General features: G+C 38.3%; 5 protein-coding genes, 2 long non-coding RNA genes and 1 other non-coding gene across 8 annotated transcripts; 6 read left to right on the top strand and 2 right to left on the bottom strand.

Moving 5' to 3' along the window:
• Nucleotides 1-1,194: 1,194 nt before the first annotated feature.
• On the top strand, nucleotides 1,195-3,517 carry LOC110914404. Its single transcript, XM_022159197.1, has 2 exons — nucleotides 1,195-2,871; nucleotides 3,092-3,517. Exons 1-2 carry the CDS (start codon nucleotides 1,195-1,197, stop codon nucleotides 3,515-3,517), a joined length of 2,103 nt encoding a protein of 700 aa, XP_022014889.1.
• Nucleotides 3,518-31,369: 27,852 nt separating this feature from the next.
• On the top strand, nucleotides 31,370-32,889 carry LOC110912760 (GDSL esterase/lipase At4g10955). The gene is made up of 2 exons (XM_022157561.2): nucleotides 31,370-31,547; nucleotides 31,757-32,889. The coding sequence occupies exons 1-2, from the start codon at nucleotides 31,483-31,485 to the stop codon at nucleotides 32,736-32,738; spliced, it is 1,047 nt and encodes a 348-aa protein (XP_022013253.1). The 5' UTR covers nucleotides 31,370-31,482; the 3' UTR covers nucleotides 32,739-32,889.
• Nucleotides 32,890-33,876: 987 nt separating this feature from the next.
• LOC110910707 lies at nucleotides 33,877-38,197 on the top strand. The gene is made up of 3 exons (XR_004880331.1): nucleotides 33,877-33,948; nucleotides 36,631-36,782; nucleotides 36,860-38,197. It is a non-coding gene; the product is annotated as an uncharacterized LOC110910707 (transcript).
• Nucleotides 38,198-39,038: 841 nt separating this feature from the next.
• LOC110912761 (pentatricopeptide repeat-containing protein At3g49240, mitochondrial) lies at nucleotides 39,039-41,119 on the bottom strand. Its single transcript, XM_022157562.2, has one exon. It carries the CDS (start codon nucleotides 41,030-41,032, stop codon nucleotides 39,155-39,157), a length of 1,878 nt encoding a protein of 625 aa, XP_022013254.1. The 5' UTR covers nucleotides 41,033-41,119; the 3' UTR covers nucleotides 39,039-39,154.
• Nucleotides 41,120-41,227: 108 nt separating this feature from the next.
• Nucleotides 41,228-44,947, top strand: LOC110912762 (protein mago nashi homolog). The gene is made up of 3 exons (XM_022157563.2): nucleotides 41,228-41,527; nucleotides 42,755-42,931; nucleotides 44,716-44,947. Exons 1-3 carry the CDS (start codon nucleotides 41,279-41,281, stop codon nucleotides 44,773-44,775), a joined length of 486 nt encoding a protein of 161 aa, XP_022013255.1. The 5' UTR covers nucleotides 41,228-41,278; the 3' UTR covers nucleotides 44,776-44,947.
• A 2,178-nt stretch (nucleotides 44,948-47,125) lies between these two features.
• LOC110912763 (glycine-rich cell wall structural protein 2-like) lies at nucleotides 47,126-47,790 on the bottom strand. Its single transcript, XM_022157566.2, has one exon. It carries the CDS (start codon nucleotides 47,734-47,736, stop codon nucleotides 47,359-47,361), a length of 378 nt encoding a protein of 125 aa, XP_022013258.1. The 5' UTR covers nucleotides 47,737-47,790; the 3' UTR covers nucleotides 47,126-47,358.
• Nucleotides 47,791-50,883: 3,093 nt separating this feature from the next.
• Nucleotides 50,884-51,427, top strand: LOC118487120. Its single transcript, XR_004880333.1, has 3 exons — nucleotides 50,884-50,945; nucleotides 51,025-51,133; nucleotides 51,208-51,427. It is a non-coding gene; the product is annotated as an uncharacterized LOC118487120 (long non-coding RNA).
• Nucleotides 51,428-56,091: 4,664 nt separating this feature from the next.
• LOC110910708 lies at nucleotides 56,092-56,483 on the top strand. Its single transcript, XR_002576399.2, has 2 exons — nucleotides 56,092-56,176; nucleotides 56,367-56,483. It is a non-coding gene; the product is annotated as an uncharacterized LOC110910708 (long non-coding RNA).
• Nucleotides 56,484-72,089: the final 15,606 nt, after the last annotated feature.

The following is a 72,089-nucleotide window of genomic DNA, read 5'->3' on the forward strand; positions in this document are numbered from 1 at the left end:
TACCTAGGCTAATGACTATGGCATAATAAAGTTTGGATTTTTATTTGATTATTGATGTGGTTGTGGATCTTTCTTGTATTGTAAACGCTATGGTAGTTTGTCTTGGTGCGTATGTGTGCTTATGATTATTTTATTATTGTTTATTGTTTCATTCGATTCTTGGTGACGGTCTTTATCACGGAATAGAGTCAGATTAGGGTTCTTGATTTAGGTGAGTGTCTATATCACAAAATAAGTCATTAATCCTTTAGGGTGAAAACGCGTTAGTAACCTTAGGAACAATATTCGGTAATTAATTAAAATCAAGTGTGCTGCTAGACTCGTCGCGGAAAGGCTCGAGGATATTAATAGGTCTCGGAGTAGTTATAAGGAATTAACCACCCATTGTCTATTAAGCCAAGATTAAACCCATAGTTGCTTTAGATGTTCGCGCGGCAAAGTAGAGCGTCTTACATAAGCACTTTCAAGAAACTAGAGGACGGAAAAGAAATCTAGAAAACCGGTGAGCGTAACATCCTAGGTAGTGCCACAAGAATCGCCTCGAGAGTGTTTGAGGGGCTTAGTGGTATCTTAATAGGTTTAGCATTAGAAGATCCCGGTTCCACACCACAGCATTATCATATAGGAATCCATTCTGAGTTTAGCCTGCGTCTAGCCTAGGTAGTCTTCATCCTCACTGGTCAGACCCTTCGTTCGAGTTCGTGTCTAGCTTTCTAGTATTCTTTTATTATTTTATCTAGGATTTTTAGAACCCCCCCCCCCCAAATTAATAAACAATTTAGTATGTCGTGTCAGTTTGAGTCTAGATAGAGTCGTAGCGTAGTCAGTAGAGTCTCGTGGGTTCGATACTCGGACTTACTTTAGCTTTACTACATCGATCGGTTCACTTGCCGGTTGCGTGTTTAGGGTTTAGGTCGAGTCTTAGTTTTATAAATTTAAAGCTTAGAGAGTCTAGAATTAGGGTAATTTAGTTAGTTTTATTTGACCCATTTTCAGCACATCAAGTTTTTGGCGCCGTTGCCGGGGACTCTTGGCGATTGCGCTGATTACTTTGTTTGGACTTACTTGACATATTACGTGCTTTTTGTTTCTTTGTTTGAGTCGTAGGTGTCTAAGTAATTTAGTGTCTTTTTATAGTTAGTCGAGTCATTTAGTAGAGTCTTCTTACTTGTTTGTTTTCGGTTTTTGCAGTGGATGCCCCATACGCGCTCGCAGGGACCGCCGCCGTTGCCGTTTGCACTCAAGTCTTCCTTCTCGTCATCTACGTCCGAGGTACGTGCTTCTAGCTCTACTTCATTTTCACAGTCCACCCCAGCTTTCGATTTTACACCAAAGTCTTCACCCCACAATTCCCCGCCACCCACCCGCCCACCTAGTCCACCACCCGTAGCTCACATGGCCCGTAGGACAGTTTACGACCAGGCTACCACCGGCTTCGCCGGTGGTAATTCCCCCATCACCCTTCCCGAGATCCCGAACGATCGGTCTTGGCAGATACCATCCTACATTATGACCGCCATCACCAATTCCTGCCAGTTCCATGGTCGTGACGACGAGTATGCCCCCGCCCATATCAATCGCATCACTCGTCTCTGCAGCACCTTCTCCATTGAGGGTGTCAATCTTGATGCTAGGTATCTTCAGGTTTTTCCGTTCTCACTTGCTGGATGCGCAGCCGTCTGGTTTGATTCCCAGTCTGCTGGCACTTTCACTACTTGGGCAGGCCTTCGCGATGCATTCTTAGCCAAGTATTTTCCGCCAGCCAAGGCATCTCGCCTTCGTGACCAGATCCACTCATTTCGTATGGAGCCAGATGAGCCTTATCACTTAGCTTGGGAGCGTTTTCAGACCCTGATTACCCGTTGTTCTCAGCATGGTCTATCTGACTGGGCGTTAGTAGAGAAGTTCTACAATGGACTTACTCCTGAGATTAGGGCTCGTTTCGATACTTCAGCAGGAGGTCAGCTTATGGGAAAGAAGACAGTGGCGGAGTGCAATGATTTATTTGAGAGTTTTGCCCACTCCGATATGGACTACAGCACTACCAGCAGGACTTCCATTCCTGTGCGTACCACCTCGGCCGGTCGAGGGGTAAACCAAGTTGGCTTGGATTCATCGGTAGCTGCTGCAGTCGAGAGAGCGAAGGAGGAATTGAGGCAAGAGATGAGGCAGGAGTTGAATGAGATAAAGAAGAAAGTCGATAGGTGTGAGGTTTGTCGAGGGGGACATGATACTATAGATTGTCCTACGATCACTCTTGAGGTGGTAGAGTACATAGCCGGTCAGTCTAGGGGTCCCACGAATCCGTTCAATAATTCTAATTCCAACTGGCGCGGTAGTGGTAATTCGAGTGGTTATCGTTCGTCTGGAAATCCTCCTGGATTTCCATCTGGTCAGTATCAGAGTAGAGGGCCCGGTATTTACACGCATTCTGGTTCAGGGCAGTTTAGTGGGCCAGGGTCGAGTGGTCAGTTTTCGAGTGGAGGACCGACTCAGGAGAGTCAGGGTAGTGGGAAGGCTCCTGAGGTTAGCACGAACAGGTTGGAGGAGATGTTCGCCCAGATGATGACGCGGACCGATGCGTTCATGAAAAATCAGGAGCAAACTAACAAAAACAACGAGCTCCAGTTCAAGAATCAGCAGGCCGCCCTCCTTGATCTTCAGAGGACAGTAGGCGGGCTTGCTAAGCAGTTGCAGGAGCACCCGCCGGGTCAGTTTTCGGGAAACACTTTCACGAATCCCGCGAACCAGTCAGCAAAGGCGATTACGACCCGTAGTGGGAAGAGTTTGGGAGAGGTCGTGAGAGAGAGAGTTGAAGAGGAGAAAGAGGATGAAGTCGATGAGGAGATCGAGATGGAGGCTCCAGGCAAGGTGCACACGAGGCTAGCCCCAGCAAGTACAGCACACGCCGAGGAGTCGCCAGTAGAGCAGAGAGTGGAGAAGCAGCCGACGAAGGTTCGGCCGGCACCGGTGATTGATTATTCTCGCCTTCCGTTCCCCGCCCGTGCCAGGCAGCAGAAATATGCTCAGGAGTACGGGAAATTCCTCGAGATGTTTACTCAATTGAAGATCAATCTTCCGTTTGCCTAAGTACGCGAAATTCCTTAAAGATCTTTTGAAGCGTAAGGAGAGAATCGGTGAGCTTTCGAATATTCCATTGACAGGAGGTTGTTCCACGGTAGTCTTGAATAAGCTACCAGAGAAGTTGACCGACCCTGGCACATTCACGATTCCATGTCTCTTTGGGGGAGCCGTTACCCCTTCTCACGCCTTAGCCGATTTAGGGGCCAGCATCAACTTGATGCCATTCTCGTTGTATGAGCGTCTTGGTCTAGGAGAGCTTACACCCACGCGCATGTCATTGTCCTTGGCTGACCGATCAGTCAAGTATCCTCGTGGGATAGTAGAGAATTTGTTGGTGAAGGTCGATAGGTTTGTGTTCCCAGTAGACTTCGTTGTGCTCGATATGGAGGCCGATGAGAGAGTTCCGATTATTTTAGGCCGTCCATTCCTTTGAACCGCAAAGGCGATCATTGACGTCTTTGACGGTAAGATTTCTCTTCGCGCGGGTGACGAGGTTGTCACATTCGAGATCGATAGGGCGATGCAGCATCCTAGTTGTGGAGATGATGTTAGTGGGTCGTGTCATTCCGTCTATTTTCTCAATTCATTCATATCTTGTGTCGACACGTGCTTCGAGTACATTAGTGGAGCCGATCTGGTAGGTGAGGGAGTGGTTGACGAGCATTCTGAGGATGAGGTAGATGAGGTAGAGGAGGAGCAGTTTGATGAGAGTGACGAGGTTAGTGCTGAGCCATTAGAGCTCGATGCGATTAGTGATGAGAGTACTCCTGTAGAGATTCCACCGCCTTTAGAACTTAAGGTTCTTCCATCCCATCTCGAGTACGCGTTTCTAGGAGAGAAGCCGAATATGCCTGTCATCATTTCTTCAAAGTTGACAGAGGAGGAGAAGTCGAGGTTGATTGAGGTGCTTAGAGAGCACAGTGATGCGATTGCATGGAGGCTATCCGATATCAAGGGCATCAGCCCTACCTTTTGCACGCATCGCATTCTGATGGAGGACGTTTTCAAGCCTGTAGTGCAGCCGCAGCGTCGGTTGAATCCGAATATGCAGGAGGTAGTGAAGAAGGAGGTGATGAAGTTGCTAGAGTCTGGGTTGATCTATCCTATTTCTGATTCAGCTTGGGTGAGTCCTACGCAGGTCGTCCCGAAGAAAGGGGGGATGACGGTTGTTCTGAATTCGAAGAATGAGCTTATTCCGTCTCGTACTGTTACGGGTTGGCGTGTGTGCATTGACTATCGAAAGTTAAATGACGCCACTCGTAAAGATCATTTTCCGCTCCCATTCATTGATCAGATGCTTGAGCGTCTCGCGGGTCAGCAGTTCTATTGCTTTCTCGACGGGTATTCGGGTTATTTCCAGATTCCTATTGCACCAGAGGATCAGGAGAAAACCACTTTTACATGTCCATATGGCACATACGCGTACCGACGCATGCCATTTGGATTATGTAACGCTCCTGCTACATTCCAGCGTTGTATGATCGCGATCTTTCAGGATATGGTCGAGAGTTCGATGGAGGTTTTTATGGATGACTTCTCAGTGTATGGTAGTTCTTTCGATCAGTGTTTGACGAATCTTGAGAGGATGTTGAAGAGATGTGTGGAGACGAAGTTGATGCTGAACTGGGAGAAGTGTCACTTCATGGTGACTGAGGGGATTGTGCTAGGGCACAAGATTTCGCGAGCAGGTATTGAGGTTGATAGAGCGAAGATAGATACGATTAGCCAGCTTCCTCCGCCGACTAGTGTGAAGTCGGTTCGTAGTTTTCTCGGTCATGCGGGATTTTATAGGCGCTTTATTAGGGATTTTTCCAAAATCACTTGCCCCATGACGTGATTGTTGGAGAAGGACGTTCCTTTCGTCTTTGACGAGGAGTGCCTTCGTGCGTTTGAGTTTCTGAAGGAGAAGTTAGTGAGTGCACCGATCCTCGTGTCGCCTGATTGGAGCTTACCATTCGAGCTGATGTGCGACGCGAGTGACTACGCAGTTGGTGCGGTGTTAGGGCAGAGACGGGAGAAGCATTTTCACCCGATTTACTACGCGAGTAAAACGCTGAATGATGCCCAGGAGAATTACACCACCACGGAGAAGGAGTTGTTGGCGGTGGTGTTCGCGTTCGATAAATTCCGATCATATCTCGTTCTTTCAAAAACCGTCGTGTTCACTGATCATTCTGCTCTGCGTCACTTGTTTCAGAAGAAGGACGCGAAGCCGCGTCTTATACGATGGATTCTGCTTCTTTCCGAGTTCGACATTGAAATTAAGGATAAGAAGGGGGCAGAAAATGTGGCGGCGGACCACTTGTCCCGCTTAGAGGATCCGAAGCGTGAGGAGATTCGTGAGGAAGCGATAGGAGATAGATTCCCTCACGAGTCTATTGATGCTGTCACGGCAGGAGCCGTGGACCACCCGTGGTTTAGCGATATAGCCAATTATTTGGCCGACGGGTTTGTGGTGGAGAGGTTGAGTTTGCAGGAGAAGCGGAAGCTGACGAGGGACGCTAGAAAGTACATTTGGGACGATCCCTATCTCTTCAGGATAGGCGGTGATCGAGTCTTGAGGAGGTGTGTTAGTAGAGAAGAAGGTGCGGGGATCCTGAGGCACGTGCACGAGGGATTGACTGGAGGACACCATGGTGCGCATGTGACCGCGCAAAAGGTGTTTGATTGTGGTTTCTATTGGCCGACGGTGATAGATGATGCGGCCGAGTTTGTGAGGAAGTGTGACCGGTGCCAGCGGACCGGCAACATCTCATCCAAGGATGAGATGCCCCAGAATCCCATTCAAGTGTTGGAAGTCTTTGACGTTTGGGGCATCGATTTCATGGGACCATTTCCATCTTCGAGTGGAAATCGGTACATCCTCGTTGCGATTGACTACGTTTCGAAGTGGGTGGAAGCTCAAGCTTCGCCTACGAATGATGCACGAGTGGTGGTGAGGTTCTTGAAGAAGTTGTTTACGCGATTTGGTACGCCTAGAGCCATTATTAGTGATCGCGGCACGCATTTTTGCAATGCGGTTATGGAGAAGGCGTTGGAGAGATATGGAGTTACGCACCGCTTGTCCACCGCGTATCATCCAAAAACAAGCGGTCAAGTGGAGAACGCGAATCGAGGAGTGAAGCGGATTTTAGAGAAGACGGTAGGGAAGAGTAGGCAAGATTGGTCCGACAAGTTGGACGATGCGTTGTGGGCTTTCCGAACCGCCTACAAGACGCCATTAGGTACGACACCGTTTATGATCGTCTATGGGAAAGCGTGCCATTTACCGGTCGAGTTAGAGCATCGGGCTCTTTGGGCGCTCAAAACGGTGAATTTAGATTTGACCGAGGCCGCTAGGAGACGATTTTTCCAAATCCATGAGTTAGAAGGCGCTTCGTGACGCCGCGTATGATCGTTCTTGGAGTATCAAGGAAAAGTCGAAAGCGTTGCATGATAGGAAGTTGCGAAAGTTGAAGGAGTTTAAAGTGGGCGATCAAGTGTTATTGTTCAACTCGAGGTTGAAATTGATTGCCGGAAAGTTGAAGTCGAGATGGTCCGGGCCGTATGTCGTGAAGGAGGTTTTCCCGTACGGCACCGTTGAGTTGTTTGATGAAGCGAGTTCGCATGTGTGGAAGGTAAACGGGCATAGGTTGAAACACTACATAGGAGGTCCCATCGATACCGCCGAAGAGGAAACCGTTCCTCTTTCGGACCCGCCTAGCACCGCCACGTAGGTTCTTGAGTGAAAACTCAAGTGTAGAGTTTGTACAGTGAGTCGTTGTCCGTGTCGTGTCTTTAGTTTAGCGTTTGTGTGTTTTTGCGTCTTTTATGTCGTTTTGCGTGTTTTTGCGTCTTGCGTGTGTCGTGAGTATTTTTGCAGGTTTCATTACCTTTACGGGGCCGAAGTCGATCACCGAACAGCTGCACAGGTACGTTTGACGTTGAAAACGAGGAAATAAGTGCAGGGGGTAAAATGGGTATTAATAAAAATAAATTTCTGCTGTAAATTGCTGCTGCTGTCAACCAAACAGCAGATTTCTGCTGTCCAGGCGGCCCGCGTGGTGTTTCTCTTCACTTTCTCGCGGCCCGCTTGGACTTAAAAAGAATTAAAAAGTAATCACCCACTTGCGGCCCGCCTTCACTTATCATCACACTTTACGCGGGCCGCGTGGTTGTTAAAGGGTTTTAAAAAAAATAAAGTTTAAGCGGCCCGCTTCATACTGGTATCATACTTCACGTGGGTCGCGTGAACAGTCTTAGTCGGCGTCACCAACAAAAGCCCCAAATCATGTCATTTTTAAAAAACCTAACCCTAAAACTCACCTCTCCATCTCCGGCGATTAACTCCATACAACACCACCGCTCACACTGCCATACAACACCACCTTCCACCACCATTTTCGGCCACCCCCTCGCTGCCACCAGTCATGTAACCCCCGTCAAAATCGACCCGTTTCAAAATCCAACCCGTTTTAAAAATACGGATCCTAAACTTTAAACCTCGAAAATTTTCACGAAATAAATAATCGTTGATAGGATATCGTTAATTTAATCCGTTTATAAAAAAAATGGTTATTTACTTCTTCATATTTTATTTAACTTTATAATATACAAGTTTTATTCTTTTTAGTAATTCAGTTAGTCTCGTCAGATTTTAAATTAGAAATAAGGTTATGAAAGTAACCTAGTTAGTTAAATTAATTAAAAAATGTAAAGTAAACAAAAAGGGGGTTTTGTAAGTTGGTTGTAAGTTGAAGGGGTTTAGTGAAGATTTCAAAATAAATCAATTCCATATATTTCTACGTAGCCATCTTGTTGTTTCCCTTTTCAATTTTTGCCGCCCAAGAACAACTAACATCGAGCAAGTCGTATTTCCTTTTTCTTCTTGATTGATCCTGATTCTTCGGGATTAAACATGATTGAAGCTACCATATTTTTACGTAGAACGAATCTGAACAGTTATGTTGACCACGTACAGCGACAAACATGCATCTTATCTTTTCGTTTCTTTTATTTTCGAATAATATAATAGACCGACACCTTAGTGAATTACTATGATTCCGCGTTTCCTTTCTTTGGTTCAATCACGATCCATCATCAACTTGTTACCAAAACTTCGAGACGAACACTATATAAACCGAACCTTTATCACCGTTTTACCTTCACAACCATACAAGATCATTTCGACACCCACACATCCTCTAACACTCCCTCTGTTTCGTTAACAAGTCGACGGAGAGATCCCAAAGCCACCGGAGAAAACCGCAACCTTGTCGGAGACAAAGACGATGTCGGAACACGGTCGAGGATCGAATCATCATTGTTGTCGCAGCCGCCGGAACTCGTATCTTGCCCGAGCCGTACGGTGAATGCCGGAGATATTCCTCGTCTTGTTCGGTATACCTTCGTACTATATCTTGTTCTTTCGTTTCAATGCTCGATGAAACATTATGTCATGCTAAACCAAACTGAAACAAGTAAGAAAAATATATACGAATATACATACACATTATTGGTTCTGTTGTTTTGTTTTTTTTAAGAAGATGACATCGTTGAACAAGGAGCAAATGAAATAAAAATCCAGGAAACCACATCTGTCTAGCGCAGACTAGTGGTTGGGCCGGTTGCCCTTGATTCGGAGGCCGCGGGTTTGATCCTGGCACCTGACAAACTAGCTGCATAATATTTTGATTCTTATAAATCCATTTTTTTTGATTTTAATTCTTTTATTTCTTTTGCTGTTTTAATATCAATTCATTTTCTGATATAATTTAACACTTTTAAATGTAACAAAATTTACTCTATTTGTTATTAAACCATTTTTGTTATAATCAATACCTTTAATAATAATAATAAAATCTAATGATAAGAGATTTATACTAATCTTTTTAGAATACAAAAATATTAAAAAGTGAATTAGTTTAAATTAGAAATGTAGTTATATCGTGAACAATAAATATTAACCTAATATTAACAAGATCGTTATCGTTTAGGATAAACGCTCTCGTACGTTCTCTTGGGTTGTTCCAATCTTTACTCATGTGTCGTTACAAGAAATTCGCAACGCAATCAATGTGAGTATACTTGATCCCATTTTTAATTTTATCACTTTTGGGTGCAACATGTATTCTATACAAAAACACGCAACGTTTGAAACTTGTTATATGCACACTCTATCCATTTTTAAACATGAAACAATTTGATGCTTGTTAATCTTGTATGCTATGCAAACATTTCGTGTCTATATGCTCATTAACCTTGTTAAACTTATTAAACTTGTTAGACCTGTTAAATTTGTTAAACTTGTTAAACTTGTTAGACTTCTTATACTTATTTACGCACCACCCTTGAGTGAGTCTTGGGGTGTTTGCGTTGGAAACTTGTTAGACTTCTTATACTTATTTACGCACCGCCCTTGAGTGAGTCTTGGGGTGTTGGTGTTGGAAACTTGTGAGACTTGTTAGACTTCTTATACTTATTTACGCACCGCCCTTGAGTGAGTCTTGGGGTGTTTGCGTTGGAATCTTGGGTTTGACATATAGTGACACTGTTTCATCATATTAGTAACTTGTGTTATGTTGTTCATGTTGGATATGAGTATTTAAACTTTTTACTCTACTTTATGCTATGTATCAAACCTGTATACTCGCCAACTTTTGTTGATGTTATTTTAATACATGTTGCAGGTTGTTTAGTACAAGACTCAAGAAACAAGCTAGGATGGCTTTAGATACCCATTTTAGCAATTAAACAATGTTTGAATCTATGTTTACTATTTGAAAGAATGTATTATGCTTTAGTTTTAATAAAATGATTTAATTCATATTGTCACATTTAGTGTTATGTTGTTTTGAGCAATTTGTTCGTCTCATCCCGATGTTTCCGCCATCGGTTGGGGTGTGACAAGTCATCGCTGCTATCCACCACCCACAACCACCCTTTCGTCGACCGCCACCCACCTCTACTGACCACCATCTTTCGGTCGTTATCACTGAACCACCCACCACCACTGACCGTCGACCGCCGGCGACCATCACCACCGTTACCTCAGTTACTTTCCGATTCGGCCGCGTAACAGGTATGTGTTTCCTGCTGTAACTTACTGGTCTTGTCCGTTGTGTCGAGTCGAGTCCGTTGTGTCGAGTCGAGTCTGAAGTTTGTATATGGGTCGGTGTCGATTCCAGTTTAGTCTGCAGGTTGTTCAGTTCTTAGTGCAGTTTGTTTTTTTAGTCGTTTAGTTAGTAGATTGTGAATTGCGGTTTGGTCGTGTCAATTGAGTCGCATCAAGTCTTGTATTAAGTTTGTCATGTCCGTAATTTCTGCCTTTCCGAATATTGTGCTAGGGTGCGGGTGGCACGGGTTGGTTTTGACATTTTGATTGATTTGAGAGGCGTGAGGTTGGGGGTTTGATAGACTTATATAGGGATGGTCTTGTCCGCGGAATTATTGGGCGTTTTGTTTGGTCGCGGACATTTATTTGGGATATGATAACCTTCAAGTGTGGGGAGGCTTTTCGCGCATTTTCCGCATAAATCCCCATTTTCACGTATTTTGCGCGCATCGCCTCCATTGCTTCCATGCTTCGGGTTTATTGGTAGTTCTCGGCACTTGGGATTGCTCGAGGGCGAGCAAGGTGCCGGGAGGGGGTAAAAGTGTATATTTTTGTGTTTTGGCGTCTAAAGTGTCGTTTTCGAGTCGGTGTGTCGTCGTTGCGTCTATAGTCTAGTTTTTGAGTCGTCTAGGATCGTTTAGTGTGTTTTGTCCGTATCGAGTCATGTTGCGTCGTGTTAGTGTCATGTTTTGCGCGTACTATTGCATCGCTTGATTTTAGGCCGTTTCGCTCGTACTCAATCTCCATTCGGGCGAGGTTTGGCCTATTTTCGAGTTGTTTATGTAATATGCACTTGTATCGGACAACGGCCGCGAATGAAATGCTATACGGCCGTCGTCCGATTGTACATTATTATATTATTATTTTATAAAAAAAACAGAAAAGTTCTAAAAAAATAAAAAAATTCAAAAATACAAAAAATAGCTTGTGATTACTAACGGTTCACCTGTTTTGCATGTTTATTTGATCTGTTGTGAACAGGATGTCAGGTGCAGGATCCTCTTCGGGTGTGAAGCGCAAGAGGCGCAATAATCGTGCTCAGGCGGCTGCACAGGAGCAGCCGGATGTTCCGGTACTTCGAGAGATTACATACAGGGATGCTGGGACCCCACACGGGCAGAGTGAAAGGCTGGTTGAGAGCCCGTTGTTGCGCTTTACGTTGGGATCATATGAGTACATGAAATTCGAGGCAATAAAAAAATTGAAGTTGTTAGAGTTTAAGAGGATTGACTGGGACTTGGTTAATCGGTTGGGACAGGTCGAGAGAATTCAGGAGCTTCTAGGGGAGAAGTTTAGGTGGGCGTTGGAGTGTGAGATGCCTCAGTATCTTGAGCTGACTATGGAGTTTCATTCCACATTCATCTATAGGCACCCAGGAGGGTTCGACCAGCCGGATGTGGTTACGTTTGCGTTGGGCAAACAGGTTTTTAATATGAGTCTGATACAGTTTGCAAAGGCGACAGGGTTATATTCGGCTGAGGAGGTTGGGTCAGACGAGTTTAGAGGTTTATTGAGGCAGGTTGTGAGAGACCCGGCGGAGGCGTGTGTGCTGAAGGAGGATTTAGCACGGTTCTGGCGCACCATTGCTATTTCACCATATTCGAGCAATTTGGTGGCGTCAGACATCAGGGATCCGGTATATAGGTTCGTGCACAAGATCTTAGCGTCTACTTTAATAGGGAAGCACGAGGGAGACAAGGTAAATCAGCACAGTTTGTTTTGTTTGATGTGTATGGTTGAGAGGCGGCCAGCCAACCTAGCTAGTATTTTGGCATGGTCCCTAGCGAGGCCGAAGAAGGGGGGAGGTACGGCCAGATTGTATGGTGGGCCGTATATCACGATGTTGGCAGCTAATTTGGGTGTGTTTACTGATTTTCCGGCTGAGCGGATGACTGAGGGACCAGCTCCATCTCTCGTGGAGCTGAGGAGTTTACAGCTGGCTAGGATAGTCACGTTTACTGAGCCGTTAGCATGGACAGAGATTCTGCCAGCACCACCGTCTCCGGATCCGACTGCCGAGGAGGCAGCGCACACCACGATTCCGGAGCGGTATCAGGTGCCACTTCAGAGGCACCAGCTCCCAGCACGGGAGTATCCTTTCAGGCAGCCGCGGCTAGAGCCACTGACTTTGGAGGGTTTGTACGATAGGGTGGAGCAGGTTAGGCATGAGATGCAGTTGGGTTTTCAGGCTATATACGATCACTTCCATATACAGCCACCACCGGTATGGCAGCCACAGCAGGGGGGTCCAGCTGGTGGAGAGGAGGAGCCTGCCGGTGCACAGCAGGGTGGAGCAGGAGATGCATGAGGATGTGCAGCAGTGCTTGGAGCATTTATATCTTTTGTTTTATTTTTATGCTGTGTTTGATCCTCATAGTCGGTTTGTATTGATATGATATATTGGTTGGTCGGGTTGTGGGTTGGTTGATACTTGTTTGATGATACTTTGATGGTATGTATTATTTTGGTTTGGTATGTTTGGGTGATAGGTTGATTTTGACACCGCTTCCGTTCGCGTGTCCGAGTTAGTACAGTTTGCTGAGCGCGTTTTGGATTGGAGGGCATGTGTGGTATCGACTGGCATACTGACAGTCTCACATATGATTCAGCTAAGTCGTTCCACTTGTATACTTGTATAGTTATTTATTTATTTTTGTTTTTAGGTTTTAGGAGTCGTGTTTCCATCCTTACATTAGGGACAATGCAACATTCAAGTGTGGGGATGGGAACTTGTAGTTAGTGAGTCTTGAGTCGAAAAATTGAAAAATACAAAAAAATAAAAAAAATTCAAAAATAAAAAAAAATTCAAAAAAAAAAATTGAAAAAATCAGAAAATGTCTTTTGAAATAAGAAGTTTGCAACATAAAAACGGAAAATGATAGAAAAGTCGGGTTTTTGTTCGGGTTCAAATAATAATAATATGAGATGATATAATTGAGCTTGTGTCTAGTTTGGGATGCGCGGGTAGGCTTGATTCGGTTTCGGGTTCCTTTGATATTAATTATACCTAATTGTCGGTCTACTAGTGGGTTCTCATCTAGGGAAAGTGGGGAAATTGAAACCGCCAATAATAGTATAAGGGATGCCGTTATAAGCTAAGATTGTTAGAGTTTTTGGTCATTATCTCGTTAAAAAAAATAAATAAATAAGCGAGCTAGAAACTAAATGAAAGTAGCCATTCTATGTAATCTGTGGTTGGGGATAGCGACTCTACAGCCGGAATACCGCTAGAATGTGTGAAATCGACCTTGCAAAATAAATAAAAAGTACCGAGGCCTATGTAATTTGTGGTTGGGGATAGCGACTCTACAGCCGGAATACCTCTAGGATTAGGGAAAGCAACGTCTACGCTCGTAAATGTGAAAAAAAATGAAAAAAAATGGGAAGAATAGATTTGATTTTAAACTCTCTTGATCTTGGTATAAGGCGGTTAGGAAATAACCCAGTGGTGGTTCCTTTTGTCCTATAAGCTTGAGGGGGGAGTAGGTGGACTTGCAATTCTTAGCGTGAGACCCTAGGTGGATTGACCGAACTTGAACCTAAATTGCATGATAAGGGCTTGAAACCGGGTTGGGTTTAAGAGGATCATTATACTTGTAATCGCGGCTAACACGAGTATCGATTTAATAAAATAACCTAAGCTTTTGTCCTGATCGACTATTTTGACTATGATTCCGTTTGCATTATTCTTTTTCGAGGACGAAAAAAAGATAAGTGTGGGGATATTTGATGTATTGCAAAATACATCGGTATTCGCGTCGGTTTCAGTCGTTAGTTAGTTAGTTTTAGTGTCGGTTTAGTTTAGAATGTACATACGTTTGATTTATTTGTGTTTCCAGGTCTTTACAGCCAAAAGGATCGAATACGAGCAGAAATCTGGAAAGGCGGAAGGCTGGCACGGAAACCGAGGAAGTCGGGAGCTGAAACGAAGCGAAATTACAGTTCTGGAGTTCCCAGGCGGGCCGCGTGGACTTAACAGTCAGCTTTACGCGCCCCGCATGAACTAAAAAGAGAAATCAAGGAAACTTAACCTCTCGCGCCCCGCGTCAACTTGAGCAGAACTTCTACGCGGGCCGCGAGAGACATGAAGAATGTTTCTGATCTTTTAAACCCTAGGCGGCCCGCATCACCTCTTCACTATATTTTACGCGGGCCGCGTGAAGATGTTATGTCGGCAACAGTCGCGGATTGCATGGAAAGTTAGGGTTTTTGGTTATATAATAACATATACGCGTGCGCAGCCGGATATAGACGAACTTGGGCATCTTAGGGCAAGTATTGGCTGCTGATTGAAGGCTGTGGAAGTGTTTGGAGCATCTTGGAAGCTTGGAATCATTGGGATAGCACTTTGGAGCATTCGGGAGTGAAGATTCGGGTTCTACATACCTTATTCTTTCGTTCTTCGTTTGTTTAAACCTTGTTACTCATGAATTCAGATTATACAATGTTTTTGATTATGTTCTTGATGATGTTTTTCGGCTAAAACCATAAACTACCTAGGCTAATGACTATGGCATAATAAAGTTTGGATTTTTATTTGATTATTGATGTGGTTGTGGATCTTTCTTGTATTGTAAACGCTATGGTAGTTTGTCTTGGTGCGTATGTGTGCTTGTGATTATTTTATTATTGTTTATTTTTTCATTCGATTCTTGGTGACGGTCTTTATCACGGAATAGAGTCGGATTAGGGTTCTTGATTTAGGTGATTGTCTATATCACAAAATAAGTCATTAATCCTTTAGGGTGAAAACGCGTTAGTAACCTTAGGAACAATATTCGGTAATTAATTAAAATCAAGTGTGCTGCTAGACTCGTCGCGGAAAGGCTCGAGGATATTAATAGGTCTCGGAGTAGTTATAAGGAATTAACCACCCATTGTCTATTAAGCCAAGATTAAACCCATAGTTGCTTTAGACGTTTGCGCGGCAAAGTAGAGCGTCTTACATAAGCACTTTCAAGAAACTAGAGGACGGAAAAGAAATCTAGAAAACCGGTGAGCGTAACATCCTAGGTAGTGCCACAAGAATCGCCTCGAGAGTGTTTGAGGGGCTTAGTGGTATCTTAATAGGTTTAGCATTAGAAGATCCCGGTTCCACACCACAGCATTATCATATAGGAATCCATTCTGAGTTTAGCCTGCGTCTAGCCTAGGTAGTCTTCATCCTCACTGGTCAGACCCTTCGTTCGAGTTCGTGTCTAGCTTTCTAGTATTCTTTTATTATTTTATCTAGGATTTTTAGAAACCCCCCCCCCCCCAAATTAATAAACAATTTAGTATGTCGTGTCAGTTTGAGTCTAGATAGAGTCGTAGCGTAGTCAGTAGAGTCTCGTGGGTTCGATACTCGGACTTACTTTAGCTTTACTACATCGATCGGTTCACTTGCCGGTTGCGTGTTTAGGGTTTAGGTCGAGTCTTAGTTTTATAAATTTAAAGCTTAGAGAGTCTAGAATTAGGGTAATTTAGTTAGTTTTATTTGACCCATTTTCAGCACATCACAGAGGTTGTATCTGGCATTCGTTATCGTGATAACACGGTGCAGCTGGATTTGAATACCCCTGTGGAGGACCCTTACGCACAACAAGGTTATTCGAATTTCGGTTACGGTGGCGACTATAGCTTTGTACAGCAGGAGTGTTATCCAAACGACAGTTACGGTTGTCAACAAGGTGATTCGAATTTCGGTTACGGTGGCAAGCAAAGCTTTGTACAGCAGGTGTGTTATCCAAACCAGAGTTACGGTTGTGAACAGAGCTTTGAACATCAAGTCTATTCGAACCTCGGTGACGATGGTGAGCCGGAGGATGTGTCTGTTGACGAGGAAGGTTGTTACCCGGTTACATTTTCGTTTGATACAACGCAGACCTTTTCGTCACGTAAAGAGTTGGTGCGTTGGGTACAAGACACGGCAAAAGACAATGGTTACCTCATTGTGACTAAGAGGTCGAATAAAAGAGGAGAGAATTACAAGATTTGGTTTCAATGTACTTTTGGTGGGGAGCATAAGAGTGTAGCTACACAGAGGAAAACGGGTAGCAAGAAAATAGGCTGCCCGTTCGAGATGATCGGGTTTTCGGAATCATCCGGAAGTGTTTGGAGGATCGAGGTGACGAAGGCGAAGCATAACCACACTCCTATTGAAAACTTCGAGGGTCACGCGTATGCGAGAAGGCTTTCTTCGGAGGACAAAAAACTGGTTAAGGAGCTGGCAGAGCAAGATACTCGCAACCAAAGTATCTGGCGAACGCTGACAAAAAACAATCCGGCTAGAAAGCTTATTCCGAAAGATATACACAACGCTGTTCAGAAGATCAACGCCGAAAAAAATGTCGGTAAGTCTCCGATGCAAAAACTTGAAAACATTCTTATCGAAAAAAATTACACTTATTACATGCGCACGAATGAGATATCGAACGAAGTTGAAGACGTCTTCTTTGTTCACGAAAAATCATTCACTATGTGGTGTGCCTTCCCGCATGTGCTATTGATTGACGCCACATACAAAACGAACATGTACAACCTGCCATTTGTTCAGGTCGTAGGCATGACGTCGACAAACAAATCGTTTACGGCTGCTTGTGCGGTAATTTCCGCTGAGAAGTCAGAGAACTACCTATGGGTGTTGCAGAGGATCAAGTCTATGCTGGCAGGATGTATGGAACCGCGCGTGATTTTAACAGACATGGATTTTGCGCTAATGAACGCGTGTGAACAAGTTTTTCCAACAGCGCATAAGTATCTTTGTCGGTTCCATATTCAACAAAATATTAATAAGAACAGCAAGAAGAAATTCTCTGACAAGGAGTGGAAAGAATTCGTACGTACATTTTGGACAGTGTGCGAGTCTACGACCGAGGAAATATACAGGTATAACTTGGAAAACCTTGAAGCATAGCTGAAAGAAGCTGACCGTGAACGTGAGTATTTCTTACATAATTATGTTCAAATTTTATATAATAACAAAAACTGACTATTTACGTTTTTTAATTTTAGAGGTTTTTGATTATTTGAAGAAATCCTGGTTGGATCCGTACCGTGAAAAGTTTGTATCTTGCTGGATTAACCAAACTATCAACTTTCACCAGACTACGACCAACAGGGTTGAGAGCATCCATGCAACATTAAAAAGTCACTTTCCAAGTCATCGCAACACACTGGATAAACTTGTACTGTATGTTGATCATGTTGTTGATAAACAATACGCCGAGATTAGAAGTAGCTTTGAAACAAGCCTCCGAAGAGTGATGACGCACCACAAGAATCAGCCCATGCTTGCATATATTCTCAGAAAGGTTTCAATATATGCGATTGAGCTTTTGAGTATGGAACTAAATCGTAAGGAAGACGGGTTGAGAGCCTACGGTGCAAGCTGTGGTTGCCAACTTTTTACCAGCTGTGGTTTGCCATGTGCCTGTCGTTTGGAAAAGTTGGAAAATAAAGGTAATTAATATTTTTGACCTTTCTCGTTATGATTTTGCCAGCTAATTTGTTTTCATCCACAGGTCAGCAAATCCGGATCACACACATAGACGTGTTTTGGAAGAAGCTTGACTTCAAGCCTGCAAGGAATAACATAGAGGATATCGATGTAGACGCGGAATTTGAAAAATTGAAAAAACAGATCGATCCAACACCCCCTCAAGTGAAAAGGAGCTTCTTTGAAAAGTTTCAGCAAATCCTCAATCCAGGGAACAGTAACAAAAAACCTCCTGCTGTTCTGAAGAAAACTTGTGGTCGACCAACATTGAAAACGCAGGAAGAAAGAAAGATTGAAACCGCTAGACAAAACTCTTACATTCCGTCAGAAGAAACTTGGGTCGATGCCTCAGACGATCTTCCCCGTCACAGCTCGTACATATCAACCGAAGATTCTAGAAGAGAAAAGAATACCAAACCGCTCAACCTACACCCTGATTTCCCGAATATCAAGCTCGGTCCTAAGACGGATATAGCGATCCGCAACTACGCATCTCAGATTCCCAAAGTGATCCATCCATACATCGTTAGAATAAAGGACGTGAAACCAGATGGTCATTGTGGATTTAGATCGGTGGCTGTTGGGTTAGGAGTGAAACAAAATTCATATTTGAAGATCCGGGAACAACTTCTAAAGGAGTTACGTATGAACAAATCGCTTTGGAGGCAGGTTTTCGATCCGGAAAACATAGGACATTATGATGCGCTGGTTAAACGGATCGATTTCAAGGGGGTGGGACGAGCAGGTATCGAAAATTACATGTCGATGCCTGAGACGGGGTTTCTTATTGCCCAACGATACGGTGTGATTGTTCACACCTTCGACATTCGTGGGAGCGATACAATTTTCCCTCTGCTGGGCGGCCCAAACGAAGCTGAGGAACCTCACCTGGTAGTTGCGGTTGTGTTCGTCGACAATGGGCATTTCATACATGTAGAGCTTGGAGGTTGTTATCCAATGCCTCCCCCAAACCTACTCTGGACAGCGAACAGAACAGAGCGCGCAGCAGCCTGGCATACATTATACAGGGATCAGATCAACACGTACGAAATGCTTACGTATCGTGCCCCTGACCTTAATGCAACCCCATATGTTCACGATGTATCTTAAATGTGTTTAATAATAATCACGTTTGTGTTTGTTCAATATACGCGTTACATCACGTTAAAAACCGAATGTCACCGACACGACCCAATCAGATTCAATACGCACTTGTACGACCCGAAATGACAATATACATCATAATACTGCAATTAATGAAAAAATACGTCATGTTCATGTACGGTAGGCGGCTGATACACATAACACTTCTCACAGGAGTACTTGTGATTTCAAACCTAAATGATACGAGATAACGGAATAAGACATCACACGTAACCGATTTGATCCGGAACTTGCCGTTTAGTCCATATATATTAAAAAATGATGTATAATGGAAAAAACGGAAAATTTAGACTATTTATCGACGCGTTTGTGAATTAAATACAATTTTAAAAAATTTAAAAAATGCCCAAAACGCCCCGCTATGCTCATAACGCAGCGTTTTGGACCCAAAGCGCCGCGCTATGGCCATAGCGGGGCGCTTTGGACCCTCGTTATACACTGAAGCGGGGCATCATCCCCCCCACTTCACCCAAACAACAAAAACACACACTAAGGTGCGATCCTCACACACTCGAGCCATTTTCGAAGATTTTTCGAGCTTTCAACCGCAAACAGGTTCGATCTAAACCCCTTAATCTTTGCTTTCACAAATGTGGCTTGATTCATGTTGATTGTTGTTGATCTTGGCCTGAATCACCTGCTGCTTGGGTTCTGTTCTTCAGAACGAAGAACCAAAGCGCCGCGCCGAGGCCAAAGCGGGGCGCTTTGGTTCATGTTTATTTTTTTTTTGTTAATTGTTTATTAAATAATTTGTTTACTAATTATTATTTGTTTAATATTAATTGTTTATTAATATTTGTTTAATTATTATTATTTGTTTAATTATTATTAGTTTATTAATATTTGTTTAATTATTATTTGTTTAATTATTATTAGTTTATTAATATTTGTTTAATTATTGTTTGTTTAATTATTATTTGTTTAATTATTATTATTTGTTTAATTATTATTTTTTTATTAATATTTGTTAATTGTTTATTAAATAATTTGTCTAATAATTATTATTTGTTTAATATTAATTGTTTATTAATATTTGTTTAATTATTATTATTTGTTTAATTATTATTAGTTTATTAATATTTGTTTAATTATTATTTGTTTAATTATTATTAGTTTATTAATATTTGTTTAATTATTGTTTGTTTAATTATTTTTAGTTTATTAATATTTGTTTAATTATTGTTTGTTTAATTATTATTTGTTTAATTATTATTATTTGTTTATTAATATTTGTTTAATTATTATTAGTTTATTATTATTTGTTTAATATTATTTGTTTATTAATATTTGTTTAATAATTATTATTTGTTTAATTATTTGTTTAATTGATCAACGTGCAGGGATGGATTTATCCGATGAGGAGATTGAGCATATGGAGGATGAGGGATTGGTGGGGGACGAGGAGGGCCGGCATGTCCGTATCTTCAGTTTCCGATGGGGTCACGGGCGAGGGGGAGGTGCGCTAGGTTGCGCACCATACCGATTGGGGAGCACGTAGGCATAGACTGGGAGCTGCTATCTACCCTGGGAGAGGTCGAGTGGACGCGCCCGATAGTTGGGCTAGATACTCCTTGGTCGCGCCTATTTGAGTTAGCGATGGAGGACTCGTACCCTGAGCTTACGGTCGAGTTTTGTTCTACGTTTACATACGCGCCGCATCCGGCGGATTACGTGGAGGACCCTTATTTTCCAGTCCACGAGGTTACATTCCGTCTGGCCGGTCAGCAGTTTGAGATGAGTGTGCGGGAGTTTGCTGTCCACACAGGTTTGTACACTGAGCCTGAGCTTGATACTGATTTATATACGCAGGCTGTTACGATGATGGACAGGCAGACGCTTATCAGTTTCTGGAGGGCCATTTCCAGGGCTCCCTTTGGGAAATCCTGGCAAAAGGCCACCACCATTAGAGATCCCTTGTACCGATACCTGCACCATGTGATCGCGTCGACTATCGTGCCGCGGGGTTCCAGCAAGGAGAAGGTCAACCTTAGTGACCTTTTCTTTCTTTACTACCTACTACGCCGCCAGCCCTGCGATCTAGCAGCCAGCCTGGCATAGTACTTTTCTACTGCATACCACCGGCAGCTCCGCGGGTTTCTTCACACTGGCTCATTTATCACCGCCATTGCACGATCGCTAGGGATCGTGCCCGAGCATGATCCGCTGCTGTCTGATCCGGTCCCGTCATCCAGGTTGGGCCGCGCGTCAGTAGCCGATATGCAGATCACCCGTACCTTTGATGTCGGTCTGCGGTTCAGGGGTGCTGACGGGCTGATTTGGCAGCCAGAGGTGTTGCCGGAGGTCATCCCGGTTGTTATTGAGGTGAAGCCTGGGGTGTTAGCCCCTCCTGATGTTCAGCGGGCCGCTCGGCGGGCTCAGCTACAGGCTCTGGGCATCGATGAGCCTGAGGCTCAGCCTGAGGGTCAGCCTGAGGCTCAGGCTCAGGATGATCCGGCGCAGGAGGAGCGGGTCGAGGAGGTCCCGGTACCACCAGTTCAGCCAGCTCCTGAGCCGCCACAGTACCCGCAGCACGTTTACGCTGACCTGCCTCCGGTAGCGCGTGAGGTGGCTCGGGACTTCGACCGGCGCCTCAGACATCAGGGCGCACGCATTGACTGGATCGTCCAGACGCTCGTTGATCTACGAGAGCTCGCTGGGTTGCCTCCACTTCCCCTCCCACCGTCCCCACCGCACGAGGATTAGTACATTACTTTGTTTGTTTAGTGTTTTGTTATGTATTATGTACTTATTGTACCTTTTTGTTGTATATATATATGTACAAACTGATATATATATATATATATATATATATATATATATATATATATATATATATATATATATATATATATATGTTGCAGTTAATCTTCTATTTACATCACGTTGGTTCTGGATTGTTTACGTTTAATTCTTATGGCTTTCTGTATATTTTATTTAACGTGTTCGTTTTATTTAACGCTCGTTGAACTTATATTATACACCTTCTATAAAAATAATGACGTAATTATAAAACAACGTTAATTTAATAAAATAAACAACGTTTTAATTCAAAAAAGGCAATATTCAATCATTCAAAAACAAATTCTCATTCACAACGGCAACTCTCACTTAAAAATTTTTTCCTCCAAAAATCCCTACCATACTAATTCAACCAAAAATCCCTACGAAACTAACCCACATCAACCCAAATAAACCCCAACCAAGGCTGTTGTCTTTTTTGTACATCCAAAGCGCCTCGCTATGGCCAAAGCGCCCCGCTTTGGCCATAGCGAGGCGCTTTGAATATGCAAAAAGACAACAGCCGTGTGCGAATAGACCTGGCCTTCATGTAAACCCCAAAATCCCTTTGATCCGCCCCTATTTCCAATATCTATAAAAATAATACGTCACACCCTTTTCTTTTCCTTTTAGATCTTTAAATCTTTTATATACAAAGGGATTTTCAAAATAAAACGTGTATTGTGCGTTAATAGGGGTGTGCATGGGTCGGTTTGGTTCGGTTTTTACTGTTAACCATAACCATAACCGCTAGTTCGGTTATGGAGTTTTGGTAACCATAACTATAACCAAACTTCGGTTACGGTTAATCGGTTATGAAGTCGGTTATGGTTCGGTTTTGGTTAATTTCGGTTTACTAACCAAGCAAGGTTTGAAATTAATAGGGTTGTGCACGATTTGAACTTAGCTTGAGCCTATTTTATAAGATAACGGAGGCTAAACTTTTTGGTTAAACTACCGATTTAAGGTTCTTTTTAATAAGGTAATTCTCAAACAAAAACAATTATGGCCATAACACCTTAGTTCTTTATCAAAATAAATAACATCTACATCAAGATCATTTTGTTACTAACATATTTTTATCTTACTAAAAACCCTCTATATGGTTTTGTAAAACACAAATCCATTATGTAAAGTTAACAATACAAGTTCGGTTCGGTTTCGGTTATATCGGTTAACCAAAGCTTCATAACCATAACCATAACCGATTGAGCGGTTATACAAAGTTTCATAACCATAACCACTGGTTATATTGGTTATCGGTTATTAGTGGTTCGGTTATGTCGGTTATGGTTCGGTTATCGGTTATGGTGGTTAATTTGCTCACCCCTATGCGTTAATAGCAACTTTTATTTTATCTTATTTAAATAGCACTTTCTAATAGCTTCATAATGAATCCAATTTTCTACCTTTCGGTAATTTAAAATATTTATATCACTTCTTTTACAATCAAATAATATGAATCCAATTTTCTACTTTATGGTAACTAGGATTGCGACCCGCCGCAATGCGGCGGGGATTCTTTAGTTATAACTAAGTCAATATAGGACCCGCACGTTATGTTAAACCTGTCATACAGGGAAAAAATAGACGATGTAAAAACGTTCACCCACACACGCACGTTGCGTCGTGTTAACTCGCCAAATTTAGAACGAAACGTAAAAACCTTAAACCAAAGACGCACGTTGCGATTTGTTAAGCCACAAAATTTAGAACCAAGCATAAAGAGAAAAATTTGCGGAAAATAAAAACTATAAAGGACCAAAGTTGAAAGTAAACAAAGTTATGAGGATAGATTGCAAAAGAGAAGAAGTTTTGGGTTAAAAGTAAAAAAACAAATAGTTTTGTGTTAAAAGTAATTTATGAAATACTTTTGGGTGAAAAGTAAAAAAAAAAAACATTTTTTTTGGAAAACCCCCAAAGCCAACGTTACGACAACCATATGCATAATCATTTTTTCTTTGAAACCCCCCCAAAACACACCCCGCGTTGCGTCGGGGCGTAAAACGGTGTCAAATAGTACTAATGTCACACAAGCGTCATCGACCACCAACACTGACTCGACTTAGGATATGCGTGTTGCGACGAACCTGTCAAACATGGAAAAATAGAGGTAAAAACGTTGAACCACACATGCACGTTGCGTCGTATTAACTCGAAAAATTTAGAACTATACGTAAAACGAAAATTTGCGAAAGATGAAAAGTATAAGTGACAAAAGTTGTGAAGTTAAATTGCAAATAATGAAAAGTTTTGGGTTAAAGTTAAAAAAACAAATTATATAAGGTAAAAATTGTAAAAAGTAAAAACTCTTAGGTTAAAAATAGAAAATTAACTTTTTTTTTTTTGAAAATCACCTAAAGCATAATTTACAAGTGACAATGCACAAATAAGTTGCAAACTTATATATGGGATAATTATTATATTTATTATTATATCACTTTTTTTACAATCAAATAATAAATAAAACTGTAGAATTATAGATTATGCGTACATTCTAGAAATATGTGAAAAAATAAATCATTTGAGGATATCCTATCTAATGTAATCTATTTATACCTATCTATTTTAATAAACATTTTTGACATTGGTGTGTTGTATTTATACTTATCTATTTTTTTTTTTTTTTTTTTTTGACATTGGTGTGTTGTATTTAGACTATATGTTGTGGCTGAAGTTATAATCCGGATTTATCCCCTAATACTAGGACATATAACGTTAACTAAACGTCTACTCATCACCTTGTTTACACGCGCCTCCTCTCACTTGAGCCTGTTGTTGTAACTTCACCGATAGCGCCCCCAAACGACCCCATTTTTTCCCAGTAGTGTCAGCCACAACACTCACGTCTTCGCTGAAGCTTCTGCTCACGCCCCCACTGAAGTTTGGTCATTGTGGTGTTTGCGAGCCACCGTAGCAGTCACGTGGCTAGCGCCCCACGCTCACGGCTCCACAACGCGTAGCGTTATACAACATTTTGACATTGGTGTGTTGTTGTAATTGGTGTTTTTTTATTGTATTTGTTTTATCTATTAGTTGGGTGTTGTATTATCTATTTTGGAAAAACTTTTAAATTCTATTATCTTCTACATCAAACACCATACAACTTTCTAATTAAATTATTTATATTAGAAATATTATTAGACCAGGGGTGTGGTATACCGTCACTGGCCAACTCAGTAAGTTTGGCGTCCTATAGCGCCCTTCCCACATTTTCTGGCCACCAAAGAGGGCGTTATGGCATATCTCCGCTAGTGGATTAACGGGCGTGAAAGAGAAGAGAGACAGCAACAACCAATCAGATTTCTTCTTCTTCTTTTTTTCTTTTTTCTATATATAGTAAATACGAGCTTTAAAGGACTTTAAACCATTACATTCAAGTTAAATGGAGCGGCTTTACGGCCCCTATGTGACATGGAGCCTACGTGACGCTGATGTAGCGTGATAAAGCCCGTAGGGGCTTTATACCACACCAACTAGCTTTAGGTGCTGTTTTTTTAAAAGGCAAAATGTCTTGAGTATGTGGACCACATCTACAGACATATGTAGAAGAATAGGTTGACCAAACCTCTGCAGTCTACAAAAAGAAAGCTGTTTGTTTTTTTAACGTATATAGACTTCTAAAATAAACTAGTGGTGGTGTACGGTAGGTGGTGGTGGACAGTGGTGGTGCTGATGAACGATGGTGGGTGGTGGACGATGGTGGTGGTGGACAGTGGTGGTGGGTGTGGTGTTTAACCCTTTGCAGACCTTAGAAGTGGCTGGGCCAATATGTACCAAGAATAGCTCGTGCAGACATTTTTTTAATGAAACGTCTTCGGAAAAACAAACAGTCTGCATATGAAAATGTCTGCACATGGTCTGCGCGACTAAAACAGAAGAGTCTGCGTATATTTTTTTTTTAGAAAAAGAAACATCACCTTAGTGTTACAATTAAGATTTGCATAAATGTTGTAATTATTCTATATAATAAATATATATAGCTTTTTAAAAATTAAGCTTAATAAAACAAATGTTAAAAAACTCTGCTACTTTCTTATGATAAATTCGTAGTGTCAGAATCTGTTTGTGCTAAAATATTAAATTTAAACTAAAACCAACCTTTTTAATATTCGGAAACTAATCATTATCATCTAATTCACGGCGACGATTATAGTATCATTCCCATAATTTTTTATATTCGATGCTATTATACTTCAGCTGTTTAACATATGCAATGTTCGTCCTGTAAAAATTAAAATAATATTTTAGCAAGTCAAAGATGCAAATAATCGCATATTTTAAAGAAAAAGGGTTGTTGGCCGTTGGCTTGACTGAGGAGTTTACTGCCCCAAATCTTTCGGCAGGGTCACTAATTATATTTTATTACTAAACCTTAATTTAATTTAATTTATTTTTGGAATATTTTAATCTATGGAAATAATATGGACATATGGTTGCAAAGAAACCATAGATATTTAGGATGGAATCGCACTTTTTATTTGTTTATTTATAATTGTTATGTTATTTCTATCTTTTGATGAATACAATACTTTAATCTATGGAAATAATATGGACATATGGTTGCAATGAAGCCATAGATATTTAGGTCGGAATCACACTTTTTTTTTATTTATTATTGTTATATTTTAGTGAATACAATGTACACTATGTGAACTGTGGACGAAGAAAGTTTTTAAGTATTTAATTAGGTTGAGTTGTGAGCTAGCTACATCGATTTTGGATTGTTAAAATTTATAAATCGAGTTGATATTAAACAAGTTTGAGCTTGGACTCGAGCCCAAGACAGAGAGCGTTTAATAAATAAATTTGAGGGCACGTTTTAATATACTAAGTTTGATAAAAGTTCAAAGACTAAACAAATGAGGGGCGGATTTATGAAGCAATCAGGGGTAGCCTGTGCTATCTCTCAACTTTCTTGGTGGATGAAATTTCATGCCGAATCAAGGGCTTTGGGCCTTCAAATTTTGAGGCCTTCATTTAAAAAAAATTATGTATGAATTTAATATGGATATTAATATTAAATTTGATGATAAATGTAACTAATGTTGATGTATTATAGTGGTAATGGACCCCAATTGTCTTCCTTAAGACACAGGTTCGACCCCACGCGTATGGTTTTTTAGTTTTGATATTTTTATGTTTTTTTGTAAGGGTATTAGCCTCTTGAAGATGATATATACTATTTTTTATAGTTGGAGTTCATCTTTCAAATACAATGACTATTCATGTTGGCTTGTTTCGTGATTATTAACAGTGAATCAAAGAGAAGGGAAATAACAGGTACAAACTACCATTATATTCCGTATTTTTGTATGTTTTGTTAATTGCGTCCTATATTTCTATGTCAAATAAATATTTAAAGGATAAATTTGGTTGTTTAAAAATGTTAAATCATTCAGAAAGGATCCCAAGTTTTATTTCGCTTTAGGTCTCAAAATAGGTTGAGTCGGGCCCTGCTTCAGCGTGCTGTTCTGTTGTAAGGTTAGGAAAATGATGATAAACAATAAACAAAAGTGCAGTGCAGACTCTATTTTTTTTTGTTGGTGGGCTTTGAACTTTTAAGTTTTAGTGATATATGTTTATCATTAAATTAGATTATATTATTATGGTTCTAGTAGTCCATTATATGTAATGTCATGTGTATAAATGTTAAATGTCAATTCTTCGTGGCTAAGCCTAAGAGTAAAGAGCCCAAGACAGAGTCATTGGGCTGTAGGCATGAATTGGGCTAAAAATAAGTCCGGTTGCTATTGTGGCGTTAGGCCCGGTTCAGTAGAAAAGAAACACAACAACATGAAATAAAAGAATAAACATTTTAGTTGATGAAAAATATAATAAAGTTGATTAGAGCGCTATTAAGAACTGTTGGTGATTTAGTATATCAAATAATTTTAGTTAATCGAGTAATACTCTCGTTTAAGACTATTTTTGATAAATAAGAATAAACATTAATCAAGTTAGGATGTGTAAAATGGACTATTTTTGATAAATAAGAATAAACATTAATCGAGTTGGGATGTGTAACGTATACTCTTGTTTAAGACTATTTTTATTTTTAGGAAACAACAAACTCGTGGAGTCAAGAGGGTAAAGCCCTTAGGCCATGTGTAGTCATAAAGCCCTTTTGGGGGCGTTATGTGACATGTGGCCAGGGGCGGATGTAGCTTATACCAGGGGGTAACGCCCGCTACGGCTTGGCACGGAAAAAATTGGAAAAATTAATGTAAATTCGGAACAATTTGACGTTTTTTCGATTTCGTTACGGCTTATTTATAAAACGTTACGGCTACGATCCGTTTCTAGATCCGCCACTGCATGTGGCATGCCACGTCACCCCAGGGCTTTATGGGGCGTTATGCAATTTGAGGCCGTAGTCATAAAGCCCCTACCTCATCATTACTCAATTAATTAATTTTCAATTTTTTAATTAATTTCTGACTTTTTTAAATTACTATTAAATAAAAAAATCCCAGCTTTTTAATGTTAAAAATAAGAGAAAACAAGTTTAAAACCAATTTTAAATATTTGAGAAAATGCAGGGACCAAATGTGTAAAACTTTAAAACTAAAATAGGCGCTCCTTCTTCTCTGTCTTCTTCTCCGGCCGACTTTCCAGCTAAAATTCCGGCTAAAATTCCGGCTTCTTCTCGGTCTTCTTTTCCGATTTGCTGCTTCCTCTCCAATTTGCAGGGACCAAACATGTAAAAACCAAAAACTATAAACAATCAAAACGCCGCTATAATCCTCGCGCCCCACCTCAATTTGGCATTCATACCGCCCTTCGTGGCGGTGTTCCGAGGCGTTTTCCGGCGCTATGGGGGGCCATAGCGCCCCACTACGTATGCTCTTAGTGGTGGCTAGACTGGAAAGTAGAAAACTTTTTTATGTTACGAGGTTTAAGGCACTGATGGACCTCTAGGTAGAAACTTTATTTATTTTCATGTCAAACTTCTTATTATTTTGATTTTTATTATGATTTTTTTTATTGATTTCTTTTTGTTTTACTTGATATTTAATTAGCTTACTTAATTTACACTAAAATAACCTACTAGTAGCTTTCGTATTATTTTGAATTTTGAATTTTTATGAATTGTTTATTGATTTCTTCTTGTTTTACTTGATATTTAGTTAGCTTACTTAATATACACTAAAATAACCTATTTTTAGCTTTCGTGTACGACTTTAAAAGCCAGTTCTTTGGAGATTTTGCATATTTGATGGAAAACTGCATAAAATTAATCTTCAAAAGTAACCTATTATCACTTGTAGGCTTGTAGCTATGATTAACATAAATTTGATTCATTCGGGGCAACTATAATAAATGGTAAGGTAGTTAATATTTACACATCCCTCTTCTCTATCTCTCTTTATACATACATAGATATATATAGAGAGAGATAGAGTGAAAAAGGGTGTGAAAATAAGATGTGAGAATACTGATAACTTGGACTATGAAAATTAACCGTGGTCAACAACTTAGACTATTAGCAGCAAGTGTGCATTAAAAACAAGCTTATAAACCAATGGGGTGGTGGTTTATTGGTAAAACCTTTAAACATCTTGAGTTTGAGAAGGTGGGTAATGTTGCGGCTTTTGATTAATGGGTGTTGTTTGAGTTGAATTTAATTGGTTGTTTATTTTTTATTTTTATTATTTTTAGAAACACTATTTTCAAACCCCTTCCATCTCGTGCATTTTTATCACGCTCACATGCTGATGTGGTTGTCATGTTGCGCTTAATGCACCTATAGACCGTATAGTATAAATGATATTCAAACATTTTGTTTATAAGGCTGGAGGGTATGGAGGGCGCCATCCCTCCACATTATCCATGTATAGCGCCCAAGGGGCTCCATCACCACACCCAGGATTTTAAGAGGGGGGCGCCATCCCTTCTCCGCTACCATGGTAACGCCAAGAATGAGTTTATGAGGTGGGACCTACTTGGTTTAAACCAAAGAAATCTTTTTTTTTTTTTAATTTTGTTTAATAGAGGGCCCTATCCCCCATGCAAGTTAAAGGGGGGGGGGGGGAGGTTGATAAAGCCCCATAGTTGAGGTGGATCCTAGATGATGCTGATGTGTCTTGATAAAGCCCCTAAAGGCTTGGTTTTTTAAGGTTTTTATTATCATATTGTTTTATTCGTTTAATTGATTTAAGCATATATTTTTGTATAACTTTTAAGATACGATCAAAGTACCAGTTATCAAACAAGAAATCATAAAAATAATGTATACTGGTACCGATGTTGTTCAATATGGTATGGTAGCGATACAATATTAATTCATTGAAAGCAAAAACACTAAAAATAAATATTGACACGGATACAGATGTCATTCAATCGGTTTTGATTGAATTTGGTTCGATAGCGACACAATATCCGTTTAAAAAATATATATCGTAGTGTTGAAATAAAAAGAGAGGAACAATTGTTTTTGATTTTTTTTCAATATTTTTTTCTAAGATTTTATTATTTTATTGGTTTATTACTTTAATTTATTTAAGTATATTTTGTTCTCTCATATAACTTTTAAGATACGATCAAAGTACCCGTTATCAAACATGAAACAATAAAACCGAATGTATACCGGTACCGATAATGTTCGGTACAATATGGTAGCGATATAGTATCAGTTTATTGAAAGCAAAAAAAACTAAAAATAAAAAAAAATATTGGTACCGATACAAATGTTGTTCAATTGGTTTTGATTGCCGATTGGGCTTGGTACGATAGCGGCTAAATATCAGTTAAAAAAATATCGTAATGTTGAAATAAAATAAACATAAAATGCAAGCGAACCGAACCGATATCAGCTGAACAACATATATAGGTACCATATCAATATGTGTTTTTTTTGTTTTTGATTGATGTAGTGCTTTCTCTTTCAATTACTATATCGAGTGCATGTACTTTAACGAACCAAATTAATACCAACTTAATCCCTGCCGCGAAGCGTAGAGGAATATCACTAGTTAACAAAATGAGTGATTCTGTTGGAATAGTTTAGTATAGGCATATTAAAAGTCAACCCCAAATTGTTTGTTTTGTTTAAAAACAAATTGTCATTTAACAATAAGTTGGAAGCTGGACCAGGCACTTCGAGTTGACATTAAATTTTAGATTTATATCTATATATTTAACGTATCATTTTATTCTTCATAAAAAACTTATATTTAAATTTGATGCTAATAATTACCCATTCGCATATAATAATCTATATTGAAACAACTTAACCAATCATCAACTAAACTTTCACTTTCATTTCATTGGTTAGGACTTGGGACAATTCCACTCGAATAAACATTATCAATCTACACTTAATTTCCATTAAATTTCGCTCACACATATGAATATTATGTGCAAAATGGAAAGGAACCTTCCTTGTGATTTGTCTTAAATTGTCCACATATCGATTTACGGGTCATATTTTTAAATTATTAGAGTATCGGGAGTGAGGCGTCATCACAAGACAAAATAGTGCATAGCGCCGCCAACACCATTACGGCAGGCGCTATGGGGTAATTTTTCCCCTCCCGCGATGCATTTCGTGGCGTGATCAATCATTCCCCACTCACATACATATACATACATACATATATATAAAGCCCATACATATATAACCACACTACACACTCAAGTTATATAAAACCTCTTTCTTACACAATCCGCCACTTGTCATATAACGCCCCACAGCTTTATGACTACACATGTTTGAGGCTTATATGACTTGCTATACATGTTGATTCATTGACTTCTCTCCCTTCATTAGTTGACTTTAGTCACATGATTAACCAAATTATGATTAGTAGGTACATCGTATATGTATATGTAGGCAACTTCAAACAAGAAACCAACCAGCACGAAAAGCTTGAATTGACCGATCATGGCGTCCCAGCCGGAACTCTTCGATGTTTCAGGACCGTTGCACCTGCTAACTTCTTTCGACTGGTAGGTATTAAATTCCGTGGCGGATCCAGTACCTTTTTTAATGGGTTCCTTTCGGTAGATTTTCATTAATTCTCACTATTTTTTTAAATCATAAAAAGTTCTCTGATATTTTTCCAAACCGAGTGAACCCACAAAAGAGGCCTGGATCCGCCCCTGGTATTAATATGGTTCATAATTTTGTTAACTGATTGTTGGATTTTGCTTTATAGGAGAAACACTTTTCATCGAAGATCTCTCGCTGCGAGTCTCGTTCAAGGCGTTTACAGTCTTGAACGAGACCGCCAACGAGTGAAAATGGAACAACACGAGGCACATGCTTCACCATGGTGGGAACGCTTTCATTTCCAACTGAATCACGTCCTTGTAGACGATACAGACTTATCGTATTTCGGAGCCATTTACGAGCTCAAATACGCACACCCGTGTTTCTACCAATCAACCCCGTACCCTCCAAGGTACGTCATAGCCTTTCGAGGAACACTCATCACATCTCTCACCAGATACGAAGACATGAAACTAAACATGCGGTGCGTGTTCGCTAAGCTTTACGAAAGCTTACGCTTTCGTAAAGCTTTCGAAGCAGTTTGGAACACAGTGATAGCCATTGGACCCGCAAATGTGTGGATAGCGGGACACTCGTTAGGCGCGTCGATAGCAATGCTGGTCGGGAAAAACATGGCGAAGTCGCGATATCATTTGGAAACATATCTCTTCAATCCGCCTTTCATCTCTGTGCTTCCGATCGAGCAGATGATAAAAAACGAGACGTTGAAAGATGGAGTACGCATAGCGGGTAGCTTTATGACAGCGGGCATTGCGACTGCAATGAACATTCACCGGGATGATAGTGAAGAGGATTTGTTTACGTTGTTGTCGGAATGGACGCCTTATGTGTATGTAAACCCGAGTGATCCGATTTGTTCGGAGTTTATCGGGTATTTTCAGCATAGAGAGAAGATGGATGAGATGGGTGTGGGGAAATATGAGAGGATCGCGACGCAGTATTCGTTCGGAAGTCTGGTTTCGGGGGCGATTGGGAGGGATATGGAACCGTTGCATATTGTACCGACGGCTTATATGACGGTGAACATTAGTTCGTCGGAGGATCTCCGGCAAGCTCATGGGATTGTTCAATGGTGGCAACCACATTATGAATGGCAGTCGAAGTTATACAAATTCAAGAGTCTCTAATCTTCTGTTTAATGAAACCTAATAACTTCCATGATGGTGAAAAAGTTTTTTTTTTTTTTTTTTTTTTTTTTTTTTTTTTTAAGAGTTAAATGCCTTTTTAGTCCATGTGGTTTGAGTCATTTTACGAGTTTAGTCCAAACATTTCATATTTCGTTTGTGGGTCCAAAAAGGTTTTATTGTTGCCATTTTAGTACAATAGGTTGACTTTATCCATTTTTTCTGTTAACGACAAGGGCAATTCAGTCATCTTATATGTAATTCTGTTAACTAGAAGGGCAATTCAGCCATATAAAATGACCGAATTGTCTTTTTTGTTAACAGAAAAAATGGATGAAGTTAACATAGTTGACTAAAATGGCAACGGTGAAACCTTTTTGGACCCATAAACAAAAAATGAAACCTTTAGATTAAACTGGTAAAATGGCCCAAACCACAGAACCTAAAATGACATTTAACTCTTGTTTTTAATATGAATCTTTTGTTGTGTTTTATGGTAAAGCAAATGCGAAACCCTAACATCTACTTCTTTGACATATAATGAGACATGTTATGAGTTTTAATTGTTCGATTAGTATGCCCAAGATCGATAATCAACATTACTGATAAGACATTATACTTTGGGCAACAAAGCAGAAAGAACATTTAAGTAATTGAATATTCTGACACAGATTTAGGGATAAATTATTAGTTGAATAATTCATCCAAGTTGAGAGGTTTTTTTGTAATTAAACAAAGTGGGGACATTGATTAAAGGTTAAGTTAATATTATTTATTTATTAAGCTAGTTGATAAATAATAAATAATTTTTTTTTAATAGCCAATAAATGATTATGTTAGAAAATTTTAGCATATGCTGAGGTTAAAGTCAACCCCAAGTTGTTTGTTTTGTTTATAAACCAGTTGGCAATTTATATATACTCTAATTTATAAGATAACTATGCATATGGTGGTTATACTCTATGCATAACATATGTTTTGTGCTATTGTATGTTATATGTTGAGTAATGTTGTTTGTACATTGCTATTTTGATACCACGTGTCTCCTTTATATCCACATTCACAACTTTACCTTTACTTTCTTTCTCTCTCTCACAATATAAAACGTCTGTTCTCAAAGATTCACTCAAATCACACTTCTGAATCACCAATTCAACAACCAAATTTCTTTGTGTTTGAATTGATCAGCATACGACGACATCGATAGTTACAGGTTCGTGATCTCTGCATCACATTTTCTTCTTTTGACATCGAACCCTAAGTCTTGATTATTTCATTCTTTACAGCAAGATTTTAGTTGGGTGTTTATTAACAATAAGTTGGAAGTTGGACTTGGTATTTCTTTTTACATAACAAAATTGTTCTTTATTCGATTAGACATTTGAATTCCCTTTTCCTTTTTTGATATTTTTCTTTAAAAATGTCATTAAAAAAAAACTTATATACAGAATCTTGTATAAAGTTGGCAATCTAAATTTTAATACTTTTAAGTTATAACTTACAGGGTTGAGATTCTGTACAAACAGTGCTAACTGTAAGAACCGTAAGAACAAATCTGAACCATTGATAATTTAAATCAAGGGTTATTGTTGATTATAAATAAAACCCTTATAATTAAAAATTAGTACTAACAAGTTAGGGGTAATTATGTAAAATTGCTAGTCATTTGACATTTTCAATTAAATACAAATTCCTCCAAGGTTTTTTAAACTAAAATAACTTTTATATACTTCATTATTTTTTTAAAAAAATATATACCATAAAATCAAGTATTTTTTTATCTTTAATATGAGTACCATATTGCTATACTTTTTTTTATTTATAAAAGTAACTTTTAAAAAAATTACCAAAAGTTGTTTTATAATTGTGCTGATAATGTGCTGATTATGTGTTAATTACAATATAATTGCCCATCGAGATATTTCATAAAATTTGTTAAATATTATTCCCATAAGATTTTATCCTGCTTGAAGGTGATTTGAATCAGCACTTTGAAAACTAACTAACACGTGTATTAACAACACTTTAAAAACATACCAGCACATATGCTAACAACACTTTAAAAACATATCAGCACATATGCTAACAGAACTTTAAAAACATACCAGCACATGTGTAAACAACACATTAAAAACATATTGAAAAAAAATAAGTAGCACATGTTTTAGCAGCACTTGAAAAACAAGCACAACAGGGAATTAAATTTGTTTTTTGCTGCACTTGAAAAACAAGCACAACAGGAAACTAAATTTATTTAAATACACATGCTAACTGCGTAAGGAAAAATTAATTTCAAGTTTTTATTTTAGTTTATCTGTTTATTTCTTTATTTGAATTTTTGGTACTTATCTTTATTGACTTTTATCTTAGTTTAAAACAATCATATAGTTGTAATAATTTGTTACAAAGTGTTGATTAACAAATTGCATGTTGTTGGCGGAGATTGTGCTGATTAACAAAGTGCCTATTGTTGCGATTTGTGAAGATTGTGCTGATTTACAAAGTGCCTGTTGTTGAAAATTTTCAAATTTTGATTTGAAATAGTGCATGAATATAGGGGATAATTAAAATTTGGAATTAATTAATTCAAAAAATAGAGTGATAAAGTCTAAAATACCCTTGTCTAGTTTTTTTAATGAAAGACACATGTCTAATAGTAGTTGGTTCTTATAGTTCTTACACATATCGAGGTTTGTATTTGATCCCGTCTCATAACTTACAAACGGATAATAGTCGTAGTAACAAATTAACCAATGAGACTTTTAACTTTTATTTTCTTTATCAACATCAAATCCAACTCATTTATTTATCATGAGGATTATGCAAGTATGATTGCCTTAGGAGTGACATTAGGGGTGTAAACGAGTTGGACTGAGCTCGAGCCTAGCTCGACTTGTCATGTTAGTCGGGCTTGGCTCGTCATGTTTTTATGAAGCTCGGCTCGGTTCAAGCCTACTTACTTGAGCTTGAGCTCGGCTCGCGAATAAAACCTTAAACTCGGGCTCGGCTCATCATGTTTTTATGAAGCTCAAGCTCGGCTTGATTCAAGCCAACTTACTTGAGCTCGAGCTCAACTCGTGAATAAAACCCAAAACTTGGGCTCCGCTTGTCATGTTTTTATAAAGCTCGAGCTCGCCCCGATTCAAGCCAACTTACTTGAGCTCGAGCTCGGCTCACAAATAAAACCCAAAACTCGGGCTCGGCTCGTCATGTTTTTATGAAGCTCGAGCTCGGCTCGATTCAAGTCTACTTACTTGAGCTCGAGCTCGGCTCGCGAATAAAACCCAAAATATGGGCACGGCTCGAGCTATTTTGAGAACAACGTCAAACGAGTTAAAAGTTTGTCTCGAGCTCGCTTTAATGTCGCTTAAACAAGCCAAAGCTCAGCTCGAGCTCGGCTCGCTAATGTTATTATCATTATTATATATTATATATAAAAAAACTAAAATTTTGTTTGGGCTCATTAAGGCTCGCGAGCGTAAACGGGCTTTGTATTTTAGACTTGAGCTCTGGCTCGATAACTAAACGAGCTCTATTTCGGGCTCGAGCTCGTTAAGGCTCCGCCCGTTCAAGTTTTTAGCCGAGCCGATCCCGAGTAGCTCTCGAGCCTCCAGACTTGTTTACACCCCAGAGTGACACTGGTTAATTTGCTAGTGTAAATTATTATCGACTAATGAGTTATTGAGTTGTAGTTTGGATTACCAGAATCCACTTAGCTCAAACTTAAAATACATCGTTAGGAATTAGACACTGATATAACTTGGTGGCAACACACATTCTAGGAATATATTATACAGAATGTTGATTAAGGGAAGTTTCATTTGCTAATTTGACTTCTGTCACATTGATTAGTTGAATTTAGTTTCATGATTAACCAGTTTATAATGATCAGTAGGTATACATACCAATATACCATATATGTATAAAGTGTGCACTTTCAAAGAAGAAATCAACCAGCACGAGAAGCTCGAATTGACCGATCATGGCGTCGCAGCCCGAAATCTTCGACGTGTTAGGGCCGTTGCGCCTGCTAACCTCTTTCGATTGGTACGTTTTCCTGTTCGTAATGTTGGTTTTGTTTATCCAGTTTGATTTATGAATGCTTGTTCGATTCCGCTTTACAGGAGAAGGAGTTCTCATCGAAGATCCCTCGTTGCGAGCCTCGTTCAAGGTGTTTACAGTCTGGAACACGACCGCCAACGAGGATGTGTCCTGAACATGAACCAACACGAGGCTCATGCTTCTCCATGGTGGGAACGATTTCACTTCCAGTTGAATAATGTTCTTGTAGACGATAGTGACTTATCGTATTTCGGAGCCATTTACGAGCTCAAATACGCACATCCGTGTTTCTACCAATCAAGCCCTCACCCTCCGAGGTACGTCATAGCCTTTCGAGGAACACTCATCACGAATTTCACCAGATATGAAGACATGAAACTAAACATGCGGTGAGTCTCGCTAAACTTTACGAAAGCTTACGCTTTTGAGCATGTATGATTTGATAATTGATAATGAAAGTATACATGCTATACTTAAAATTACGTGATTGTTTGTTGATGATACATAGGAATTAGTGTTGTTCACGAGCCGAACTAAAGTCAGCTCGAGCAACTTGACTCAAATACCCAACCGAGTTAAAAAATCTTACACCCTAACTCCGCTTATTTACAGATTATTAAACTAAGTCTTCTCGTGGCTTGTTATTTCAAGAAAATTTAATGTTCGAGATTTTGGTAAGTTGTTCAAAGATCCTGTCGTTTGTTTCAAGACGTCACATGACGCCAGACAATGTTTCAAGAAGATTTTCATAATCTAGTTGTAGCCATAGCTATAGCGATGACAGATCAATGGAGATCGAAGTTGAACTGACGGTTGTCAGAGCATATCGGAGTGCTGGCAGAGGATGACAACGGCATATCAATGGTGATCGAAGTTGAAGTGATTGTGATTGGAGCAGAGTAGCAGACCCCGGATGGTGATTATAGTCTATGCAATTAATATCGGTAATATATCGGTTATCGGTCCCATGGAAAATATCAGTGTCATTCGATACTAATATTATCGGCGATATTTGATGGATATATCACCGATATTGTTGGGATCCTATCAGTTTACAGTTAACGGCTTCTCATGGTTACAAACAGGAAGGATTGCCAGATAACATGATTCAATGGCTTACTGTTGAAGATCAAAGACATTTGAATTTAACACCGTGCGCCATCCTTCGGTGTGTTTTGAATTGACCAGACTTTCTGATTGATATAACTCACTTCTGTATGCCTGGATCTCTTGATTTTCTCTTGATTTTTCTGTAACTCAAGCGAAAAACGAGGGTAATTGAAAAGATTCTTGAATATACGTCGGTCGGAATTCAAATAGATCAGGCTAGACGGTATTCATAATGTTTTGGCTTTTCCTGGTGATCCTCCACGTGGTCGGCATAAGTTTGTAAAGATCCAGGGCGGGTTTGCATGTGCTCTAGATCTGGCATGAATTCCCTAAAGACCCATTATTGATCCTTGATTAATCATATCTTATTACAAGTTTGTGACGATTCATTGTCCTAATGCTACTAAAATCCTAACTTTTATCTACGGTTTAATGTGTCGCAACGCACAGGTCTAGCTTGGCGCAACCCGCAGACAGGTTAAACCCCTAGCTGAGTTAAAAATAAAATTATCTCAAGCTCGGCATGCTTACAAACATAGCCGATTTCGAGCAACTTTCAACCCACAAGCTACTTGAACAGTCGTAACAGCAGTCAGTAAAAAAATCAAAATATTTATAAGCATGAGCATTTATTACTATCATGTGTTATATCAGTAAGCTTAATCATGTGTTGATAAATGCAGACAGTTTTTATTTGGTTTATAACATACATTATGATGAAGCCAGCAATCAGCATGCATGTAAATCCAGTAACACCAGAGGCGAAGTATTGTGGGTGCCCGGGGGTGCACCCGCCCACCCCAATATTTCGGTTAAAAGTGTACAAGTTCCGATTTTTCGTCCGAAAATTTTAAAATTATATAGGATCGCCCCCCGATTATTTTTCCAAAACTGTATATCCTAAATATTTATAAACTTTGTATATAAATGACGGGTAGTTTGGTAAATATACACTTTGTTTTATTTGGAACTATTATTATTTGACCTGATTTGAATCGAATAGCCAACCCGACCCGACCCGACCCGACTCGAAACATAACGATAGGAAAAAAAATTTTGGGTCTCGTCACTTTACGCCCCCTCGAAACTTTTGGTCAAGCTCCGCCACTGAGTAACACCAATAAACTTCCATGAACAAATCATCATACTCATGCTTTTATCTTATAACATCATATGGAACGAAAGAAACAAGTCACCAATTCATTACTTTTTAAGTCCCTAAATGTATAAAAACAACATAAACATGTTTATGCCGTTACCTGCTCACCGGCTGCACCATTCTCTTGCACCTTCACCTCACCCTCACCCTCACCGTCACCCATTTCCGCCACAACCCTGCCACCAGACTCGTCCTCATCCTCCGCATCACCCTTATCACCGAACAACTTCGACGGCAACAATGACGAAACAGCAGCTCGTGCACTAGCCTTCGCTCTCTCCGCTTCTTCAGCTTCTTTAGCAGCCGCTTCCGCTTTCTCTCGTTCGATATCCGCCATTAAATTCACCAGATCATCTTCTCTCTCTTCCTTCCGCAGCTCCTCCCTCACAAACTCCTGCAACTCATCCGAGAAATCCAATGGATCCTCCCTCAACATTTTCCCGATAATTTCAAGAACTTCATCGTGCTTCTTGACATCGAACAACGCTTTCATTATAAACTTGTAACTATCATCATCCATCCTCAGCTTCGGCACCATCATATCGAAAAACGACTTCGCTTCATCAACTTTCCCGACTTTCACCAACTCGTCGATCAGCCGGTTATAAACGCCCAAATTCGGCCTCAGTTTCGACTCCACCATCGTCTTGAAATACGCAGCAGCGTCATCGTGACGGTTTTCTTTAAAACAAGTATCCATCAACACAACGAAAGTGTACTCATCCAGACTCACCCCTTTCTCACTCATACTGTTATACAATCCTTCCGCTTTACCCAACAAACCATTCTTGCACAACTGTTCAATCAGATTATTATACGAAAGCGTATCTGGATAACACCGTTTCTCCCCCATGCTTTCAAACACGTTAATCGCGTCGTTAAACCTCTTTTCCGCACAATACCCATCCACCATCACATTATAACTTCCCAGATTAACCGTCAACAGTTTCGGCGGATTATGCTTCTCAAGCATTTCATCGAACACCTTCAGCGCAACATCAAACTTCCCATTTTTACACAACGCATCCAAGACCGAATTATACGCAACCGCACTCATCTTAATCTTCGAACCCCCCAACGCTTCCTCACAACACTCCATCGCTTCCTTCTCCATCCCCTTCAAAAAAAACCCTTTCATCACACTTCCATACACAACCCCGTTCGACACAAACCCGCCTAATTTCTCCTTCAATTCATCATACAAACCAAAAATCCCTTCGTGATCCCCGTTCTTCGCGTACCCCGACATCAAATAACTATAAACGACCGGGTCCGCTTCGAACCCTTTCGAAATCATCTCATCTTTAATCTCTAAAGCCCTGTCTACCTTACCATCATCAACAAGCCCTTTGACAATAATCCGATACGTCGTTGTGTTCGGATCAAATGGAGCGCTATCAACCAACTGTTTATACTGCTCCATAGCAGTATCGATTTTCCGACAGTCCATATAAGTACTAATAATCAAATTATACGTGACAACATTAGCGGCGATCGCCGCCTGTGTGATAAACCTATGGAGATTAAGCAATTCGGCGTATTTCGACTGACGATAACACGCGGTCATAACCGCATTACAAGTAAAAATAGTGGGCTTACAGTTGGAATAAACCGAGTGGCGAGTTAACAAAACAGCTTCTTGTAGATCATTTTCACGGATTAGTTTGAGGATTCTGTTGTGGAGGTTGAGACGGTTACCGGTGAGGAGTGAGACGTGTTCCGGGAGTTTAGGGGCGTTAGGGTTAGTGTTAGCGGTTGGGGTGGGGCGGGGTTGGGTGGGGGAACGAAGGGCGTTGAGTGGAGGTTCGATTCGGAGACGGCGTTTGCGGCGGCGGCGTTCGGCGGCGGCGTCTTCTGGAGTGGCGTAGGAGAGGTGGCGGAGGGGTGGCAGGGTTCGGGGGAGTGGGTGGTGGGTGCGGATGAGGGTTTTGAGGTGGTGGAAGAATGTGGGTTTTGAAAGAGCCATGGTGTGATTTAGGGTTCTGACGAGGGTTTGAGGGTTTAAGCAGGGTGGAGAAGATAGGTATGATGTGTGTGATGGGTTATATGGTGGAGCCGGGTATGGGGAATCGGATATGGGTTATTAACGGAGTATTAATAAATAATAAATAATAAATAATAAATAATAAATAAATATTTAATAGATGAGTAATGAGGAATTTTATTGTTTGGGGGTATTCGCAGGTTTAATATTTCAAAACTAGGAAGAGAGATGGCGGAAGAAGAGAACGGGGCGGCGACCGGCGGCGGCGGCGGCGGCGGCGGAGAGTTTTACCTGCGGTATTACGTAGGGCACAAGGGGAAGTTCGGTCACGAGTTTTTGGAGTTTGAGTTCCGACCAGACGGTAAACTTCGTTACGCTAATAACTCAAACTACAAGAACGATACGATGATCCGTAAAGAGGTCTTCCTTACTCCTTCTGTTCTCAAGGAATGTCGCCGTATTGTCTCCGATTCTGAGGTTGTTATTTTCTTTCTTGTCTCTTTTAATTTTAGTCGTCCTTAGGGTTTGTTTGTTTGTTTGTTTGTTTGTTTCACAGTTTTACAAATTGTTTGTTTGTGGGTAATTAATTACTTGAATGTTAGTTTAGGGTCATTGGCTGACTAATTTTTAGCGAATAAGATTGTTGTAAATTATTTTGAAACGGCCAGCGTTGTCAATAGCGATGATAGCAGTTGCTATCGCACGCTTCGTAGCGGTGCGATCTATCTTGCAATCTGATGGTTAGCAACTCCGTAGCGGAAAAATAATGGGAATTTGTGTTTTTTTGTGTTAATATAAATATCAATGCCCAATAGGGTTCTTTTTTTTTCTGTTTTAATACAAGTATTTAATATAAAGAGCGTATTTAGATGAAATATACATGTAATGTAAAGTATTTCTTAAATTTTATTTTAGCGTATCGCTAAACATGAAATGGCTCTCGCTATTTAATCGCTGTTGCTACATAACGTATAGGTAGCTTGTCGCTATCGTCCGCTATTCGCTATTGACAACCATAGTTATCAATAGCATCCATAGCGGACGCTATCGCGAATAGTGTAGCGACGCGGCCATATGCCGCTACAAGGTGCTATGCGACCAAATAGCGACGTCCGACGGCAGATTCCGGCGCCGGCGCTGCAACTTCTGCTGGAAACGAGGAAGAGGGAAACCAGAGGCTCAAATTGATGGAAAGAAAGAAGCGGTAACTTGTTTTGATGGCATTCATAGTAGTTTTCCCACGGCTTTTCTGTAATTTCATGGCGGCGGTGGATCTTGACGGCGGAGGTTACAAATGGGGTGACGACGAATTAGATATTTAGGTTTAAATTAGTTTGTGTAATTTTACAATTTAGCCCCTCTGTCTTTCCGTAGTTTACATTTATCCTCTAACTTGTAAATTTTTACATAAAAAGAGTGAAATTAGTTTGTGTATTTTAACATTTAACCCCCTCTATCTTCACCAGTTTACATTTGGTTCTTAAACTTACAAATCTATACATATAAAGTATAAAATTAACATTATAATATATGCATATAATAATAAATAGCTATATTTTTTATGTTTAAAATTTTCTACTCCCTTATCGCTAAACACGAAATAGCGGGCGCTATAGGCTCGCCTCTGCTATATTCATAAATTACTTGAATTTCCGAAGACTAAAAGGCTAAAATGGTGTTGGTGTTGTATGTGTTTTATTGTAGATTATGAAGGAAGACGATAACAGCTGGCCAGAGCCAGACCGTGTTGGACGGCAAGAGCTTGAGATTGTGATGGGCAATGAGCACATATCTTTCACTACTTCAAAGATTGGTTCACTCATGGACGTGCAGACCAGTAAAGACCCTGAAGGCCTCCGTATCTTCTATTATCTTGTTCAGGTTTGTAATCGATTTCGGTAGTTGATGTTAGCCCGAGTTCCGTACATCTTGATTTTATTCTCATGATGAGTTGTCGTTTGGGGTGACATAATGTTGTAAAAATGCATATGTAGGCTACCCGACTACCTAACTATTCGACTTTTTTCTTTAAGGCCATTTGTATACTGAAACTACTGTATATAGGCCATCCAAGTATGTTTCTTGTTTAATTTAAGAAAAAATTACAAGTTTTGTCCTTTATCTTTATACCACTTTTCAGGCGGTGTCCTTTTTAACGAATGTTGACAGGCGGTGTCCTTTACTAGGTATTTTGTTGCAAGTTTAGTCCTTTACACCCAACCCAGTTAAAAAACCCTGTTAATTGTTGACAGGCGGTGTCCTTTACTAGGTATTTTGTTGCAACTTTAGTCCTTTACCTAGGTATTTTGTTGCAAGTTTAGTCCTTTACACCCATCAATTAACAGGGTTTTTTAATCGGGTTGGGTGTAAAGGACTAAACTTGCAACAAAATACCTAGTAAGGACACCGCCTGTCAACATTCGTTAAAAAGGACACCGCCTGAAAAGTGGTATAAAGATAAAGGACAAAACTTGTAATTTTTCCTTAATTTAAACCAACTCGGGCTAAAAGCATGCCAGATGACGAGAATGCCCTTAGTTTGTCTTAGAAGACAACATTTTAATATATTAGGCTATAACACGTTGACGCCTCATCAAATGTATTTCTGACTTTCCGAATGTTTATTAGGGAACTTTCGTCGAACATCTTTTTTTTTTCTTTTTACAAAAGTTGGTATATAAATGAAACCAAAATATATACTTGGGTGGCCTCCACATATGTTTTCCCTGTAATTCATTCTAGGTAGTTAAAGGCTCAACTCTCAAGGTACAAAGAATGGGCCTGTCACCTATGCGTAAGCGCATGCTCGAGACAAGCAAGGCACACACCTTGTCCAGGCCATTCTTGGATGTTTTAGACTTGTTTATGGCTGGTTTAGATTGGTTTGTTTAGGCTGGTTCAGACTGTTTGAAACTAGTTTTGGTCGGTTTAGGCGCCTTTTGCGCCTTGCTACACTCAAGCTTGGTTTAAAAAAGCGGGAAGCTCACAAAAGCGACAAGGTCTAAAATCGAAGCGCAAATCGCAAAAGCAGCGGGCTTTTCGTACGTGAGGCGCAAGGTGCTTATATATATATATATATATATATATATATTTATATATATATTTATATATATATATCCTATAGACTTTTAGCATCCCTTACCCAAAATATAGTGATAAATAAGGTTTGTGTATGATTTAATGTATAAATCACTTAATGTACAACCACTTTAAAGCACAAAAACACCTTATGTACAAAAAGCGCGCGCACCTCAGTGGGATTTTTTTTCCAAAAAAGCTCACTTTTGTGCGCTTTTTGTACAGAGCTCGCCTTATGTCACACAAGGCGCAGCTCTTTGGTGCGTTTTTTTAAACCAAGCACTCAAGGCGGTTTTGGTGCGTCACTTGACTACATAGATTTGATCATTACTCTTTTAGTTATCGGATCAACAACCTCTTTTAAAGCCTGTCATGATCCCTCTTTCTTTTTGTCTTTTCAAGCTTTGTTGGTGGAATACACGGGCGGAGTTATCGTTTTATAGATTTGGATGATCTTGAAAATCGGACACTTCTTTAGGGAGAATCGTATGGATTCTAACTAAACTATTCTCGAACTGATGAAACTTAAGAGTAACATGTGGGTGTATGCCTTCACTTTGTTTGTTAATGAAAGTTGAAATTTGCAGGACTTGAAGTGCTTCGTGTTCTCGCTAATATCACTCCATTTCAAGATCAAGCCAATTTAAGGAACTCCTCTTGGTACGGTCATATCTTTCGAGGATTGCACAAGTTGATGTTTTATGTGATTTAAGTTATCATTCCGAACCAAGAAAACCGTATAATGGGCTTGTACCGTTTTCTTAAATATACTGTATAAGGCGATTATAATCAAGTGTTTTAATACGGTTTCAAAGCTTCGACATGATACTGGTTAGGAAAAGAATGTCCCCAATATAAATATTACGCTAAACATAATTAAATTAAACATAGCTAATTTAACAAAATAAATAACAAAAAGAATAGAAAACAAATGAAGGCTAGCATCTGTGGAACGAACACATCCTTGACAAACGACAAACATCATACAAGCGCAAATGCTATGCATGTGTTTGCCACAAACGTCCAGGTGACATCTATATAGGAACCCGCACACATGATGGCGGATATAAATAGCTTCTCCTTGTGTCATTGGTAGTCTTGCAGCGCGCCGGCCAGAGTTAACATGTTCTTTTCGTGGTTATCACTTCCGTTCATCTTCTACATACCCTTGCCCAAGTGCATATTTTTTCGTTGGCCCTGACCTTTGTGTTAATCAAGTTTTTTTTTTTATCGGGTCTTATGTTAGTGTGTTTTTAGTCTTTGTTGTATGGTGGTCGGACTCGGGACAAAACCTGTTGTCTGTATGAACATTAGCCCAATTGAAGGATGATTTGAACCCCAAAATATATTGCACCATGAATCTAAAAGGAAACAAACTTCTGAATCCATACTTACTGTGTTTTTCTTAACTCTTTTTTTTGAACGGTGGAATTCTATGATTTATAGAATAGGGCCAGCGTATGCTGTAAAAACCCGAGTGTTTTTCTTAACTACCACCTCATAATGACCCCAACAAATGGTGCTAATTACATTTACTTTCATTTGAGCAGTTGTGTTCGGTTAAAAACATCAACTCTTGACTCAAAACAAACATAAAATGTTTGTAAATTGTTATAATCAAGCTGCAAATGCATCAGTAAAGGAGTTGGTTGGTTGTAAAATGTTTGTAAACTGGTGATAATCTACCTATAAATTAAATAATAATAATAATAATAATAATAATAATAATAATAATAATAATAATAATAATAATAATAATAATAATAATAATATCAAAAATATTCGTCACTGGCCGCCAACAGTCTGAACTTTAAAAATAACCACTGGCAGTCCCAACTATTAACATATTGGCCTCTAATGAACCCTAATTAACAGGACACTAACGCAGGTAGTCTCCGGTTGCCGGAAAAAGGTTCCTAAAGGTCCTATCTAAGGTTATAAAGAGGTTTGGGACGAAAATGTTGCATTTTCTGGCCAAAAAGTTGACTTTTTCAGGCAAAAATAAGTTTTCCGCCGACCTCGATAATTAGGACTTTTACTAGAAAAATGTTCTTAAAGGTCTGTAATAAGTTTACAAAGAGGTTTGGGATGAAAATGTTGAGTTTTCCGGCCAAAAACGTTTTTCCGGTGATCGGAGACTAACGGCGCTAGGGTTCTGTTAGTCAGGGTCCATTGGAGACCAATATATTAATAGTTGGGACTGCTAGTGGTTATTTTTTAAGTTGAGATTGTTTGCGGCCAACTGCGACTAGTTGAGATTATTAAAATCCAATATTCCTTTATTTAACTTGGTAGACATGACAACACAAAACCTGAATATATAAATATTTTTTTATTACTTTTGGGTCGTGTTTCAAGATGTGATAAGAATTGCCACCCCTGATTGCTTTCTTCCTTGATCGTTATAAAGACTATATACAAACGTGTGACGAAGCTAACAATGAGTTGTGTTGTAGGAACTCTCCAAATATATAGAGCACATGACACTCGAACCATGCTTAATTTGCTAAACACATTTCTTTACAGTTCGGTTAGCTTTTTGTATTTCCATTTTGGATGACTAAATACCTCTTAAATATAAAGCAATTTCTTTTGGATCATTTTCATTTGAAACAACTTCTCTTACAAAACATTCTCCCATATTGTTTTACTAAAATGTTTTATATAAACTATTTTATTATACTAAGGTCAATATTGCCCGGCTCTATAACTATTGTTGTGTTATCTACTGGTGGGTTAACTACAAAATGACAATTATCACCGTCAATCAATTAACTGACTCATTTGTAAAAAGTTGTGACATTTTATTGAAATGTTGTACTGATTTCTCGTGTATACATAGAAATACTCTGGTCAGATTTTGGTACGTGATTTCATATCAGATTACCTACTCGTTTTTTATCTCCCTCAGAATTATCCGATTGAAATTTGTGATAAGTACAAACGAAGTAATTCAATTTGAAAGTGTTTATAGAGATATCCAAGTTATCACGAATGTAAATTACAAACCTACAAGTTCAATGATTTATGAAGAGAAAACTTAATAAAATACACTTAACCATGTCACGTTACATCAAATATAAACACAATCATAATCACAATGATCTTGCACACCACACTACATAGCATACATTTAGATTACTAAAACACTCTTATACCTTGTTCAGTGAAACATCAATTTATCATACAATTAAACCAAACACATATTTTTCAAAAGAACTGCAACCGCTTTATCCGTGGCTTCCACCGCCATAACCATGTCCACCACCATGAGCTCCACCACCTCCACCAGACCCGTACCCATAACCAGATCCTGAACCACTCCCACTTCCACTCCCAGACCCATAACCAAACCCATACCCCTTACCAAACCCATGAGGAGACCGGCCTGAACCCGACCCGTAACCCCACCCACCCCCAGGGCTTGACCCATAACCCCAACTACTGTCCCAGTTGGAACCATGGGCTGATCCAGTAGTTGAAGTTGAAGTTGAAGTGGACATTTGGTTCACAAGGGTTTTTCTTCCACCTTTAGGGTTGTATGCCAAAGTGGCAGTAATTAAGAAGAGAATGATAAGTAGAGCAATTTGGTAGGTTTTGAAATGCATTTTGTTGGGTTTTATTTATGTTTGTTCAAGGATTCAGGATGTTTTTATAGTGGTTGATACGAGTGTCCACTTTGTTGGATAAAGATTAGATAACATATAATATTGTTATTATGGGATGAAGAAATATATGGTGCATGAGGGGTGTTTATGTAAATTTAGCATGTATTATCTAATGGGCCTCCCTGAGTAGCCGTGAATGGTGGTAAGGTCCCTAGTGCACACTTGTGATTTGAACAATGTTATTACAATATTTTGTAGGGGCGACAATTTTTGACACGATCTATCAACTTGATACGAAAAAAAAAAACAAGTTTAGGTCGATTAATACGATTCGTATTAAAAACATGTTGAGTTCGGTTTGACCCGTATAAAAGGAGTTGACTTGTTAACTCGTTTAACTATTTAGATTTTTTTTTTATATTTTTGTTTCTTTTTTTGCTTCTATTTTACTTGGGCAAATAGGCAATTAGTCATTATAATGTTAGTTTTGACACATTATATTATTAACATGTCACACTTATATTAAACATTAAACATGTTATCGATAACCCGCTTAAAACACAACTCACTTAAAAATCGTCTAATTGTATGGCTCATTTAAAAATACAGGTTAAACGGGTCAGGTTGACCCACATTTATATGTGTGCAGGTTAGGGTTGAAATCTATAATTAGAAAAATAATATGGGCCAGGTTCGGGTTGAACATTTCAACCCACCAACCCGCAACCTGGCAACCATTGGCGCAGCTTCTATAGGGCGGGAGGGGGCGGCCGACCCCCTGAACTTTTCGCTCGATAGTGGAGAGTTTGTAGTTTTCGTATAGAACTGTTTGGGTATATACGTTTTCGCCCCCCCCCCCCCCGTCTTATAGAAATTTTTGGGTATATAAGTTTTCAACCCACCGGTCGGAAATCTCAAGCTTCGTCACTGCCGGCAACCCATTAACCCGACACGATTGACACCCCTGTTATTTTGAACATAACATTTATTACGATTCTTATGGTCCTACGCATGCACACTGCTACAAAAATCTTCATTTGATTTGATTTGATTCCGGTTGAGCATTGCTCTAAGGCCACTTGGTATACTCTAACATCCATAGGCGTTAATCCTAGAAGGGTGTTAAGAGGCATTAAAAGCTTCATATGTTAAGAAGTTAACCAGGAGATCAGAGAGAGGGAGGGAATCAAGCATTGCAAAATTTACACACACACACAACATGCTATATATGTATTTTAATTAATTTAAGGGGCGTTAATGTGGGTTAAACCATTTCCTTGTTGTGAGGTAAAGTGAAAGAGGGTCAAATAGGTGATGTGACGTCTACGAGTAATTAAGGGGTGTGAAAGTATACCCCATAACCTAACAATTCCTTAACAAAACATTTGTTACCATATTTACGTTCATTTATTATGAATTTATGATAATTAGGGTTAGACTATATGCACATAGTACAAATTTCATTTCATCCTTAGGGTGTAAGGGGTGCTCACCTAAGAGGTGAGTCCCCTCTCTTACGCCCAACCAATCCTTGTGTGCCACGTCAACTCCTCTCTTAAACTCCCCTAACACCCTAAATTGATGGCGGCACTCCCCTCTTAGGTGAATTGGTTTTTTTTTTTTTTTAAAAAAAAAAAAAAAAAGGAAGCTGTGATTGGACCGCCCCTCTCTCTCTCCTCCCTCTCTCTTCGGTGAGCCGCCACCGGTTTCCTGTCCCGATTTCCTCTCCCGCATCAACGGCGGTGCTTTGCCGGTCGGTGTTTTTTGTCACCGAAGGGGTCCCCGAAGGGTGCCCCGTACACCCTTATAGAGCAGTGTTGTAACAATGCTTTAACAGTACATTTATTATGAATTTATGATAATTAGGGTTAGACTATATGCACATAGTACAAATTTCATTTCATCCTTATAGAGCAGTGTTGTAACAATGCCAAAACCTAACATTTGTTAGGATATTTACGATTGAAGAAACATGTACGGGGTCGATCTCCTTTCGTTAACTTCCACGACGACAATCAGAGTTGTTGCCTACAAAACAGAACACTATGATCACCCTCCAGTGTGAAAATATAGTTCGGTTTGTGTGGAGATCAGTTTAGAGAGAGAGAGGGAGAGAGAGAGAGAGAGAGAGGGAAAGTATTTATGACTATGTATTTATAGTGATTGTTGATTACGGTTTCCCTTTATTTAAGAGTTGTATTTACGTAGGGATTGTATCCGAGAAATAGGAGATCATGCAAATCTTCCTAATATTTGGGAGATTCGTTAGTTAACGATATCCATTCATTTAGAATAGAATCTTCTAGAATAACACGTGGGTTATTGAAAAGGTTTGGCTGATTCGAGTTAGGTGAATCGGGTCATACCTCGTCAACGGTCAAGTTATACATACACTAATGGTCATGTATGTATACCATCAAAGCGATCGCAATCGGTCGCTAGCTAGAGGCATTTAATTAATGACCATTTGACACAAAAAGGTTTGAAGCTATCTAAGCTTGTTTACGATATTTTTTTTTGTGACCGAAATCGTTTGCTACAGATTTTAGTGGTAGAAAAGTCCATCTTGAATTGGCGATCAGGTTTATTTTTATTCTTTTATAGAAAATCACAATGTTTTAAAAGCCGGTTCAAACCGGCCGGTTGAACCGATTAAATCACCTGGTAGTGGTACACCTGGTAGAACCGTCGGTACACCCTGTTAAACCGTTTCTGAGTCAAATCTGATATGGTATAAAAACCAGTTTTAAAACATCGGAAATCGCGACGAGGAATTTTGACTACCGATCTTATTTTTAATTTTCCTTATAAACATTTTGTAACCTATTTGAATCTGTCGCCAATTTTGCCAACTCCTTTTTTTTCAGCTGCAAATTATGGTAGCTAGCTAACCGTATACCTGTTAAATTTTATCTGATTTTTCTTAAAATGGGTGATTTTTTTTTTATTTTTTTTCTACAATTACCTATATATATTACCTATATATATTAAATTTAGAATGCAATGAATAGTAATATATATTAAATTTAGAATGCAATTAATATTAATTACCTATATATTTACCTATTACCTATATATTAAATTTAGAATGCAATGAATAGTAATATATATTAAATTTATATTAAATGAATAGTAATATATATTAAAGTGCTGGTTATGAATTTTGGTGTTGGAACTGCTTATGAATTTCGGAACTTGCTAATCCCCAGGTAGGTAACATGGCTCTTTATCGCTTAAAACAATATATTTTTTCCCAGATATCTTAGTCAAATAATTTTTCATGTTAAGACCTTTTCCAGTTAGAAGCTATGGAGAGAACATAGTTCAGAGGCTTTTGGAAATTAATGCAATGGAGCTGAAAGTGATCCGTGCCACCACGAGAAGGCTGACCAAAATGGTAATCTCCATAAAGATGGTTTTATTTTTATCTCCATTTTTTACTACCTTTAAAGATGGTTTTATTATTGTTAGAAAGAAAAAATGGTAATCTGGTTTATAGTTGGGGGACTTGGCCTCGGTCATCAAGATCACCAAATGGAACAAGCTATATATGAGTCATTTAAGTTTTGTGGATTTCATAACTTATGTTTATATACTGTAATGTTGTTTTCATTTTGATTCCTTATGAAACATGTCTGTATGTTTTTGTAATTCAACTTGATTGATGTTTTATAAGTTTTGAATGTCATAGGTTATAATGGTTAATGTCTAATGCCATTTAACATTCCCCGCTGCAACGCGGGGGGCTTTCCATCTAACTTTTGTGGACGTTGCGTCTTAATATGTATGCCTTGGCCGCAACGCGGCGGGGGTTCCATCTAGTATATATTAAATGAATAGTAATATATATTAAATGAATAGTAATATATATTTTAAATTTAGAATGCAATTAATATTATTAATATTATTATTACCTATAAGTAATTATTACCTATATATTAAATTTAGAATGCAATTAATATTATTAATTAATATTAACTAGTTGATTTTCCAATTGCCCGCGCGTTGCGGCGGGGACCCAATGACTGCAAAACGCGTGTCAGTAACGGCAGCAGATACCTAATATCAAACATAAATAAAAATGTCGTGAAAAGGATAGTCACTCCGTCCTAAAAAAATGATTTTAAATAACCTAATATATAATGATAGGACCCACACGTCCTACATTGCGGCGGGGACACAATGACTGCAAAACGCGTGTCAGTAACGGCAAGCAGATACCGAATATCAAAACATAAATGAAAATGTCGTGAAAAGGATAGTCACTCCATCCTAAAAAACAATTTTAAATAACCTAATATATAATAATAGGACCCACACGTCCTACACGTTGGAAATTCGGTTGTTTTCAGTTAAGTTATTACGGTGCTAACACGTTAAAATATGGATGAGCTCGGTACCGGTAACGGTACCGAAAGTACCGATCCGGAAAATCATCGAAATTAGGTACCGGCACCGAAAATGCTCAGTACAATACGGTATGGTATTTGAAGATAAAAATCAATAAATACAGGTATGGTGCTAAACCGGTGTCGAACTGAAAGTAACGATTCTGAAAATGCCAAAAGGTGGGTACCAAATTGGTATCGAAAATGATTTGGTACAGTAAATTTGGTACCGATACGATACCCACTACGTGAAAAAGGGGCTACGGCCACACTTTTGGCAAAACCGCCCAGCCACACTTTTATAAAAATGTGTGGCTAAAGGTTATTCATAACATTGTAAAACACCTTTAGCCACACATTTTATTATTAATGTGACCATTTATACCAGTTCAGAACCTTTAGCCACACTTTTAGAAAATAATGTAACATTTATTAGCCACAAATTGAATTGTGTGACCAAATGTTATCTATGGCCACATATTTTTGTTTCATGTGACAAAAAAACATGTATTTCACACCTTTAGCCACACTTTAAGAAAAAATTTGTGGCATATATTTGCTACACTATCAAAGTGTGGCTAAATATTATCTATGATCACATTATATATTTTTCTGTGACCAATAACATGTGTATTCAAAACCTTTAGCTACACTTTAAGAAAAAACTGTGACATTTATTAGTCACACAAAAAAAGTGTGGCCAAATTTGATCTACGGTTACTGAATTTGTTTCGCGTGACTAAACACAAAACTATTCCAAACCTTTAGCCACACATTAAGATAAAACATCCACATTAGAAAAGTGTGGCCAAATGTGTTCTACGACCACATTATATGTTTAATAATGTGGCTAAAATCTAATACATACGACCACATATATTATTTTATGTAACCAAATGTTAGACAATAGTCACACTTAAAATTACAAAATATAATGTGGTTTTACGTTAACATTCGTCACACAATCATCATTTTGTTTATTTTGTGTGATGAAATATTATCAAATATCATTAAAAAAATGTGTGACCGAATGTTAAACTTACTACATCTTTAAAAATTCCCCCCAAAATATTTAATTTCAAAACTTAAACTTCCACCTAAAATATTTCATACTAAAACTTCCCTCCAAAATATTTTATTCTAAAACTTAAACTTCCTCTCAAAATATTTCATCCTAGAACTTAAACTTCCCCCCAAAATATTTTATCCTAAAACTTAAACTTCCCCCCAAAATATTTCATCATAAAACTTGAACTTCCCCCCAAAATATTTCATCCTAAAACTTAAACTTCCCCCCAAAATATTTGATTCAAAACTTTTCACTCAAATAACATTCTTATTTAAAAAATTACATTATTTAATATTAAAAAACAAAAAAAAAATTACTAGATATTTAATAATTCAAACTATTATTAAATATTATATACTTTAAACCGTATTTGTTTTCTTCTAAATGAAATATTAATGTATCCATATTAATATGGTACCGGATTTCTCGTAGTTAATTGTTTTCAGTACTGGTAATTTCAGTTTGATACGATACCGATAGTTTTCCGAATTTTACTTTCATATAGCGTTGCGGTACGAGTACTGTACAGTACCATACCGAACATTTTTTGGTACCGGTACCTGTACCCAATTTGATTATTTCCGGTATCGGCATCTTCGGTACCGACATCGGTACCAGTACTAGTACCAAACTCATCCCTAATGGTATATGTGTTAATAGACCATATTGGGCTTTACTGGGTTACAATGGCCAATAATGGTCATAGATATGTTAATGAACCATATTGGATCACAATGGACAATAGTATATCACACATGTCTTAATGGACCATATTAGGCCTAAACGATAGTTGATCATACATGTCTTAATGGATCACAATACACAATATTATATCATATATGTGTTAATGGGCCATATTAGGCCTAAGTGGAACACAATGGCCAATAATGGATCGTATATGTCTTAATAGACCATCTTGGGCCTTAATGAATCATAATGGATGATCATACACGTCTTAATTGACCATATTGAGCCTTAATGGAGTATAATGGACAATAATGGATCGTATATGTATTAATGGACCATATTGGGCTTTGATATGTCACATTGGCCAATAGTGAATCATATATGTCTTAATGAACCATATTGGGCCTTAATGGATCACAAGGTCAATAGTAGATCAAATATCTTAATGGACTATATTAGGCCTTAATGGATCACAATGGCCAATAATCGATAATACATGTATTAATGGACCATATGGGCCTTACTAGAGCACGATGGTTAATTGTGGATCATTTATGTCTTAATGGACCACATTGGGCCTAAATGGATTACAGTGGCCAATATTGGATCGTACATGTCTTAATGGACCATATTGGGCCTTAATGGACCTCCATGGGCAATACTAGATCAAAAATGTATTAATGGGCCATATTGGGATTTAACGGATTACAATAAAAAATAGTAGATCATACATGCTTTACGATGGGGCCTTATTGGATTACAATGTACAATAATACATCATAGATGTCTTAATTGACCATATGTGGCCTTAACGGATCACAGTGGACAATAATAGATCATACATGTTTTAATGGACTATATTAGGCCTTAATGAATCACAATAGACAATAGTGGATCATTGACATTCAATGTCTTTTTCGGTTACCATGTGGAATTGAAATGCATCATTAATTAGCGTTTTTTGGTATGTAGCCAGAAAATGACAAATGAATAAAATTGGTGATGAGTGGGAGAAGTGGTGGGTAGCGGCAACAACAGTGGGCGGTGGTGGTGTTAATGATTGGTGAAAGAGGGAATGAAATAAAAAATAAAAATAAACAAGAGTGAATTAAATGATTTTGAGGTGTTTAGAGGGATTGGGATTTCTTGTGTAGTGGATGATTCCATTCTATCTACCAGCTAAACATTTTTTCCTGTTCACTCACAATAGTCTATTTTATTCTGACTCTCATTCTGAAATGCTAAAAACTTCATAAGAGTTATCATGGTTATGAGTCTAGTTTAGCTAAATGTATGGCTATGAGTCTAGTTTAGCTAAATTCATGATCAAAATAATGTTAATTATAACCAGTCCTTGTCAATCAGAGTCCTTTTGATAGAAATATATAAATCACAATATAATACATGATTGAAACCTTTGAGAAAATATATATAATATTTTCATTATTATAAACATTGTTATATACAATATATATAATTTTTGTTTAGTTAAAGGTAGTTAATCATGTTAATTACCAATACCTAACCCGAACCCGACCCATTAACATCCCTACCTACACTTATCATTTAATTTAATTAATTTAGATTTCCCCAAAACTGATATTCCCCTTCGTTCCACCCCCCAGCAAACCGTCCTCACATAAAACCCTAGGGTGCGAGTTTATTCAACCTGTATGTCATTGATCACCGTGTTCAACTTTATAAAACCCTAGGGTTCGAGTTTATTCAGAAGTTGTTTTCGTTGACAAAATTCGGCTATTTGAGGCTTGATTGTTCGATTAGAACCCCTAATTTAATGGTTGCGGTAATCCCCCGGTTCACGACGGTTGCGACGACGGCTCCGTCACCATGGAGTTCTGAATTCTCTCCACCGATGGTCTGTTGTTTTTCTGGCGTCGTATATTCACGAGCAGACTATGAACGCTCCATTGGATTAGTATCCGCTGGATACGGTGAGTTCTGTTGATGCATCTAACCGCTTTACGTTTTGTTGAATGCGTCAATCAATAGCATGTATAGGTTTCATCTGTTGATGCATCTAACCGCTTTACGTTTTGTTTTTCTGGCGTCGTATATTCACAAAACAGCCAACCTCAGGGACGAAAATGGCATTTTACTCTAATTTTTATTCTTAAAGTTCTGTGCATATGTATTCCCCGTCTATCTTCTGAGTAGATGTTGAAAGCAGCTTAGGTTACGTTAACTTAATTTTATTTTTATATATGATCAGGAACATTTGGAAAGGGAATTGGCTTCTGCAAGAGAAGAATCTGTTAAACTTTCTGAGAGATTGAAGGTTCATTTTTTTTTAACAAACTTTTCTAGGTGCTTTCTCAGTAATGTGTTGCTGGACTTGTATTCTGAATTCTATTTGCTTCAGTTAAATTGATGTTTTCTTGCTATATGTTTCATACTGCTATGCAGTAAATAACTGTTTGGAGAAAATATTGGTTAAATATAACATACATTTTTTACATCTTCACCAGGAGGCATTTCAAGAAGTGGAGACAGCAAAGAAGGAAAAGGAGGAATGTATGGAGAAACTTTCACAGACTGAAAGACTATTAGCAGAAGGTAAAGGGAGAGTAATGAAGTTAGAGGAAGACAACAATAAACTGCGTCGTGCTCTAGAGCAAAGCATGACTAGACTTAATAGAATGTCCAAGGACTCTGATTTTTCTGTTGACAGGTCAGTTTTTATAATTAGATATCTTTCTATCTACAGGCTAGTTCTGATGTACAGTTGAAGAAGGCAGCCTGTGGCTTGGACAAGCGGATGTACTGGTACGCCATTTCAATCATTGTATGTAGGTTCATCTGGTATTTTGTTTAATTATGAATTTGATTTTGATTATGATTATGTGTGCAGTGACTGCTGTAAAACGTCGATTTTTTACTTGCATAGAACCTGCCCTGAATGCCATTACGACCTCTGTCTTCAGTGTTGCCTGGAATTGCGTGATGGCAACCCGCAGATAAACAAACAATTGGGTGATTGTATTGTTCAGAAGAAGAAAGCAGTACCAGAAGAAGTTATAAATCATGATTTGAAGTCTCTAGAAGATGGCAGAATATCCTGTCCACCAGAAAGTATGGGTGGTTGTGGGCGTGGAATCTTACGGTTGGTGCATTTAAAGCCACTCAAATGGGTTCCAAATTTGTTGGAGAGTACATTAAAGCTCTTAAAGCATCACAAATTAGAGGAGGATATGAGAGAGATTCTTGTGGAATGGTGCACTTGTTCAGATTTTATAAAAAAAAAAAAAAAAAGTGACGCTATAATCAGTTACGTAAAGCTGCTTCTCGTGAAAATTCCAATGATAATTACTTGTATTGTCCACGTGCTGTGGACATTCTACCTGGAGATTTGAAGCATTTTCAGTGGCATTGGTCAAAAGGCCAGCCTGTCATAGTCAGTAATGCTCTAGAAACTACTCTCGGGTTGAGCTGGGAGCCCATGGTTATGTGGCGTGCTTTTCGACAGACCAAAAGGAACTAACTTTAGGGTGCACATCGTGCAAGCATGATTTACAGTTGCAATTGTCAAGGCAAACAGGGCATTGGTCAGCAAACATTTCCTCTGTCATGTTAGGGTACCTATCAACACACCACTATTAACAAACTAACTAACTAACTAACTAACTAACAACAACAACAACAATGAACTGGTGGTTGGGAGGGACGGGTGTCGTCAACGAGGTATCAATTAGTGCTCTATCTCAGTTTTTAAATCGCAAACTATGTTTATCAATTAGTGCTCTATTAATTACTTGCTTATTTTATTAAGTGTAGTTTAGGGGATTTGAAGCTTTATCTGATTCATAACCTGTTAGAAGAAAAAATTAGGTGAATTATCTGACTTTAGGATTACTTCTGATCTGTAAATTATATGCATACGGGAAGATTTTTGTACTGGATTATTTTGTTTAAAACTAAAAGATTAATCTTGATTTACCCCATGATTTAGGTTCAAAATCAGTGAAGTCTGATGATGTATCTGAGAAATCGACTTCACGAAAAAGGAAAAACCAGTATAGGGGCATCCGCCAGCGCCCGTGGGGCAAATGGGCTGCTGAGATCCGTGACTCGTGAAAGGGGGTCCGTGTGTGGCTTAGAACTTTCAATACTGTGGAGGAAGCTGCTAGAGCCTATGATGTTGAGGCGAGAAGGATCCGAGGCGATATGGAAAAGGTTAACATTCCTGATGTACCCATGAACACCAACCGCCAAAAGGTTAACCCGAAAGTGAACAAAAAGACCACTGCTGACTGTAACGGAACAGGTAGCATTACTGCATCAGTTTTTTTTATGTATAAACTAGTATTTTTTGCATTATAACAACAGTTAACAAACATTGATCAATTTGGTGTGTCGAAGAACTCCTTCATCAAGGCTTGTTCTATGGTTGATTATGATCTTGAGCTTCATCCTGTAATCAATTCCTTTTACAGTGGTACAACTGCTGTGACTATAATCCGCCAGGTATTTCAAAATTAAATGTAGATCTGTACTTGAAAGTTGAAAACTTTATTGGTCAAAATGAATAGGTTGACCTTTAAAGTCAAACTTAGACATCGTTTCGGTTTGAATTATGTTTTTTTTTTCCTCTGACAGGTCAAATGGGGTTGAAGTTGTTGAATGTGGTCTGAAGTCTAATCTTCACTCAAAGAACTTCTTAAATTATATTATTTAATAATTGATGCGTGTCAGTGTGTATATGTTTTTAGATGTTTAATTAAGCCCTTTTTACACTTTTAGCCAAGTTTTAAATTTATAAAACACGATATTCACTAACACTAAACACACATATGGGCAAGTGCACCCATCGTGGACGTAGTATAGTGTTGGTAAGATACCGAGGTCGTCCAAGGACACAAGAGCTTTTAATACCGGTTTATCCTCAACGTCTAATCAAATCAAAAGGTTAGAAAAAAAATGATTTAAACTAAGAAAAATAAAAACTAACTAAATGCTGAAAAATAAAATAAAATAAAAACAGATAGACAAGATGAATCACTTGGATCCGACACGTGTATTAGTATAACCTTTGATTATTTTCGCACTTTTGCACTTGTTTAAGAGATTATCTTAGTTATTGTAGTAGGCCCCTCTTTTGAAGGCGACGTTACTGTCACACCCCAACCAATGGCGGAAACATCGGGATGAGACGAAGTGTGAAGATTGCTAGAGACATCATAACGCTATTTGTGACAATATTTAGAAAATCCAAATTTCATTTCATTTCATAACTTCAAATAGTCAACATTACAAGAAATTCAAATACGACAAGTTTAACATAACAACATGATAACATAACAAAATTTTGATACAACATTTTAAACCCTAACGTCTATATGTGTATCTAGGCATCAACGCTACTTCATTTCATAGCCTCATCGTCCTCAACCTGTAACATGTTTAAAATAAAGTTCAATGCAAAAGCAAAGGCGAGTATACAAGTTTGGTACGTACATAGCATAAGATAAAAAGTGTGAACAATTCCTCATGGCAAGCATATGATTCAAGATAAACATTAAATATGGCATGTGTCTAACATATCAAACCAAGAAAACGCAATATGCTCAAGACATAACCTCAAGTTTACGGGCGGGTCGTTAATCCTATAGCGCTACATATGTCAAGGTTTGGCTCGTACGAAGTTAATGATAAGTTCAACACATAAGAATAACCCAAGTTTAAAGTATCAAGTCATCACGTATACAAGCATGTTATAGGAACGTTCATGTGTTTAACAAAGTGTTCATGTGTAAGTTGATAGGTAAACATGTTACACCCCAAAAGTGGTAAAAGTAAAAAGGGGGAAATACGAGTATACTCACAAAATTGCTAAGTCTTCCGATTATCCAAGTATTGACAAGTTAGTGAGAATAGGAGAATGAATGTGTTCGGTGATGGAGTTTATGGGGGTGTTTAGAATCGAAATTAGGAATTTAAAGTAGTGAAAGTGTGTATATATGAAAGTAATATCTAAGTTCTAAGAGTTTGTTTATGACACCATATCAAGTGGTTTTATGGGTCCCAAATTGCCCATTGGAATCATAACAAGAACTCTAGAATGTTTGATATGATAGCTTAGTTTTATGATGGTTAATCATGGTTTGATTTACACCACAAATTCAGCCATGTTTTAATATGATTATATATAGTTTATATAATAAAAATATATCCTAAAACTAAGTCCAATCAAGTATTGCCATATAGCATCATGTATGTCAAGCATGGAGGTTAGAAACCTCATTATAAGATTCACCACTACACACACCATCATGAAGATGGTGGGAGGGTCATGAATAACAATAATGTAAACCTAATCTAAAAAGTTATAAGAATGTTCAAATGAAGGAGTGGAACTTGGTTTGGAAAGCCCAAGCTTCCTTTTGTTCACACTTCACAAATCACAAGTTCATCATATAGAAAATGATGACTTGCGCTTGTTTTCATCATTTGATTATCAAGTTTAAACAGAAAATAAGTGAGTGTTTGAACTCATAACTTTGATGGTAATCACCCTAATACAAACCCACAATCATAGACTTGATTGGGAGCTTGATGGGAACAAGATTCCATCAAGTTATCAACACAAAAATGAACATACAAAGAAATAAAAATGAGCAGAAAATAAAGTGCACTTTGAACCTCAAAAATGGTTAGGTTTCACCTTAGTTTGTCCAAGCAAACTTGTGAAAACCTTCCTAGAGGTTATCCAAGTGTTTTAGAAGAAGAAACAAGAAGAAAAGAGTTGAATAAGTGAGCTAGAACTCACTTCGAATGACTTAAACTTTCTGCTCAAAGCTGTGAAATTTTTGGAGTAATTAGAGAGTGATTTTGGAGTGATTAAAAGGTTTGTAAAGTGAAAAGGGGCTGGATATAAGTTGGTATTTATAAGGATAGGATTAGGGTTTTAGGGGGTTGAGCTTTAATTACAAGTAGTTGGTTGATGACAATTCAAAAAGAGAGTTTAATGGTTGTTATAGTTCTGATCGGACAGGCTGTTTTCAGCCTTGTTTTATATTTTTTTTTATTCAGTTTTTTTGAACATAAATTTAATCATATGCAAAGTCCCTTATGTATATTATATATTGGGGAGTTAATATATATTGTATGGAGATTAGATAATAAGAAAGAAACAACTTAGAATTCAGCTCTATGGCTGCGACCGAAAGGCAGTTTGGCAGCCATTTCCTTTCCTTTTTTTTTTTTTGGGTGTTACAACATTAGTTAGGCATAGTATTTATTAGATTAAGTTACATAAATAAATCACATAGTTTTTCACTAACTCAAATGAAATGTTATATGGTGGCATATTAAAATTTAGACAAACAACCAAGTGTCATGGCAGTTCCGGTCACTGATTCCATCCTTTGTATTATTTTTTTTTTTTTTCAACTAACTTACTATAATTTATAGTATAATGTTTATTATTTAATATATAACTATGTAATTTATTAAGCATATAAGTATAGTAAGGTTTAATTTACATAAAATTAAGTAGTAAGCTGGCATAAAATAAAAGTATAGGTTGTGTGTTGTGAACATATAATCAAGTGTTTGTATGTAATTAGCGTCTAAAGTTATGTATTTCTTTACGAGAAGCACGAATATGTATCGAATGAATGTATGAATCAAATGCCTAAATGGATTTAAATGTAAAAGCATGATTAAATAAACGAGGTATAATTTGTACGGGATACTAAATTTTATTACAATCGATGTTACGAATTACGAAAATGAAAGCGAAATACGGATACGATACGAATGTAAGTTTAAAAAAAATAAGTAAATGAATAATCTTTCTAATTAAAGTAGGTTTCAAAACGCGAGTTATTACAGTCTCCACCCCTTTAGGAAATTTCGTCCCGAAATTTATTTAAGAGGAAGACCTTGGAAAAAAGTATTTTGGCTGAAAAGAATGATTGGCTAAAATTGAGATTTTGAAGTTTGAGACGTGTTGAAAAGGTATAATTTTTTTTTTGAGGAATGAAAGGATAGGTTTGTAAAAAATTTTTTTTTTTTACTAAGATGGTTGAGGCATTGATCATAAGTAAACCGTACATGTGTGTATATAGGCAAAGTAAGCTTAAACAAGTTTGAATAACCCGAAGGAGAAGTATATTAAAATATGGTACTTAAGGGGAAAAATGTATAAAACGGTTTGTATTCTGATGAAAAGGGTGGCCGTACCGTAGGTTGTAAGAAAAGTTTTATTGGTTTCAAGGACATTAATAAATCTCATATTGTAGAAAAGTGTTTATTGGTGAGAAACGAGTTAGGCATTCAAATAAAATGGTTTTGGAGGTAACGGCCAACGAAATGTGTTTACGCATAAATAAAGGGCGGAAGATTGTTTTAAAAACAAGAAAGTATTTCAGGATTCGAACGTTTAAACCGATTGATTGTAAATAAGGTTTGTATAAAGGTCAAAAAGATAGGGAGGAATAATAGAGATATGAGAGTGAACAAACGATCTAGTAGGGGAAAGCAAGGATAGGAATGTTATGTGTGTTGGATAAGCGAAAGTGACGCGTTAAGAATGAGGTTTCGTCGTGGATAATCGGATATCGCGTGTTAGCAATGCGCTTGTGAGTTGTTAAAGTTTGTGCATCGGGTCTAAATATGGTCTGTAAGACACCGAATTTCTCATTGCACATTTTACGAAAGTTTGTTAACATGGTGAAAACACTTATATATAGGAAGTACCAGCGGCGTATCCACCATGTTTTGACCATGTTAGGTCCGTTTCGTTATTCGGTGTCATGTTACGTTCCATGTCTTACCATACACAGTAGCCCAACCTATGATTCTCATGCGCCTACCATTATAATCCCGTGTGCACCCGCGATTATATTGATCGTCGCATAGTCCGCATAGCTTGTACTAGCTGTGTATGAATCAGGGTATACATGAATTTAAAAAAATAAGAATGTGTACGTATAAGAATGTAGTATATAAGCAAGTCCATGCTTAAGTATGTATGGGACCTACGTAAGTGAATCCCTCGGATTACGCTCGCGTACGGTACGAATGTATGAATCATGAGTATGTATGAAAGTATGAGCATAAGTATAAGTTTAACTATGAATATGCACGTAAGTATGAGTATAAACATAAAACGTAAGAGTAGTATGAGTATAAGTATAAGTATAAGCATAAAATGTATTGTCATGATATGAGTATGAGTGTAGGTATGCATAATAAGATTTGCGTATATAGTATACGTTAGAGCATAACGAATTTGGACATATAAACGCTTGAGAAATTTGAGTATGTAAAGCAAATGATATAAGCGATTTCGTCACGAGGTATCGATTAAAACGTGTATGATGATTTACATGTATAGTTGTTTAAGCGAAAAGTCGCGTTTATTGGATCAAAATAGATCGAGTTTGATTTTGGAATGTAGAATATAGTTTGTAAATGTAGGACAGTATAAAGTATTCACTGGTTATGCGTAACGTATTTTGTAATGAATGGAAATGCTACTTTTGTTTTAAAAGTGTTTACGAAATCCGAAGATGGTCGGTCCCCATGAAGTCTTCTTGCCCACGTGCTTTGTAAATTAGTGCTAAAAAAAGGTTTTCAAAAATACGGGTTCGTTTCATTTGCATCCAAACAAAAAAAAAAAAAATTTAATTTTGAAGGTTCTTATGAAAACGTTGATCCTAAGAAAAGAAATTTAGCAAAACGGACTTGGTGATCATTGGAAAGAGTTTTAACAAATGATTTGTTGATGTAAAAAAAAATCTTTGGTAAAAGCGTTTGTATAATATCTATAGCACCTTATAAGTATATGGGAAAGTTGGTTTGAATTCCGTTAGAGAATGAAAGTTTTTAGTATGGTGATATAATGTGAGTGCGTTTTAGTGATCAAGTCAAATATGAAGTCCACGGGCAAGAGATTCACTGGACCGATTAAATTGATTGGTAGCATTTCGTAAGGTTTGGAAATTCGAGTAATAAAACGTTTTAAGACACGATTATGAATTTCGCGTGTATGAGTTGAGTGAAAATAGATTGTAGAATAAGGAGTACGTTTGATAAAACAATGTATTTTGAAATCGGTATAAGTAGGTATTTTGAATAATGATAAATGATTTAGGTATAAAACATGATCGGGTTTGCATAATAAAATATTTTGAAAGAGAAGTTTTGGGTAACGGTCACCTAAGTAAGGGAATCACCCCTAACTCGTTGGTGAGGTCGTTTTAAGGGAAGAGGGGTGGAGTCAATCGTCAAGGTAAGGAAGTCACTCCAATCTCGATGATACCTCTCCACTAGTTGTTACAAGGAATATGAATTTAAATTATATGAAAATCATGCATATATAAATGTATCGAAAAGGTTCGATATGTTGTGCGTGTGAAAAGAGAAATCAAAGGTAAACTCGAGGTTGAAAGATTGCATCGTATTAAATGAACAATAGAAACACATGTTTGACCAAAGTTTGGAGTGTTCCAAACGGAACTTTGACTAACCAAAGTGGTCGAAAAGTCTTTTGAATTTGAGGAGCATGCTTTGGCCTAATAGGTAAAATACTCTCGCCGACAAGTCGGTTAACGGTATTTACCCTTCCGGTTACTACATGTCCCAAATCAATCGAAGTTTCGAGACTTGGCGGGATTTATGAAAAAAATCAAGGAGTGGAACTAGTCGACAAGGTGCGGGTTTCACCCCTATCTTGACGATTTCGTATCCTAAGTGTGGTTGGTACTCGTCGGGTCAAAATTTAAATTTCGACATGTTGACGAGGGTCCACTAGAATTTGAAATTTGAGATTTGCCATTTAGATGTGGATTTCACTCCTAGCTCAATGGCGATATCTCGTGTAAAAAGAAGAATAGATAGATTGAGAGTCGTTCACTAAATTGTGGGTTTCACGCCTATTTTGGTGAATTCGTCTCATTTGTACAATAAGAGTGTTGTCGGATTTAGAATAATCGAGTAAAATGCATGAGGGAAGTGTATGTCGAAGGAGATACACAAACAAGTATAAACACATAAGAAAGCATATCAAGGATGATACTTAAATAATGAAATAAAACAAGTATTAACACATAGAGAAATATGTCAAGAATAACACATAAAGAATCGAACAACGAAACAAGTGTTAACACATAATAAAACAAGCATTAATACGTAAGAATAACATGTCGAATATTACACATGAGTAACATACATGTTTAAAAGAGCATAAATAAGTAACAAATAAAGTATCATGTAGTAGTCCAAGCAAAGCATACGAATAAGGTTCTAAAACTATAGACTAGGCTAAAGCATTCCTACTTTTCCTAATTCCCTATAGTTATGGCTCTGATACCAATCTGTCACACCCCAACCAATGGCGGAAACATCGGGATGAGACGAAGTGTGAAGATTGCTAGAGACATCATAACGCTATTTGTGACAATATTTAGAAAATCCAAATTTCATTTCATTTCATAACTTCAAATAGTCAACATTACAAGAAATTCAAATACGACAAGTTTAACATAACAACATGATAACATAACAAAATTTTGATACAACATTTTAAACCCTAACGTCTATATGTGTATCTAGGCATCAACGCTACTTCATTTCATAGCCTCATCGTCCTCAACCTGTAACATGTTTAAAATAAAGTTCAATGCAAAAGCAAAGGCGAGTATACAAGTTTGGTACGTACATAGCATAAGATAAAAAGTGTGAACAATTCCTCATGGCAAGCATATGATTCAAGATAAACATTAAATATGGCATGTGTCTAACATATCAAACCAAGAAAACGCAATATGCTCAAGACATAACCTCAAGTTTACGGGCGGGTCGTTAATCCTATAGCGCTACATATGTCAAGGTTTGGCTCGTACGAAGTTAATGATAAGTTCAACACATAAGAATAACCCAAGTTTAAAGTATCAAGTCATCACGTATACAAGCATGTTATAGGAACGTTCATGTGTTTAACAAAGTGTTCATGTGTAAGTTGATAGGTAAACATGTTACACCCCAAAAGTGGTAAAAGTAAAAAGGGGGAAATACGAGTATACTCACAAAATTGCTAAGTCTTCCGATTATCCAAGTATTGACAAGTTAGTGAGAATAGGAGAATGAATGTGTTCGGTGATGGAGTTTATGGGGGTGTTTAGAATCGAAATTAGGAATTTAAAGTAGTGAAAGTGTGTATATATGAAAGTAATATCTAAGTTCTAAGAGTTTGTTTATGACACCATATCAAGTGGTTTTATGGGTCCCAAATTGCCCATTGGAATCATAACAAGAACTCTAGAATGTTTGATATGATAGCTTAGTTTTATGATGGTTAATCATGGTTTGATTTACACCACAAATTCAGCCATGTTTTAATATGATTATATATAGTTTATATAATAAAAATATATCCTAAAACTAAGTCCAATCAAGTATTGCCATATAGCATCATGTATGTCAAGCATGGAGGTTAGAAACCTCATTATAAGATTCACCACTACACACACCATCATGAAGATGGTGGGAGGGTCATGAATAACAATAATGTAAACCTAATCTAAAAAGTTATAAGAATGTTCAAATGAAGGAGTGGAACTTGGTTTGGAAAGCCCAAGCTTCCTTTTGTTCACACTTCACAAATCACAAGTTCATCATATAGAAAATGATGACTTGCGCTTGTTTTCATCATTTGATTATCAAGTTTAAACAGAAAATAAGTGAGTGTTTGAACTCATAACTTTGATGGTAATCACCCTAATACAAACCCACAATCATAGACTTGATTGGGAGCTTGATGGGAACAAGATTCCATCAAGTTATCAACACAAAAATGAACACACAAAGAAATAAAAATGAGCAGAAAATAAAGTGCACTTTGAACCTCAAAAATGGTTAGGTTTCACCTTAGTTTGTCCAAGCAAACTTGTGAAAACCTTCCTAGAGGTTATCCAAGTGTTTTAGAAGAAGAAACAAGAAGAAAAGAGTTGAATAAGTGAGCTAGAACTCACTTCGAATGACTTAAACTTTCTGCTCAAAGCTGTGAAATTTTTGGAGTAATTAGAGAGTGATTTTGGAGTGATTAAAAGGTTTGTAAAGTGAAAAGGGGCTGGATATAAGTTGGTATTTATAAGGATAGGATTAGGGTTTTAGGGGGTTGAGCTTTAATTACAAGTAGTTGGTTGATGACAATTCAAAAAGAGAGTTTAATGGTTGTTATAGTTCTGATCGGACAGGCTGTTTTCAGCCTTGTTTTATATTTTTTTTTTATTCAGTTTTTTTGAACATAAATTTAATCATATGCAAAGTCCCTTATGTATATTATATATTGGGGAGTTAATATATATTGTATGGAGATTAGATAATAAGAAAGAAACAACTTAGAATTCAGCTCTATGGCTGCGACCGAAAGGCAGTTTGGCAGCCATTTCCTTTCCTTTTTTTTTTTTTGGGTGTTACAACATTAGTTAGGCATAGTATTTATTAGATTAAGTTACATAAATAAATCACATAGTTTTTCACTAACTCAAATGAAATGTTATATGGTGGCATATTAAAATTTAGACAAACAACCAAGTGTCATGGCAGTTCCGGTCACTGATTCCATCCTTTGTATTATTTTTTTTTTTTTTTTCAACTAACTTACTATAATTTATAGTATAATGTTTATTATTTAATATATAACTATGTAATTTATTAAGCATATAAGTATAGTAAGGTTTAATTTACATAAAATTAAGTAGTAAGCTGGCATAAAATAAAAGTATAGGTTGTGTGTTGTGAACATATAATCAAGTGTTTGTATGTAATTAGCGTCTAAAGTTATGTATTTCTTTACGAGAAGCACGAATATGTATCGAATGAATGTATGAATCAAATGCCTAAATGGATTTAAATGTAAAAGCATGATTAAATAAACGAGGTATAATTTGTACGGGATACTAAATTTTATTACAATCGATGTTACGAATTACGAAAATGAAAGCGAAATACGGATACGATACGAATGTAAGTTTAAAAAAAATAAGTAAATGAATAATCTTTCTAATTAAAGCAGGTTTCAAAACGCGAGTTATTACAGTTACCCTCAACCCAGTAGTTTGAGTCAGCAAGGATACAATCCTAAAGGGTCGGATTATTGAAAGATAATGAATTAAGTTATTAATGCAAATTGTGGTAGGCCCCGCTTTTGGCGGTGACGTTACCCTCGGCTAAGTAGTCTGAGTCAGCAGGGATACAGTCCTAAATAGCCGGGTTATAGTATTAATAGTAGTTAACTTATGAGGGGGTCAAAGAGTTTGGAGCCCCGCCATCCAATACCTATGGGTATTGAAGGAGATCCTACTAAATTTGACCCAGGTCCCAAGCAGGACCTCTAAACGCTGAACAAGGGCAAGACCCTTACCAAACCGTTCCCTTAACCCCCGACCAGGTAGCCAACATACCTCCATATAGACCGTGGAGATATGAATGGTGAAAATCTTTTATTTTATATAGACAGTAAAATAATGCCAAGACACCACGGACAAACGATAAGGAAAGATCACCTTCAACATAAGTAACTAGTTATTAAAGTCATTAATACAAAACCAAATAAAAAGTGCAAAAGATTAAAAATAAAAAGTATTATACTAAACACTTGTCTTCACCAAGTGATGTAAGAGACTTAGGCAAACATGGCCTTGATTGTCAAGAACTCTTACGATCAATCTTGGATCCCGAGACGACTCACACACTCTACGATGGACAATGGATGATGGTGGTGGATGATGGTGTTATGGTGGTGGTGGGTGGTGGATGAGGTGTGAGAGAGGTGGTGTGCCAAGGGATGAGAGAGAATGAAACCAAGCTCCTCTATTTATAGGCTGGACAGAACGCTGGACACGGCCCCGTGTCCGTTGGACACGGCCCCGTGCCCGTCTGACACTCTCTCTCTTCATTAATTGTAATTGCGAATTACAATTAATGCGCCTGCTGTACTTTCAACACGCCCCCGTGCTCGCTGGACACGGCCCCGTGGTGAGCAATGGAAGCTTCTACTGGTTTGTCTTTTCTGCTGCTTCCTGGGCACGCCCCCGTGTTCGCTGGACACGGGGCGTGTTCAGACTCTGTTTTCTTCTCTTTGTCTTGGGAGGTGCCGTTGAGGGTTCGGGCAGTCCACTTTTGTTCCTTTTCTTGTATTTATGGTAGAATTAGTGGTCTTTTTGCTTCTTTTGTGATTTTGAGCTCATTTCATCCTGAAAATACAAAAGGAAGACAAAAACATTCTTTTTCCAACATTAGTACTTAAAAAGGGTTAGTTTTATGCCTTAATTGATGTGTTTTATATGTTGCATTTTACACACATCAAATACCCCCACACTTGAACTTTTGCTTGTCCTCAAGCAAAACTCTTTTAATGTGGCTTACACTCCCAAATGGAATAGGTAGAAGAGAAGTTTTTAGCTTGTCCTAGAGTGTCGGGAATCCAAGGTTTTTATAGGTTTTATTTTTATTTTATTTACAATCCTATTCGTTATGATTTATTTTGAACTTTTCATAAGATAAACTACTTATTTTGGCATAACATGCCTTATTAAAATTCCATTTATATACAAGTTCACATACCTCACGGGAGATCACTCAACACTCGGCCGAAGGTGTATATTTAAGTGAATCACTCGAGAGCGGCACGGACTTACGTTTTCCATAGGCTTGCCAAGCGATCAATCCTCCTCCTTTTTAACTTTTTACCTTTGTAAATATCAAGAGGACTTTTGGGGTGAAGGCTTGGGTTTAAAGGTGGGTGGTTGGTTAGTGGTTAGTAAAAAGGGCGAAAATCGTAACAAGTGTCGGTTTTCGTAAAATACCTTGTTTTTAGTGACATTTATTTTTGAAGTATTTCTCCAAACAAGCTTTTGTAGCTTTTGTTTGTTTTTGACTTCATATATATATATATTTTTTTTTCGTCACATAGAGGGTATGTTTATGAAAAACCGAGCTTGTTACTAAAATAAAGGTGAAAAATGAAAAAGGTTTTTGGTGGGTAAAAAAAAAATTAGTTTTGGGGGTAATGAAATGAAAGGTTTAGGCTCAAAGGGGTTTTCTAGGGGGATTTTTGGGTAGGTAAAAAAAAATGAAAAATAATGGTTTTGAAAGAAAAATAGTTAGTCCTAATGCCTCCATCATTTACTTACTTGGGTTTAAGTTGGTAAGGACCGGGAATGTATCGTCGTGGCAAGTTCTAGATTTGTAAAGACCGAGCGGCTATTCACACAAGAAACGAAAAAAATGAGCATTTAATCTAAATATGTGTATTTTTATGCTCAATAAAGGCTCAAAACTCACTTTTGTGGGAATGGGTTTTTAATGTGACCAAGCATATATAATCGAATTTTTAACTAGACTTGTTATACCGTTTCATAATTTTCTTATGTTAGTTCTTTTTATCACGACGCTATCGGTTGTAAATTTGTAAAAATATAACCTTTTTAGAACTTGTTATTCCCATTTTAAACTAAGACAAGTAAATAAAAAAATGAAAAAGTTTTTGAAAAAAAATTTGGGGTGTTTAGCGGTTCCAATAGAGTTTTGTGTAAGGCTTGTTTTAGGATTTTGCAAAATTTCAAGGTTTTAGCATCCCCCCACACTTAAATTACACATTGTCCTCAATGTGTCCAAAAATAAAGTTTTTGGTTGATTAGAATGTGAAAAAGTGTGTTTAAAAAAAACAAAGATTTGTGTTACTGGCACTCTGGACACGGCCCCGTGTCCATTGGACACGGCCCCGTGGTGAACTGCCAGTAACGAAAAACTTACAGAGGGTGGACATGGGGGCGTGTTAGGTGAACACGGCCACGTGTCCGGCAAAAATCTGCAGGTCAGTAGCCAAACAGCAGAACTGGGAGATGGACACGGGGGCGTGTCGGCTGGACACGTCCCCGTGTGGACAGTCTGTTAGCCACAAAAATAGGTTTTTCTCCCGGTTTCTTCATCCTAGGGCTGCAAGTGCTAATGTTTAGCACTCTAACCCTTGCATTGCACCTGTCCAATCATTCAATACCATCCAACCAAGCACAAAGTATCCTAACTTACCATTGTCAAATATTATCCAAACATAAAGTAAAAACAAAATAAAGATAAAAAGTAGTTAAGGAAAGTAAATTGTTCGACAAATGGCACGCAGGCCATGAATTGTTTGATGGATAAGAAGGGTAATCAAACCTGTGGGCTCATCACCAGCTATCCCCTTGCTCCTCCCAGCCTCCTACTCCATATCTTCATCACTATCTCCACCTCCGCCTCCCTGCCTCGCCATGTACTCCCGGATGCTACCGATATCATCTTGTATATCGTTGACACTGCGTTCGATAGCTCCAACCCGGAGGTGTGTGTTGTTGGCGAGGTTGTAGGTGTTCCTGGTACACATGAGGTTTTCCTGCAAAAGATCATGTAAACTTTGGAAATTAGGAAAACCGCCTCCTTGAGAGGAGGATTGACCCGGATCGCCTTGGGGAGGGTATTGATAATGTGGAGGTGGTGCATGAAGAACTAGAGCCTCTTGCGGGTTCCATGCGTAGCCTTGTGTCCTCTGAAAGCTCACCGTCCCGTCCTCCGCTTCATAGAGCAAGTTCATGGCTCGGCAGATATGATAATCAACCCGTCCCGACCATGGACTCCTTTCAAAGGACTTTGGGATATTCGTGAAATGCTTGAAAAGACGGTACACCCATCCCCCGAAGAAGATTGGTGTAGGAGCAGAGGCAAGGCGGTTCAAGTGCATGTTCCGTAGTAGGAGGTAAGGAACATCGAGAGGCTTCCGGTTGTGGATGCAGTGAAGGACAACCAAATCTTTTAACCCAACAACGCCACTACTGTCATGGCGTTGGCTCAGCGAGTACGTGAGGAGCCTGTGGATGTAGCGGTATAACGGGTCCCTCAGTTTGGTGCTCTTTGTGCTGCTTGGGTTGTAGATCCCCTCACCGATTTGAGCCCATGCGGCTTGGCGTTCAGTTGCGTCCAAGTCTCGCAATCCCCCGGTATTCTCTTCATTCCCCGCTTCTTCATCTTTGTACAGCCCAATGATGGATCCGAACTGCGCCATGGAGGTTCTATAGGTCGTACCTCCACATCGAAATTCGACCGCCTCGTGATCAAACGGTTCGCATCTCGAGTTGAAGACGAACGTGCTATAGAACTCCAATGTGCATTGATGGACCGACCGAAGTCGGGCAGTCAATGCGACG

Source organism: Helianthus annuus, chromosome 15 (assembly GCF_002127325.2).
Source record: "Helianthus annuus cultivar XRQ/B chromosome 15, HanXRQr2.0-SUNRISE, whole genome shotgun sequence".
Classification (NCBI taxonomy): Eukaryota; Viridiplantae; Streptophyta; class Magnoliopsida; order Asterales; family Asteraceae; genus Helianthus; species Helianthus annuus.

Excerpts from the sequence above, each read along its gene's own strand:
- LOC110914404 (XM_022159197.1), top strand. The coding sequence starts at position 1,195 with ATGCCCCATACGCGCTCGCAGGGACCGCCGCCGTTGCCGTTTGCACTC. Across the intron at positions 2,872-3,091 it reads AGATGGAGGCTCCAGGCAAG|TACGCGAAATTCCTTAAAGA; the intron begins GTGCACACGAGG and ends CGTTTGCCTAAG.
- LOC110912760 (XM_022157561.2), top strand. The coding sequence starts at position 31,483 with ATGGCGTCCCAGCCGGAACTCTTCGATGTTTCAGGACCGTTGCACCTG. Across the intron at positions 31,548-31,756 it reads CTGCTAACTTCTTTCGACTG|GAGAAACACTTTTCATCGAA; the intron begins GTAGGTATTAAA and ends TTTGCTTTATAG.
- LOC110912761 (XM_022157562.2), bottom strand. The coding sequence starts at position 41,032 with ATGGCTCTTTCAAAACCCACATTCTTCCACCACCTCAAAACCCTCATC.
- LOC110912762 (XM_022157563.2), top strand. The coding sequence starts at position 41,279 with ATGGCGGAAGAAGAGAACGGGGCGGCGACCGGCGGCGGCGGCGGCGGC. Across the intron at positions 41,528-42,754 it reads GTATTGTCTCCGATTCTGAG|ATTATGAAGGAAGACGATAA; the intron begins GTTGTTATTTTC and ends GTTTTATTGTAG. Across the intron at positions 42,932-44,715 it reads TCTTCTATTATCTTGTTCAG|GACTTGAAGTGCTTCGTGTT; the intron begins GTTTGTAATCGA and ends TGAAATTTGCAG.
- LOC110912763 (XM_022157566.2), bottom strand. The coding sequence starts at position 47,736 with ATGCATTTCAAAACCTACCAAATTGCTCTACTTATCATTCTCTTCTTA.